Raw genomic sequence first — 71,708 nt, 5'->3', positions numbered from 1 at the left:
GTGATGCTGGATACCCCAACGCTGAAGGATTCTTGGCGCCGTACATAGGGGAGCGATACCATCTCTCCGATTGGTATGGAGCAGGAAACGCACCGACAACTGCGAGAGAATTTTTCAACATGAAACATTTTTCAGCAAGGAACGTTATCGAGCGAGCATTTGGGTTGCTAAAGGGGCGGTGGGCTATTCTTAGGGAAAAATCATTCTACCCAATACAAGTCCAATGTCGAACAATAACTACATGTTGTCTTATTCACAACTTAATCACAAAGGAGATGGGAATCAGTGTAATGCTTGACGTGCCTGATGAGGAGAATTTTGCATCAATTGGTCTTGATGGGGATCATATTGAATTTGTTGAATCATCAGAGGAATGGACCAAGTTCAAGGATGACTTAGCAGTCGAAATGTTTACTCAATGGCAAAGAGCCTGATTATTCAATATTCATTACTTACTTTTCTTTTACTACTGAATGGAATTTAATTATGAAACATTCCAAGTACGCCGTGAAAATGTTTTGTACCAAGACTCTGTGTGAACAAGTTAAATTGGAACATATAATTTCAGCAGTTTATCCTTTGTTTGTGCATGTGTTTAATTTATAGCATCTTTTCATTCAACAAACGTATGCATGCAGCATAATGGCAGGTAATGGTAAGAGGTTTAAACACGTATGGTCAAAGATGGAGGACGCTAAAGTTGGTGGAAGCTCTAATGTATTTGGTGGAGAACCGGTTGGAGGTCCGATAATGGGATGTTTCAACCAGGAATACCTCAAACACTTAGAGCGAATTTTGCATGAGAAAGTGCCCGGGTGCGCACTGAATCAGAATACCATTGAGTGCCAAGGTGAGGAGTCTGAAAGAAATAACTACAACGTAGTATCAGAGATGTTAAGTCAGTTGGGTTCGGCTAGAGCGAGGAGTTCGAATGTGTTCAAGTCGAGAGGAGATTTTTTATCTTTGGGTTCGGGTAAGATTCTAAGAAAAAAATGTACGGATACGTGTTATAATATTAATATTAATAATGTATATGTGTATCAATTCAGAGTCATCCCAATGCGACGGGGATGTGGAACAAGTCATTCCCACAATTACGATGACCTCTCCACCGTATTTGGGAAAGACAGAGCAGTAGGGCAATCAAGTGAGGACCCATACATGATGGCGACGAATGCATTCAGAGAGTTTAAAGATGAGATTCGACTTGGATCACAGGACTTCACACCCCTGAGGTTCAGCCAGACAGAATCACCATTAAATCAAGATGAAATAGATGAAGAGCCAGCAGAGCAATCTACAGGTAGAGCAAGTGTACCTACCGAGTCATCTCGAGGCAATAAGAGGAAGAGGTCATCATTCCAAGCTGAAATGATCAACATCATGAGATCGACTATTGAAATGCAGAACACACACATGGGTAGACTTGCATCGTGGCAAAAGGAAAAGTATGAGTTGGAGTTCGGGCGTCGGAAGGAATTAGTAAATGCCATATACAACATTGATGGCCTAGATGAGGATGATTAGGTCACCCTTATTGACCTCGTTGTCACAGACATTCAGAAGACAGGTTGCTTCCTTGCAGTACCAGAACACGCACGGAAGAAGTACTGCCTCCGTCTACTAGGAAGAAACATGTAGACTGATCACACCCCTATATTTTGTTTATAGTTCTTTTGGATAACAACAAATGGACAATGGACTGTCATGTTGAAAAGAATGATAACTTTTGTATACTTGAAAATATGTAATTTTTGTGTTTGTAAATATAACTAATATTATGAGGATCGAAAAGAACATATATTTTGTGAATTTTTTTTTTGATATATATACATACAAATATGAAATATGAAATATATATACCTTCAATATATATACAAACAATATACAATATACCAATTAATTGAGCAGCAATATGAAATATATTTTGTTGGTATGTTTTACCGATTAAAGAGAATTAGAATTATTACAGTTTTTGAAAAGAATATATGAAAAATAATCTATTATGTTCTACAAATTGAGGGAAAAAAATTGAGATCGTCCAGTTTATGTCATAAATGATTTGAGAAAATACGTGTATATTTGAAAATTAATCAACAATAACAAAGCATAAAACTAAAAAAAAGAAAAGAATGAAATAAAAAACAAACAAACAAAAAATAGAACTAATCTCATTCACAAAAAAAAACTGCATCAGATCCTCCAACTCAACTCAACTCTGCACAACAAACACAAATAATTTAACTCCCCAGATAATTTAACTCTTCAGATAATAATTACCAACTCAACTCAACTCAACTTTCTACTTTTATCATATACCAAACAAACCCTTAAAAACGTAACATAAGAGAATGGAGATCAATTGCGTTGTTTTTTGGGCGGGCCAATAAATATTAGTTCTCGGTTCTTTTTTTTTATTTTTTTTTCAATAGTGATTTTTATAGAAAGCAATAATTAAATGTTATTAAAAGGGGTATTTATTGTAGGGTAGTATACTACCACTACTTTGTGCATCTAGATTTTATGAGTTGGCCAGATTGAGATTCATTCAGTTAGATTGAAATCTTATTACTACATTGGTTGAGAGATATAGACCAAAGACGCATACATTTCATGTGCCTATTAGAGAGTGGGTTATCACGTTACAGAACATAGAAGTATTGTTTGGGTTACATGTTAACGACAAGCCTGTTACCGAAGTAATGCATGATGAATATTTGCCAAATGCTACTTGGTGTGACCCCATCTGCTAATAGAATCATGGGATCAAGATTAATTTTAATGTGACTAGGGACGCAATTTCAAGGCTTGATGATGATGCAAACGAGGAAGCTGACATGAGATATGCACGAGCATACATACTACAGATGATGAGTGGAATTCTGGTTTCTGACAAGTCAATTCACTTTGTGCACCTAGTGGTCCTGCCATTGTTAGCCAATCTCCATGAAGTAGGACAGTGTTCTTGAGATGGAGCATATTTGACATGGTTGTATAGACAAATATGCAAAGCAATAAAACCTGATGTTCATGAAATCACTATGCCTTTGATACTTTTGCAAATATGGGCTAGGGAACAATTTCCAATAATGACCTACAGCTCCGACATGTCAACGATCATTAGTTAGTGGAGGAGCCGATGGTTGTATGTTATTTTATTTTAATTTAACTTAACCAATATTTTTTATATGACTATAGTTAATTTAAAATCTAAAATATTAATTCAATAATATAGGTTGATAGACTAATTTTGTGTAATTAGGTCAGCTACACATGTAGTGAGTCAACATAGATACATGTTTGATCTGCTTCAACCTGATCAGGTACGTGAATACTGAACCAATTGAATTTTTTATATACTTGTCTTTAATATTTTTAATATAATGTGTTATGTTTTAGATTATTTAGGAGCCTTACAAAGTTGTCATGGACATTTTGCCCAATTTCTTTACGAACAGTCAAAACATGTGGCAAAACCATAAGTCCTTTCATATGTTTTCACACTGGTGAATGGTATCTTCGTGATAGGGTGATTAAACAGTTTGGTTTCCAATAGAATGTCCCATTAGAGTGCAATATTGAACCTCTATTGCATGACAGCAACCTAAGAATTGCATATTAGTCTAAAAAAGCTGCACATTTGATAGTGCGATGACACTATCGTAAAATGTCTATTACAATTGAGGTTTCAATTAGGCAATTCGATAGGGATGTAACTTAAGATTACATCCATTGATATAATAATATTATGAGGTGTTATATTACTCGTCTAGGAGCAATTGTGGGTCATCTGATACATAATTAAATTTCATCTAATTATTTTTAATTTAAATTTGTATTAAATATTCTCTAATTATTCTATAATTCACATAGATCTAGTAACAATAGCCTTCATGATGTTATAGATGATCCAAACCAGGTCTTTAATGTATGCAGTAATAATGAGAGCTACATGAAGGAGATACATTATATGTACGATATATGTACTGCACCTCCGCCAGCACGAACATGGGTTCGATGAGGTTGACCATAATGTGGAAGAATTGCTCCTATGACACAGATGTAGAGTCATACTGATTATACTAGTCCGATGATGATAATGCTAGCCTTCGATTCAGGATATTATGATTCAAAGACCAGTCCATCTTTTTCATACATGCACGAACATGGGTGTGATCGTGGAGAGCATAACAAATATTTATACTATGGGTCTAGAGCTGTCAGAGGATCAAGAGAAACCAAAGCAACCTAAAGTTCAAAGTCGACGAAAACAATAAGCTCAAAATTGATGACGTCTGCCTTGTGAGACCCTTTGATTTTTTTATCATTATTTTTAAATTAATGAAAAATTTAAATTATTGCATTGATATGGACATTTTAATTTCCATTTTATTATTTTTTAATTATGAATAATAGTTGTAATACGGAAGAAAAAAGATTGAAAATTTATTATTTTCTATGATGTCTCTTAAAGTTAGAACAGTTAAAGATGAAACAACGGTAAATTTTTCTTACTATTAAGAAATACAAGAGTAAGTTCTTATTATTAAAAAATAAAACGGTAATTTTGTATAAAGTACGTTGTTTAAGGAATTGTAAAAGTGAAGAGTATTAAAAAAAAATAGTTAAGTCGAGTATTGAACACTAGACCATTGTTGGAAAGAAAAAAAGATTAAAGTATCTTGATTGCTTGTTGAACACTTGATCAATTAAAATATATCATTCCACACAAGTCAAATCTTCAAAACTACGACATTTCTCTAATTATTTTCAAAACCACGATTATTTTATTAATTATTTTGAAAAAATACAATATTTCTCCAATTTTTCCAACAAATTTGGACATGTTGTATCAAAATAATAATAAAAAAAATTCCTGCTGTCGTAGAGGAAACCCCTAAACTGACTCTAGGATAAAAGATATCGGTTCACAAAATAGATAGATAATAATTAAAAGAAAGAAAAAGAAGAAGAAAAAGAAAAAAAGAAATTGGTGGGATAGGGTTATTAAAGAAGACTGCGTTTGCAGAAATAAAAGAGCGTTACCGGTCTTCACCTTGGGATTGGTTCCTCTCTGACACTCTTCCACTTTCTCACTTTTTTGTTCTTACTTCAAACCCCCCCTCTTTCTTTTTTTCTTCCAATCCAATTCCCTTTTCTTACACTATTTTAATTTTCAACCCACCAACTCTTTTCCCCTCTCTTAAATTTCAATTTCAATTTTAAATTTTTATTAATCTATTAATTTAGATTTCGAAATTTCAGAAGTGCACATTTTTAAACATTTTTTTATATTTTATTTTCATATACTTATGAAACTCCATGTTTAAATTTTAATTTTAATTGATACTACTTAAAGCTCAAGATTTAAATTAATATACCAAATTCATAAATATAAATTGATATTTTTCCCTCAATAGTTTATATTTTATAAATTGTATTCATGCTTAACAAATCCAATAAATTTGATCATTTCAGGCTGGATTGAAGATCACCTGTCCACCATAGATGCTCAGAAATTGAGTGGTTTCTTATATGTTTATGACTAGGATGCCGAATTAGTTAATCACATTAAAAAATCCAAGGTTTTGAATGGAAAATTGGTTTTTCACTTTGTCTTCCAGATTTTAGTCGTTCATTGAGGTACTTTTCTCTGTTTCTCTCTATCCCTTCTTCCTCCTATTTTTAGTTATGTGATTGAATGAGGTAATATTTATTTGAAATTTCTGAGAGTTTTATTTTCTATATGGGTTGCGTTTATTTACATTTGCTTAGTTTATTTTACCTTATCATGAGACATTTTATTCTTGTATTTAAAAGTTTAGTTCTGTTATATTTTGATCCTACTCTATTTTATTATGATTTGCTTGGAGATTCTAACTAAAAACAAACAGTAGCATTTATAGCATGTGTTTTTTTTGTTTTTTTTGTTTTTTTTTTGTTAACATAAAAATTAGTAGGACTTAAATACTCATAGTTAAACAATAGGAAATTATTTAAAATGAAAAAAGTATTGAAAATATTTATAATAATAGCAAAGTATCACAATGTACGCAAAATGAAATTTTGCTATATTTGTAAATATTTTGGTTCATTTTCCTACTTTTGAAAACAGTCCTAAAAATATATATGAAAAGTGCACCTTTTTTTTTACATAATAGATTTATAGCTAGAAAATAAATAAGTTAACAAAAAATATAAATCACCTCAACCTTCCATTAAAAAGTTAGCGAAATCCTAACCGCAAGAACCAAAATAAACAATTTTTAAAAGTCCAGGGACTAAAATAGACGTTTTTGAAAGTTTATAGAACCAAAATAGAACAAGAGTCAAAGTTCGTGGACCAAAATAGGACTTAATTTTTTTTTTTTATTAGACACAAATTTATAGGGATTATTGTTTTAAATGATAAAATTGCTAAAAATATTTACAACTATAGCAAAGTGTCAATATCTATCCATGATAAACATCTATCGCTGACATTGACAAATATAAATAAACCACGATAAATGTCTATCACGATCTATCATTGATAATGACATTTTACTAAATTTATAAATAAGTTGACTCATTTTTCTTTATTTAAAAATAGCTCAAATTTAAATCTGATATATTAATTAATTATAAAAATTAAAAAATTTATGGAGAGATTTTTAAAATTTTAAGATAAAGTTGATATTTTTTATCCTTTCAAGTTTAGCCATACAATTTAATTGCCAATATAAAGTCGAACTCACAAAAAAAAAAAAAATAAATAAATAAAATAAAATAAAATAAAAAACGTTTTTGTGGATTTAGAATTTAAATACTGTATCATGGGTTTAGGACATCTATTCTCTTCATCTGATCATCACGTCACGGTTATTATAACTATGACTTTTCTAATTTGATTCCTAGTACTATAATTAATAATAATATATTTAAATTACATTGTTAACTTCATTCTCATTTAACTTAACTTTTAAACTTCAACACTATTTTTCACACACACACATATATATATATATATATATATATATATAAACAGAGAGAGAAACGAACCTTTTTTTTTATATATTAAGAATATTCATATAATCTAGTGTTTTGTTTTCTTTGGGATGTTTGAGACAAAGATTATCATAAGATTATGATAACCACTTTTTGTTACATTAAATACTATTTCAAAACCCTCAATTAGCTATAATAAACACTATTTCAAAATTCCAATTCGTTACCGTATATATTATTTATTTTTACTATTTTACTATAGTATTTACTATTTCTTTCTCAAACTAAAATAATTTACACTTCAAACACATACTATTATAATCTAAACTAAAATCATATTTACCCCAAACACAAACGGTTAAAACCCAACTATAACAATTTAGAAATATAATAACTAACTCCTCGTCCCAAACACACATTTTTAGTTCAACTAACACGTGAGGATTTGAACCTAACTCTAATTCTACCCAATTCTCTTGGAATATAAAGTAAAGATATAAAATTGATAGCACAGATCTTATGATCGTTGAGATAGTGGAGATAATTAGCAAATGAAAGCTAATACTTACACAACCAAATCGAGTGGTTGAAATCGAAACAACTAACTAAACTCTATTACAAATAACCATTTTAACTTCTTTTTCTTCTTTTCTGTTTGAAAAAAAGAAGTAACATTTTGTTAGGACGTCAGCTTGAAATTCACACCAAACACTTTTAAGAAAACAAACCTCTGTTTCTATTTCATAGCAACATATTCATATTCATTAACAACGCCATCGTTAATGTCTTCCCCACAAATTTCCACCAGAATCCTTCAATTCCAATCCCAGAACAACCCTTTGAAACAGCCAAATTCCGATTCCCCATATCCAAATTCGTCTTGGAAATGGGTTTCTTTACTAATTTCGCCACTTCTTCTTCCCCCTCACATGGCCTCACACCATATGGAGCATTGTTTGCTCCAAACATTCCTATGGGGTAACACAAATTCGGATTATCCCATGCCCCAAATCTCCTTCCCATTTTCCCGTAAAACTTTTCGGAGAATTTAAGGTCTCCAGACAAATTGTTTCCAAACAAGTAAATTGCGCTAACAAAGGGCAGAGTTGCAAGTTTTGGCGAGGGGTTTCCGGTTAGATTGTTGTGGCTAAGTCCCAGAAACCTTAGACTTTTCAATTCAGACAATGAATCTGGAATTTCCCCTATCAAACTCATGTCGGAAAGATCCAAAATGGCTAAATTTTGTAGATTTTTCCAGTTTATGCTCTTGAGTTCTCCCCCAATTGGATTGTTGGATAAGATAATTTCTTCTAAGGAATTCATCTTCTCAAACGACTGTCTCAATCCACCGTTGAAACTGTTGTTGCTCAGATCCAAAAGCGTCAAATTTCTCATATCGCCGAGTTCACTCGGCAAAATTCCACTCAATTTGTTGTCACTCAGATCAAGCTTCAAAAGGGAAGTCAAATTTCCCAAACTCGGCGGCAAAGAACCCGACAGCAAATTTCTACTCAAATCCAAAATCAGTAGCTCGCTCAGCCTGCCTAGATTTTGAGCAATTGGACCAGTGAGCGAGTTCTCAGCAAGAACCAATCGCTTCAATTTGATCAAATCGCCAAAACTTTCTGGTATTTCACCCACGAATCCGTTCTGTAATAGAACCAAAGATTGCAGCTTTGATAGACTCCCAAAATTGGCCGGAATTTGTCCGGCGAGGGCAGCGTTTGATCTGAACTCAAGAGATTCTAAACTTCCGGCGAGTTTAACCCATTCTCCAGTTGGGAGTGAAACAGAATTGTTCCCTTTTGTTGAGACAAAGCAGCTGAAGAAGGACAGAGTTTTAAGGTGTTTGAGTTCAAACAATTGCTGTCTGAAATGGGCATTTGGGGAACAAGCTAGAGAGTTGTCATGAGTTGGTCCAATGTTTAGTGCAGTGACATACCAAAGCCCATCAAATATATCACAAGAAACCCCCTGAAAAATATCTCAAAAGATCACCACACTTTCCACTTTCCATTAAATATACAAAATTTTCTTCAAATAACAGAGTGCCCTGTTTTCTCAGGCGTTTCCTCAATTGGGAAATTTTGAAACAATGATAAAAACTCAAAAAAAAAAAAAAATGGAGTAGATTGACGAACAGTACTTACCTGTATTGGAGTCCACCCACAAGGATCTGGGTAGAGATCTGAGCCATTCCACCAATTACCGACAAATCCCTGTATTGCAGAGAACAGAGAATCCAGCTCTGTTTTCTCCATTGGAGCTTCTCCACCTTCTTGTGCATAGCTTCTCCAACTTCCCAAACAGACAAAGAACATAACAATAAACAGCCTCTTCAATGCCATAACAGAAACGTATTGCTGTTGAAATTCAAAAGTTTATGGTAACATATGGAGAAAATCAATGGAACGGAGAGAGAATGAAATGGGTACGCAGTGCATGGGGGGTTCACAAGAAGAAGAAGTACAGAGAAAAATCACAAAAACAAGGTAGAAAAAAGCAAACCCAGATGAAGAAAAGAAACAAAATTAAAGAGAGTTGTGTTTGTGGGTTGAGATTATGGGAATGGGGAGAACAGAGTGGGGAAGAGAAGAGGAAAGAGAGGGGGGGATATAGGCAAAGCACAATTCTCAAAAAAGGCCAAAAAAGCAATAATAGTAATAACAATAATAAAGATCAGAGCGCCATAAAATGACTGAAGGGGCTAAAGCCTCAACCCCAAATGAAAGCGAAATGTGGGGCAATGTCCTTTCCTTGTATGCATTGGAATGCCAAAGGAAAAAGAACTCTCTTTTATCAGAGAAATGATTTAGTTAAGCAAAGATTTATTGCCATGAAGGATAGGATGGCTAAAAGAGTAAAGTGGTTGGAAGAATTATGGTTTTAGAGTTTAGAGAAGATTAAAGAAGAGGTGTGGAATTAGGGTTTAGGTAGGGTTAGGGATAGGACTGTGGGGGGGTGGGGATTGGGGAAGAGAACTAAATGGTGCTTTTAAAAAGGGGACCATTATTTCTTTTCTTTTTGGCATGCAGAAGAGAGAGAGTGTGTATTTTGTATGTAGGGAGGGAAAGAAAATAAAAAAAGTTGAGATTTTGGGTAATGGGTTTTCTTTTAATTTGTATGTATTTTGGGTATTTGGGATGGATTTTCAAGTGTTGTATTGAGAATAGGGAAAAGGACAAAGGAAGGGATTTGAGTGTTTCACAATGTGGGGAGGATGATTGCTTGGCCTTTAATGGTGGCACGGTTAAGAGCTGAAAATTGCAGTTGTTGATGTGAGTTGTGATTCTCATTGTATTGTACACAAAGCCATTCTTAATTTCTTGTAAAATCAAATACTGCTTCATTTTTTTTTATTTTATTGATTTCTTAGATTTTTTTGTTGAATATCTGACCGTTGACCACTTATTTTTCTTCCATCTCTTTTCACTTCGTCCAACGGGATTGGAATTCTTTTGTGCATGTTCTTACAAGGCGCGATCTCTTTGCAATTTCGTTTTCTTGGTATTTTAGTATTTTTGCAATGGTTGGTTTCTAGTAGCCATTTTGATGCTTTGAGTTTTATCCAACAGCCTGAAGTTGTCTAGTCTTGATTTTACTGTCTTTTTTTTAAAGATGAAAAAAATACTACTACCTTGAAGGTTCATTTGTCTTGACATCTATTAATTTAATACAAAGCCTTTAATAAGTAGTGTTCTCTCTCTCTTTTTTCTCGTTTTAAGTAGTACTAGAACAAAAATAAAGAGAAACATTAAACATGATCTTAATTCTAGTGACTATGAAATCTGTCTATGCTGGTGTTCTTCAATCCAAATGGGTTAATTTTAGAAACGGTTGGAATATCTTGAATCTATTATCTAACGATTCGAATGAACAAATATAGGGGTCAAGAGGGGTGGCATTGTCCCCGAAACTTAATTAGAATTGGTATTTGATATATATTTTATTATTTGATTTTTTTTCTTTTCTCTATAGAAGTGCACTATATAAACTCTCTAACTTTAGAGGCGTTATTCGTTTTGTTTTGTATAATATTCTTTCTAATAAAATTGTTCTCCCTTTATCCCATTAACGTAGTTAACACACTGCTAGCGAACCACTTCAAACTATGTGTCGATCTTCTCTATTCTCTTTACATTTTATGTATTTTTTAATTGCTGATTTCGTACCACATACTACTACTATATATTCCTCTTTTGGAAGGTTGCTAAATTTGAATTTTAACTATAATAATAATGACATAGTTGAGATTACAGTTAGTCCAATGAGTAATAAATAAATAAAAGAAAAAAAAGTCAACATATTTCATACAAGTTAGATTATAATCGTAGTTCATACACGTATTAGTTCCATACACGTATTCAAACATATTAATTTATGTACCAATTTAAATTATGAACTCTTTGTAACTTGTTTGTGGTTATATATTTATCTGGTGATTAGCATTAATTACCAACGAGTATTAAATAATAGGAAAAAAAATAGTAATGTGTATTTATTCATTACACCTAAAGTTAACGTGTGGTATATTTATTTATAAATGTATAGACATCTCATATATAAGAAAATGAAGTAGAAAGATAAGATAGAAAAATAATGAACCTGAAAATTGCCTTGTTTTAAAAAATATTCACGATTCCCAATCCGTAATTATAGTTATGATTTCTGATTTCAGTGTATAATAATTGGAACTCGTCATAATTCTATGCCCCCCCCCCCCCCCCCCCCCCCCCCCCCCCCCAAAAAAAAAAAGGAGAAAAAGGAAAATATTTGGGAAACTTGCGAAGGACATTTTTTGAAATTATTGTTGGTAATGATTAACTTGGATGAAAACAACGTTTTAATCCATAAAATTCACTAATAATTTATAGTCTAGATGTTAATAAATATCATACTATATAATTTGTAATAATTTACTTCCTCCATTAAAAGATACCAATAAATTTAGAGAAATTCACTACACACATAGGTGGATAAATTGATCAAGTGTCAATTTTGTCTATAAATCGAAAGTAAAACAACTACACAATGTCAATTTCATTGTTATTTTTTTTTCAAGTAAATAAATTAAATGTTTAGATGATCAAGTAGAATGATTAAGGCCCAATTATTTGACTTTTTGTTTTTTTTTTTTTTTTTGAAAATTAAGTTTCTTTTATATATCTATTTTTACAACGATTTGCATCTTTTATAAATATAATGGTTAAATTTTTAATCAAATTCCTAAAAAAAACAACTTTTTGAAACTATTTATTTAGTTCTCAAAATTTGGCTTGGTTTTTTTAAACCATTAGTGAAAAGTAGATAATAATGAAAGAAATTTGGAGGTAGAAGCAATGTACATAGGCTTAATTTTAAAAAATAAACTAATTATCAAACGGGACCTAAATTATTACAAGTTTTAAAGTATATAAACTAAATTGTTGCTATAGAAACAAAGATCTTTTTTTTAAAAAAAAAATTATGCATATAAACACTCACCCCGTTCCTAAAATATTGTTTTTGTTTTAGAAATTTTACTGGGAATTTTATCCTTGTATTTAAGAAATATACAAATTATTTAAGAAAGATATAGGAAATAGAATTAATCCAAAAAATCAAAAACAAAAAATAAAATGGTTACCAAATATCTAAATTACTGGGTAATTATTTTAAATGATAAAAATACTGAAAATATTTTAACTTTCATCATTGAGTAATAGAAGTCTATGATACTATTACTAATAGATAATAACATTTGACTATATTCATAAATAAGTTAGATTCGTTTTTTTTTTTTAATGGGAGAATGACTATAAATTGTTAGGCAAAATGGTTTTTAACTAAATTGAAGACGCATAAAAAGAAAAGATAAAAGCGTAGGGATAGGAAGGCATTGGCGATGGGGTTTGGTGGCTCGAAAAAGAGGACACAATTTGGTATTGGTATTGGCTTTTTCTTTCTCACAAACAAAAGATCAGAGAAACGAAAACGACATTCCATCCTTTAAAATCTCTACTCTCTGAATTACTGATTACCTTTCATAATTTTCTACAAACATCCAAATAAATGCAATTTTGTTGTAATTTTATTGTATTCAGATTTGAGAGATCAGCTTAGAATCGAAAACGAAATGAAGAAGGAATAATGTTACAGATATATACATATATATATATATAGAGAGAGAGAGAGAGAGAGAGATTCAGACAAGTGTAATTAGGGTTTCTGAATATATTCTGAGCTGAGATTTATAATAATAATAATCATCATTCACAAAAAGCCTTCTTCAAAGCTCACACACTGCTGGAATTCAATTCACAGGCTTTCTCTGCTCCACCCCAACATGCAGCAGTTGAACCAGAACGCTTCCGCTGCCGCCTGCCGCCTACATTATCCGATGCCCACGGCGGATTAACCTGGAGATATGCGATTTTGGATTTAATTAAAAATCGAAGCGAAATTTTGGGATTTGAGGGATGTGGAGCCCTTTTTGTGAAGGGTTAATTAGGGTTTCAAAAAGTAAGCACGTGGTAGGCACGTGGAGTGTGTGAGACGCTGAGATGTCATTTTCTATCCTCTGCTTTACTCTACTCTACTATTCTTTCCCCATTAGCCTCCAACCATAACCTCCTCACTAATTATTACTCTTTTTACTTTGCTCTTTCTTCCGCTCTTTATCATTATTTGTTTTTTTCACCCAACTGGTGATGTATTTTAAAATTAAATCGTAATGTTTCATATTTATGGTATAAATCATATTCATATATAAAAATATACATCACTTCGACTCGAATAATTATAACAAAGTAAATGATGTGATTTTCCGTTTTAATAATTATAACAAAGTAAATGATGTGATTTTCCGTTTTAACATCTTTCTAGATTATGATATTTTTATATCCAAATCATGCACCCCTTATATGAAAGAATATAATACTTCAACCTGAATAGTTGTTGCGAGACAAATGATGTAACCATCATTTCAAAAATATTTCCACCATTAGATCATAATATTTTATATATTTATAGTTTAGATCACACCCGTATACAAAAAATACATCACCACCAGTTGTAATAAATGATAAAATAAGTATTTGTTAAAAAATGTAAGAACAAAAAATATATATATACATTTCTGTGGAGTTACCGTAGTTTACAAATAATGTATGTGCGTGAAATTTTCAGTCACGAAATAGCATGCATGTGACTACCTTTATGATTTTTGGTCGTTGAACTCCTCTTCATTATTTATTATTATTATTATTTACATCCTTTAAGTTTAGGCCTTCACATTTCGCTATCAGTTGTATTGTATGTAATTTTTTATTAAAAAATATTTAATTTACGTGCCTTCAGAATCGAGTAAATATATGTAGTTTCTGATTATTAGGAAAAAAAAAATTATGACTTTAGTCATCTTCGGCACCTTTGAAACCGTTTGTTCGCACGAAGCTTTTAGAATAACATATTCCGTGGTGTTGAATTTTAGTTTAGGTTGATTTATGCGGACCTATTTCAATTTATAATACTCGAACATCGGATTCCCTCTATTGAATGTACATACTTAATTTGAGAAGCGAAACGTAAGACTAATATCTTTAACAAGTGTTCATCTTCTTATTGTTAGAAAAATTCTGTCTAAATTATTTGGAGCCTTAAGTTTCTAAACCTTTCAAATATTTGTAGAATTCTCGTATGAACATGACCTTTGGGCCCAACTAATTGAATTTTGGGTTTGGTTGCATATAAGCTAGATGAAGTCTATTTGGGCTCAATTGAACTTATACCTAAATATTTGACAAAATTAGTTTATTCAATCTAATTGTCATGAAGAAAACATGCAGGGACTTTATCAACTCGTGGCTTCAATTTCAAATTGGGACTTACATCCACTTTTAATTAATCTCAATTTTGATAATTTATAATTTGGTTATCAATGACAATTTGTAGTTAGTCTAAAATTTTTCGAATAGAATCATAAACATTAAAAGTTGTCTAACAAATTTTTAAATTTTTAAATGTGTTTTTAATAGATTCCAAATTTAAAAGTAGACCTAAAACTTACAAATGTTTATTGTTTAATAAGTTTTTACATTTTTAAATTCATGACTCATAAGTCTTGAACCTATTTTGAGATTTTTTTTTTAAAAAAAATGTTCACTATTGATTTCTTGTTCGAGATCATGTTTTAAATTATTCATTAAGGAAGTATTTAACCCCCAACTACAAGTAAGTTAGTTATAATAGTTGGTATTTCTAGTTGTTATTACCTACGGTAACCTACAATATCACTATTTCAATTTGTTTTTGTTACAATATTTACTATTTTCTACTCATTCCCGTTAGAAATTAATAAGCTAGATACATTATGGATAACACATTCTTAGATACATTTCTAATTTCAAGATACATGCATTTCTAGATACATGTAATTGTTCAAGTACATGAATGGTTTGTATACACGTACTTCATTTATTTTGTGTCTTTTAGGAAGTGTCTCTTGAGTACTATATAAAGAGTTCATTTCCCACATTTGTATGCAAGAGAAAAGAATCAAAATCAATAGAAGCAAATTGAAGTTTATAAAGAAACTGAGTTTTAAGAGAACAATATTCTTCTCTTGTGCATTCTTGAATTTTGTAAGAGAACAAGTTTCTTCTCTTAAAAGTTTGTGAAATTTAGAGTGAATTTAGAGTGGGCTCGTCAATGCTTTCAACAAAGTGGTGTCAGAGCAAAAGGATTGAAAGATGTCATATAACATGTTGCAGCCTCAACTTCCTCACTTTGAGGTAGAGACGATGGAGCCAACAAATGAAGGTTCTTTATGGATCTCAAGATCTTTGGGATATTGTTGACAGAGGATATTCAGAGTCAGAAAGTGAGGATGGTCTTTCACCACAACAACTCGATGAGTTGAGAGATACTAGAAAAAAGATAAGAAGACATTATTTTTCATCTACCAAGTCGTGGATGAAAATATTTTTGAAAGAATATCAGGAGTCTCTACTGCTAAAGCAGCATAGGATGCATTGCAAAATTTGTACGAAGGAGAAGAAAAGGTAAAATTGGTTTGATTGCAAACACTTCGAGCTGAATTTGATACCATTCGAATGAAAGATGCTGAAACTATTGAAGATTTTTTCAACCGTGTTCTACTAATTGTTAATCAATTGAGATCAAATGGAGAAACAATCAAAAATCAAAGGGTGGTTGAAAAGATCCTTAGAAGCATGACTAGAAGATATGAGCATATTGTTGTAGCAATTGAAGAATCCAAAGATTTGTCAACTCTATCTATCAATAGCTTAGTGGGATCTCTTCAATCTCATGAGCTCAGATTGAAGTTGTTTGATTCTACTCCTTCAGAATAAGCTTTTCATATGCAATCCTCCTCTAGAGGGCGATCTGGTGGAAGAAAAGGTGGATGTGGCGATAAAGGCAATGGATGAGCCAACGTCGTAACAAATTTAGAGTCAGAGAGTAGAGACAATCAATCTTTTTCAAATAGAGGAAGAAGAAGAAGTTCAAATAGAGGAAGAAGCAAAAGTGGTGGTCATGGATATTTTCTCACATACAATGTTTCAATTGTAGACGTTATAGACATTTTCAAGCAGACTGATGATCTAAGAAGGCTAATTCTAATCAAACAAAAACCACTCTAATGCATGAGCAATAGGATAATGATCAAGGTCTTCTCTTCCTCGCATTCAACGTCCAAGAAACAAGCACTGAAGAAATATGGTATCTTGATAATAGTTGCTGTAACCACATGACAGGGAAAAAGGATATTTTTATATCTTTAGATGAATCTCATCAAAATGTAGTGAAGACTGGTGACAATAGGAAGCTTGAGGTCAAAGTCAAAGGAGATATTCTTGTCAAGATAAAAAGGGAGCAAAAAGAATTACCGATGTGTATTATGTTTCAGGTCTCAAACACAATCTTTTAAGTGTTGGGAAACTTCTCCTAAGAGGACATGATGTTATCTTTAAAGATAACATATGTGAGATTATAACCAAGAATGGAGGTCTCTTTAAAGATAACATATACGCATGACTTACAACAAAATGTTTCCAATTAAAATATGTTATGAGAAACCTGTTTGTTTTGAGAGTTTAGTAAATGACTCTTCATGGTTGTGGCATTGTCGATTCGGACACCTAAATTTTGACACTTTGTCTCACATGTGTCAACAACATATGGTGAGAGGAATGCTAAATATTAAAAAGGAAGATGAACTTTGTGAAGCATGTGTTTTCGGAAAGCATCATCGAACTTCATTGCCGACAGGAGATTCTTGGAGAGCACCAAAACCTCTTGAACTTGTCCAACAGACTTGTGTGGACCCATGAGAACCACTACACATGGAGGTAACCGTTATTTTCTCACATTTATTGATGACTACAGTCGAAAAACGTGGATTTATCTGCTAAAAGAAAAGAGCTTTACTTTCGAATGTTTCAAGATATTCAAAGCAATGGTGGAAAATGAAAGTAACTTGAAATTGAAAGTATTGTGTTCGGATCATGGAGAAGAATATATAGTCTTTGCAGACTTCTTGAAGGAAAATGGAATCAAGCATCAGAAGACTGTTTGAAGAACTCCTCAACAAAATGGAGTTGCATAGAGGAAAAACAAAATAATAATGGAAATTGCAAGAAGTATGTTGAAGGCCAAGAAGCTTCCAGATCAATTTTGGGGAGATGTTGTAACTTGTGCTGTTTATCTCCTAAATCGAGCTTCAACTAAAAGTGTGCAAGGTGTTACTCCTCAAGAAGCACGGAGCGGATTGAAACCGTATGTTAGTCACCTAAGAATGTTTGGGTGTATTGCTTACTCTCATATTTCATATGAGAAAAGAGGTAAACTAGATGTAAATTAGAAAAATGCATTTTTGTTGGGTACAGTGAGAACTCCAAGTCTTACAGATTATACAACCCTGTAAGTAAGAAAGTTATTATTAGTCGAGATGTTAAGTTCGATGAAACAAAATTCTGGCAATGGGATGCATCAAATAAAGACCAGAATCCATTACTTGTTGACATGAATGACAAAGAAGATGCTCGAGACTTGGAGCTTGAAGAGATTCAACCATTGACTTCACCTTCTTTATCACATTCTACAAGTGATAAAGAAACTACTCCAAGGAAGACAAGAAATATTCAAGAGATCTATAATACTTAAAGAAGAATACAAGATGATGAACATGCTGATTTTGCTTTATTTACATATGTTGATCCTATATACTTTGAAGAGGCAATTCAAGATGAGAAATGGAAAGATTCAATGGATCAAGAGATTGATGCAATCAGAAGAAACGAGACATGGGAGTTAGTCAAATTACCAGAGAATAGAAAAGCTCTTGGAGTCAAAAGAATCTATAGAACAAAACTGAAGCAAAATGGAGAAGTGCAAAAATACAAGGCCAAACTTGTAGTAAAAGGTTACAAACAAAAGTTTGGTGTGGATTATGAAGAAGGTTTTGCACCAGTAACTCGCTCAGAGACCGTTCGTTTGATGCCAGCCCTTGCAGCACGAGATAACTGGAAAGTTTATCAAATGGATGTCAAGTCAGCATTTCTAAATGGGTATTTAGAGGACAAAATTTATGTTGAGCAGCCCCTTGGTTATGCCAAAATTGGAGAAGAAAATAAGGTGTGTCGATTGAAGAAAGCATTGTATGGGCTAAAGCAAGTACCAAGAGCCTGGTACAAACGTATCGATGATTTTCTCTTGAAGGATGGTTTCAGAAGATGTCCATATGAACATGCTCTCTACACCAAAAAAGATGAAAATGGTAATTTCTTGATGATTTGTCTATATGTTGATGATTTAAATCTTTACGGAAAATTCAAACATGATGATTGACGAGTTCAAAGAGAAGTTCAAAATAGAGAATGTTTATCCTGTTAGTACTCCTATGGACGTAGGTTTAAAGTTAAGCAAGCATGATGATAGTGAAGCTTTTGATGCCACCATCTATAGAAGTCTTGTTGGAAGTTTAATGTATTTAACTACAACTAGACCTGATCTTATGTTCTCAATAAGTTTGTTGAGTAGATTTATGGCATCACCAAAGAGAAGTCATTGGGACGTTGGAAAGATAGTTCTTAGATATATTCTTGGAACTGTTGATCATGGAATCCACTATAAAAGGAATGTGGATAATGTTCTTGTTAGCTACAGTGATAGTGATTAGGGAGGAAATATTGATGATTTCAAAAGTACTTCTGGGTATGTATTTAATATTGGTTTTGGAGCAGTTTCGTGGGTTCAAAGAAACAGGATATTGTAGCATTGTCAACAATGGAAGCTGAATGCATTTCTTTGTTTGCAGCTAGTTGTCAAGCACTTTGGCTTAGAAAGGTACTACATGAATTGAAGTGTCCTCAAGAGAAAGGGACTGTCATGTTCTGTGATAATAAATCATCTATTTCACTTTCGAAGAATCCAGTTTTTTATGAAAGAAGCAAACACATACAGATCAAGTATCATTTCATCAGATAATTGATCAAAGATGGTGAAGTATATATCAAGTATTGCAAGACACAAGATCAAGTTGTAGACATGGTCATAAATGCGTTAAAGACAGACTTATTCTTGAAAATGAAAGAGAAGCTCGGAGTCAGGGAAGTCTAGCTTAAGGGGGCATGTTAGAAATTAATAAGCTAGATACATTATGGATAACACATTCCTAGATACACTTCCAATTTCAAGATACATGCATTTATAGATACATGTAATTGTTCAAGTACATAAATGGTATGTATACATGTACTTCATTTATTTTGTGTCTTTTAGGAAGTGTCTCTTGAGTACTATATAAAGAGTTCATTTCCCTCATTTGTATGCAAGAGAAGAGAATCAGAATCAATAGAAGCAAACTGAAGTTTATAAAGAAACTGAGTTTTAAGAGAACAATATTCTTCTCTTGTGCATTCTTGAGTTTTGTAAGAGAACAAGTTTCTTCTCTTAAAAGTTTGTGAAATTTAGGTTAATGCTTTCAACAATTCTCTCATTCTCTTTTTGTTGCAATGTTTACTATTTTCCACCAAGACTAAAATAGTTTGCATCTTAAAGACAGACTATTATAACCTAAACTAAAGTAGTTTGCATCCTAAACACATACTATCATAACCTAAACTAAAGTAGTTTGCATCCTAAACACATACTATTATAACATAGAAACTACTATTTTTTCTTTTTTGAAAAATATACGAATGTGTATCAGTAGTTACACCGAGATATCTCAACTAGGTTAACACATTATTAGCAATCTCATCATATCCCACTGTCATTCCTATTAATAATTAATAAGTACAAAAGGCAAAACTAGGCCAATGCAAAGCAAGAAAGGGAGCTAGAGAGAAGCCCAACAACAAAAGGCAAAATCGAATATTGCATAAAAGCCGATAAATTAAGGGAGATGGTGGCAGGTTGTAGTCTTTGAAGAGCTTCAATCGATTAGACCAACAGCCCCTCAAGTAGCAAATATTTTCCAAATTTTGGCAGTACTTTTTGATGTGTTGTTAAAAGTGCAATTTTTCCTCTCTAACCAAATAGACCAACTAATGACAATAGAGGAGTTGAATATGGTCATGTTTTTGCAAGTTGGAGAGCTCATTCTGCAAAAGCTTTTGCAATGTGTGGCAATGTCCGAATCGTTACTAAGGATGGTCTCCAACATACAATATAATGTCCTTCAAAGCAATATAGCCAAATTGCATCGCAAAAAGAGATGATCCATGGTTTCCTCGGGATAATGACAATTAGGGCACCCGTTTGGATTTAGGGTAATCTTTGGCAATCTTTTCCGTAGAATGTCGACACTATTGAAGCTTTTGTGGAGATGAAAGCCCTCTATGATGGTGGAGATGTGGAAAGAGGCATTGGTGCTTAGTTTCCATCTAGGTTGATCTTTTCCCCTATCAGCTCATAAGGAACCTCCCCATACTATAATAACCTAAGACTATTATAAGTCACATACTATGATAACAATTGATTATAATAACAAACTTAGCGTCCCAAACACCCTTTAAATTTTATATCACACTAAAGATGTTCATGGAGTTGGGTGGGATTGGGATGGCTTCCTCGACCCAATCTTCGTGAAATTCTCCATAGGGTCAGGTTGGGAATTCCCATGGGAATTTTTTCCTTGTTTTTTAAATAATTAACTCAAATTACTATGACTTTTTTATTATTATTAAATAGTTAAATTTCTCATGACAAAAATATAATTGAAATGTTTAATTTTCAAAATATCTAAAAATTAAAATGGAAAATTTTTACTGTTAGAAAAAAATGTAAAACTATTTACAGAAATTATATAAAAAAAAAAACATTGATAGTAAATTTCTCTTCTATCCGCCTCTGTAAAAAAGAATTAAATTATACTATTTTGTATAAATAATTTTTCTTTTTCTATTTTTAAAAATCTTCCCATTAAAACTTAAATATTACAACATTTTATAGTCTTGACTGAATATATTTATAAACTAATAGTGAGTTATATAACTCACATAAACTCTTACCGCGAGTATGAGTTTGATATATAAACTCCATGTGTTATATATAAAAACTCACAGTGGATGCATATATATAGGACGTGGATCGAGGCAGGAAATATAATCTTCATTATCATCTCCGTTTAGTCAATGAGAAAAGAATATTCCTTCTTCTTCCCCTATTTCTCATCTAATCGGAGATAGGAGTGTTCAAAAAAATCAATTACCCAAAAAACTCAATCAACCCAACCCAATTTATACAATTCGGATCGGGTTGGATTCAAATAAATGAAATATTACGGGTTGGTTTGGTTCATAGGTTCATTTAAGATAACCTGAACCAACTCGAGTTTAGTATTAATTTCAAAAAAATATGTTTTTTTTTTTTTTACTTCTGATACGATTAATTTTATTTCATGATTTTTTTAAATCCATTCTCCAACAACTTCTAAAATTAATTTTTTAACACTATAAAAAGAAAACTTTCATAATGTAAATGAAATTGAGTTGTTAGTCTTAATTCAATAGATTAAAATAATTAAATAAATTTTTTATGAATTAATATTTTACTTCTTTTTAGAACACAAATTTAATTAAATGACTCGAATAACCTAAACCAATCCAACCTAATTGTTTTGTAGTTGAGTTGGGTTGGGTCCATTATTTAACAAATGTTATTTGGATTAAAGAAACTTACAACCCAAACAATTGTGTTGGGCTTAAAAGATGCTTCAACCCAAATCAACCCAACTTACAAATGCTCCTAATCGGAGATTGAGATTCATTCTGATCGTGGAAGGCCACTAAATAGACATTTTTAGATCACACCATTATGAACCTAACTATCTACTAACATAATATGCATCCATTAAAAGATTGACACAAAGGACTGACTTCAAACTAGTGGGACTGAATCAAAATAATAACTATAAGCCTCTTGGTTGTTGATAGGGATTTGGCTTTTTTAAAAAATCAAGATTACAAAATATGATTTCTCTCCTTTTCTTTTTTTTTTTTTTTTATTCACTTTTCGTTAATATTTTCAAAAATCAAGTCAAATATTAAAAAAGCTACCATTTGTTTTTAAAATTTCACTAAAATTTTAGATGTTTATATAAGAAGTGTGAGAATTGTAATAAAGAAATTGAGAGAGAATAAACTTAAATTAAAACAAAAATAAAAACGAAAACTAAGTATTATTTAATTTTTAATGGATATATAGGTTTCTAGTGTTGGTCAAAAGATACATTGATGTAAAAGCTAGAATTAGGATTCACATTAACGGAGACATACTCAATTTAAACTATTTGTTGGTAATTTGTAACTATTTTAATTTGATTTTTTAAAATCAACTTAGATCGTAATAATAAAATTATTTATCCTAAAATCTTAAAAAACTAGCAAAGTAAAAACTAATTACATGATCCTTTATAAACGAGTCAGGAAAATAGGAGAAGATAAGAAGATGATTGACCATTCATATTAGTGAAAAACTGGTTCTATTCTTTCGATTCGAGCCATTTTTTTATAATATAATATTATATTAATCTATACATTTAAATAGGTCTTATACACGTGTAAAAATCATGTGTATTAACGAGGTTAAAACATATCTTCTAAAAGATAATTCAAAACGGAATTTAGAAGCTAATTGATTGATCCATTTGTAATATATTAGAATTTTAATACAAATATTTTGGGTGATACACCCGAAATTTAAATTGACATTCATCTAAAATTGTAAAATGATAGTGATTAGGTCAGACAAATTTATACTCTAAATATTAGAGTATAATATCCTAATAAAGTTAACACTTTCGGCTAATCATATGCAATAATACAAATACTTGTTTAAAACTTATTGATGCATATCTTGTTTAGGCACAATTAGAAATGACAATAATTCCAAACAAAAACATAACTCAACCGATTAAACTGGCACATAAATGGGTCTTTATTATCGATGGAAGAATATATATAGATACGTAAATTCAAAATGACATCGACTTTTAACCAAAACATAACTCAACTAATTAAATTAATATTATTATTTATTATTAACTATCAAATGTTATTTGAATTCCCATTTGTTAAACGAGAAATTTTGGATCAATCGCAAATTGTCACGTCATTTATTAATTAATGACGAAATTCCAAATAATTGAATTTGAGACTAATTAGAAGTTTACATGTATCCCAAATTGAGGTTGAAGACATAAATTGGTGAATTCCGATAATGCCACGTGTTTTTCTTTGGAATGAATAAAATTAATTTGGTCCAAATTTGATATTATTATTTGGGTTAAAGTCCAATTGAGTCCAAAAATAGGTTTAATATTACCAAATATCGAATAAGGTCCAAATCCATTTAGTTGGGCCTAAAGGCTAGGTTCATGAACTAATCAAGCCAAGCCCAAGCCCATGAAACTCACCTGAGAATTCAGGAGTTCTCTCCATTTGCGGGGGTCAACAATTCTACCCTGCAGATAACTCAAAAGGAATTCTCTACCATCACAAAACTCCCTGAAGCTGACCATGCTTGAAGACTAAAATCCTTTGGAGATACAAGCATTCTGAAGACCGAAGTCCCTTGAAGATACAAGTATTCTAACCACGCTTGAAGACTGAAGTCCTTTGAAGATATAGACATTTTGAAGACGGAAGTCCTTTGAAGATAGAAGCATTCTGGCCACAATTGAAGACTGAAGTATTTTGAAGATACAAGCATTCTTCCAAGACCCCAAGCTCAAGAATATCCACATGCTCTGCTTCTATACATCAAGTGTACACATTTAACCGAGAGATCGAACCACATCTTATCAAATCAACATCAACATCAACACCAACTGAGATCAACAAACCCAAAGGCCGATCGTCCAAGAAAATCAACAAGCCTAAAGGCCGATTGTCCAAGAAGATCAACAAGCCCAGAGTTCGATCGTCCAAGAAGATCATCAAGCCCAGAGGTCGATAAGATCATTGAGCCCAGAGGCCGATCATCCAAGAAGATCATCGAGTCTAGAGACGATCGTCCAAGAAGATCAACAAGCCCAAAGGTTGATCATCTAAGAAGATCAACCAACTTAAAGACTATAATTTATATTGAAAGCATAAAAAATATTATGTATTAGATATTATACTCACTTTCCATAAAATTAATACAAATACAAAGTTCAAGTTTCTCAGGAAACCTCGTGCAAACTTCATTCTCCATATCGTGTCGAACTAAAGAAAAGAAGGAAAAAATACACTGAATGTATAAAGTTAAGAATGATCACATGTTTGAAATTTCATTCTGGATTTGTTTATATACTTTTTATAATTTACGAAGTTAAAAAATAAGCAAAAATAAACATAGTTGAATTGGTAGTGATAACTTTATCCATGCCCAAATGTGTTTTTTGTCTCTTCAATTTATTAAAAATTTACTTCTCTATTTACTGGACTTTGAAGCTTACGTCCAATTAGTGCATAAACCTTTAATTTAATATCTAAGATATCACAATAAATTAAAAACTTTTAAAACATTAATTGATTAATTATATATAAGTTTAAATTCGATGTAAGATAATTTGAAACTTTCAATTTTGCATTTAGTAAATAAATTAGTTTTAAAGAAAATAAGATGTTTAGATCCCATTTAGTTACCTTTTTTGTTTTTGAAAATTAAGCTTATTTTCTCTTCATTTTATTACCATGATTTACATATTTCTTAAATATAATAGTTGGATTATTAGTTACATTAAAAAAACAAAAAAAATTTTTAAAAGCTATTTTTTAAAATTTTCAAAGTTTCTCGAAATTTTTTAAATTATCAGTAAAAACTAAATAACAAAGGAAGAAATTTGAATGTGAAAATCTATATATTTAATTGAAAGGAAAAAAAATCGAAATAATTAACCAATCAAATCTTAAAAGATTAAAATTATAATTTAAAAAATTTAAGGACTATGTAGTTGAAAAAGTTAATCGACTAAAATTATAATTTAACGGAAAAGAATTGGATAAGTGTGGCGATAGCGATGGCGAGGCCATTTGGGTTATCCACAGATACATTCCACGGCGATTGGAGCAGTTTCTTAGACAGTTTTCTGTAGTCGCGAATGATTTTTGTATAATAAAACTCACACGCATCACAAGAAGAAGCGCTTTTCTTCAATTTCCTGCTACTTTCGCTTGACAAGTCGCTCCACATAACCCCACCTTCTCAATCACAGCTTCCCCAACCAAAACCCTACTCTCTTTTTCCCTCAGATTTGTTTCTGGGTCGGAGGTTATGGCTTCCGAGAGTAGTTCCAGATCCAGTTCAGCGGCCGATTCATATATTGGAAGCTTGATAAGCTTAACTTCCAAGAGTGAGATTAGATATGAAGGTGTTCTTTACAACATCAACACCGAAGAGTCCAGTATCGGACTGAGAAATGGTAACTTTCTCTTCTGGGCTCTCTAATTTTCCTTTTTTTCTCTTTCTGGGCAGACGAGGGTTTCATTTGTTTCCCATCGAATCCAATCCCTCTTTGTTAGCTGGGCCTGATGTTTTTTATTAGATCGGTGAAGTTTTTTGACGAATCCTAGGTTTAGACTTTTGGTTTCTGATTATGAATTTCGACTCTTTTCACTTGTTAGTTGGCGATTCCGACTCCTGAGACCACATCCTGGCTGGTAAACGCCCTCCTGTTATTGCGAACTCGAATTGCCCGTAGAGTTTGCCGATGGCAGTGCCACATTTGTTTGCCCTTTCTCCATTCTGCGTCTTCTGTTTAATGTCTTGTGTCATTTTTAACTCTTTGGTTGCTGAAACTTGGTTTGTAACCTGGGGTTACATATGGAGCACTGCTCACTATTTGGCTGGCAACCCCTTTGCTCAACGCTTTTGAAGTTGGAAGAATTTTTACGCGTTTGTTTCCACCAAATATTCTCGTCTGCCTCTCAGTGTCAACTATATAAGTACTTCGCGTTCTTTATTATGTAGGGTTCATTAGGATTTTTATTAGGTCGTTTTAGGAAGATTACGATGAATGGAGTTTTAGCCTCTGTGCTTGTTTCAAAGTTAGCCGGAGAGCTTTTTGTATTTGCAATTCATTAGAGTTGCATGCCAAGAACGTTCAAGTGGGATTGATCATCCTTCTATTCGAATCTTGGACTAGGGAACTTGTTCTTTGTTTTAAGATATTTGATCTTAAGGCAATTCGTGTCTAATCCAATCCTTAGGGTTGAAGTCATATTGATTTGATGGTTTTAATGATTGAAAATTAGGGGTTCTCGTCCAAAAGAGTTTCTAATTCCAATTCGCTAGGGATTTCGTATCATATCCGTATCTGATATCGATTCGTTGCACAATTAGAATTATCTGTGCTTCCTAGATCTTGAATATGGTGGGGTGTTATTCATGTTGTTAAATAGTTTTTACATTGGGTTACGCATCTCTTCTTTGGTGGTGGGGGATCAAAAGGGAAATAATGGCTTCATTTAGCTGCTAAATTGAACGGATTAAACTTTTTAGGTCCATTAACTATTAGCATGGGTGGAAATTTTATGACATGTTCAGGGGAATAGGAATGTTGCCTTTGTGCTGTGGATCATAATGAATTACTCGGTGGGTTAAGGTCGGCATTGTATTAACTTACCTTGGCCCATAATTGTGAAGTTATAGGTTGGGCTTGAGGTAGGTTTTGTCCTGAAATCTTTTCAAATGCTGACTCCGTATCCTCATGTTTGTAGAAGTCATCATCTGCATCCATGGGGTGACAAACAGTTGTTGAAATTCTCATTGTATTGCATTAAGCCATTTTCAAGGTGCCAGGGAATTCATGCTAATGTGATATTCTTATATTTCTCTTCAGTACGTTCATTTGGAACAGAAGGGAGAAAGAAGGATGGACCGCAAGTCCCACCAAGTGACAAAGTTTTTGAATACATCTTGTTCCGTGGAAGTGATATCAAGGTAACTTTGCTAGAGATTTTGACTTTATAATGTGGTAGTGGCAGTATGCTGAATTACATGATTATTGATTACTATGTGACAGCAAGATACCCTACGTGTGGATACCAATGAACCTTGTGGCGTACTTGGCATTTTGTAAATTATAACATAGCTTCTATATTTGGTTGTATTAGTTAATGCATGCAATTTTTTTTTTTTATTAATATAAAAATTCCATTTGAAGTAGTATCGCTCTTTTCTTATTTTATTTTTGATGTAATACAGCTTTTATAATGCTTGAAAAACATAAATTTTAATAACAACATGAATATGACTACTAATAACAATATCCGTAACTTAGTTTTGAGTAAAAACAACTTAATTTATTAATCTAAATAAATTTTAAAAATTTCGTAACTTACAGAAATATTCATTGATATCGATATATCCTTAAAATTGGAATATAGATATCGATCTCGAGATCGGTATTTTACTCCTTGGTCATGATATTGCAGTCTGAGGGAGGACTGCTGCAATTGCCGATCTTCAGTTTCATGATGTTATGGTGTTTAAATTAAACCACCACTATATATATATATATATGTATGTATGTATATTTATAACTGATCTATTGAGTAGATCAGTAGATGGCGTGCATTGAGGATATATATAATTAGTTTTGTTTTGTTGGTGCTTTCTGCAGGATCTACAGGTAAAATCTTCTCCACCTGTTCAGACTACATCCTTGATAAACAATGATCCAGCTATTATTCAGGTAAAATGAAATCCTACCCTTGCCCCTCTTCCCGTCCTTCCCAATTTATTATTGCATAAAATGAAGGTGAACTTACAATGTATTTGGTGAAATTTCTCTTGCAGTCTCACTATCCTCGTCCAGCATCGACTTCTTCCAGCTTACCTCCTCCTGTTAGTGGGCCTCTGCCTGATATTAATTCTCAGGCCATGCCAATGGGAATTCCTGGATCTAATTTCCAGGGTGGGTTGCCTTTGTATCAACCTGGAGGAAATGTTGGATCTTGGGGAGCTTCTCCTACGCCACCTCCCCCAAATCCAAGTGGTGGTGGGCTTGCTTTGCCAGTGTACTGGCAAGGGTACTATGGCCCTCCTAATGGACTTACTCACATGCATCAACAATCATTACTTCGTCCACCACCTGGTCTGTCATTGCCTTCATCCTTGCAGCAGCCACTGCAATATCCTAATCTTAATGCTTCTTTACCCACTGGCGCACCAAATTTATTAGAAGTTCCATCTTCTTTATTTTCTGCTAATCCTACCACTCCTAGTTTATCATCCACAGCAATGCCACCTGTAACTGTATCTTCAACACTTCCATCTGTGCTTTCGGCTCCACAGACCTCTGAGATAGCATCAAGCTCAATGGCCAACAAGACAGTAAATTCTGCTCTTCCTCAAGCTCCTCTAAGTACCAACTTGCCATCGCTCTCTCCTTTGACGGCAAGTTCAGATGTCAGTCCTGTTGTGCCTCCAACTACTAACAAAACTACTACAGTTTCTGGTCCAGCATTGTCTTATCAAACTGTCTCTCAATCTACATCCTCTGTTGTTGGAACATCGAACTCTGTTCTCACAGGTGCACCTACACCTACTCTTGTGACACCAGGCCAGCTGTTGCAAACTTCTGTAGCCTCTTCATCTTTGCAAACAGTTCAAAAGGACGTTGAAGTGGTTCAAACATCTTCCTCATTAGCAGCTGAACAAACTGTTCCAGCAGCAGATACTCAGCCACCATTATTACCATTACCGGCGTCTTCACAAGCTATCCATAAGGTGCTCTCTCACGGCCACATGTACTATATATACTTATGCAATCTTTGTTTGGTTTGGGGAAGTTCATATTGGTGACAATACGGTTATATGTCCTTATAGGAATAAATATTCTGGCCTTTTTTCTGGGGCAACATTTAGGTTGTCCTGAGGAAGTTATGATCTTGTTAGAAGCTGATTGCTATTACTTGTGGGTAGAAATTAGAGTCATTTGCATATTTTTCATATCTCATGTGCAAGGAATAGACTATTTGTTTGCCTTATGTACTTTTTGTGCTGTCAAGGGTTCTGACATTTTAACATCTTGTATTTTCTACAGCCAAATGGTTCAACTTCACAAACTCGGTACATCTACAGGGGACGTGGTAGAGGAAAACGATTTGGGGTAATGTGTACAGAACTTAGGTTGTTTAATAAATAGGAATGCCTCCGGTACCTATTGTATGGTAATAGGAGGTTCGGGATCAAACTACACTGGGTTTTGATAACCTATGTAGTAAATTCCACATTTACTGTTCCGATCCTTCATTTTGCCTCAATATGAGCTTGATGGGATTCTAAAATAAACATGTGTGCTAGTTTTTTGTGAATTAAATATTTTTAGTGCCTTAGATGACTCTATACATGGTTCCGTATTCCAAAAGAATAACAATATCCTCAGTGATCATTTATGATTTTCTGTTTGCAGAACTCGCATCAAACAGAAAGATTTACAGAAGATTTTGACTTCATGGCAATGAATGAGAAATTTAACAAGGATGAAGTCTGGGGTCATCTTGGCAAGAATACCAAATCTCATCCAAAGTACAGTGACGGGGATGAAAAGTTCAGTGATGAAGATGATGTCTATGATGAAGATGATGGTGAATCGTCGAAGTTAGAGATCAAGGTCTCAGATACTTTCAATGCCATACACTAGAAGATTTGTATTTTAAAGAAATTCTTGTTTACCTGCCCACATATAAAACTGATTCACTTTATATCTACAGCCTGTGTACAATAAGGACGACTTTTTTGATACTCTCTCGTGCAACAATCATCCTGACAATGAAGCTCAAAATGGGAGGAGGACCAGATACTACGAACAAATCAAGTTGGACACTGAGGTACGTTATGCGAGTTGGTTATTTTGTTTGTCTTTTTATAACTGTTTGTCATTGTATTGGATGTTTGCCAATGCAGACATTTGGCGAATTTGCAAGATTCCGAGGTGGTCGTGGTGGTTATGCTTCTGGACGTGGTGGCCGTCGTGGTGGTTATTATGGGAGAGGATATAGCCACGTTGGAAGGGGTCGAGGCCGGGGAATGCATAACTATAATCCGTAGGTACCTGTGAGTAAGTTCGAATGTTATAGACAAATGAGAGCAACTAAATCTCCCGATGATCTGCTATAACTTTTCTTTTTTGAGTTTTATACTGTTGTGCAGAAAATAAATAGTAGAATATGTGGGTTCTCATTTTACGTCAGAGGCTTTGTTTTGGGCTTTTCTTTGTTATAAAAGTGCAGACGTAGTTTTAAGAAGAATTGGTGCTGTAGGCTCTCTGTCGACCCATAAGATGTACTAAAGGAGTTCTAGTCCTTTAAGTCATCCTTGGTACTTTTCTCTTTTGTAATTAACTGTCAACCTGCGTCATATTCCATACTTGGCTTTTGAGGCCTGACTGGTAATATCATTATTTATCACTTTATGTTTTGTTAACTTTGGTGTTTTCTTGTCATATCGTTACTTTTCATTTTAGGGTATAAGTTTTCCAATTAATTTAAACAAACAATAAAACCGATGCACTTTTTTGCCCATTTATTGTCCTTTTTATGATGGGAGGGAGGGAGAACTCGAAGGAAAGTGAGAAACATTTGAGGAAAGAATCTCATATTTATAAGAAGTAAAAGGTAATATCTTTATTCAGACTTTGGAATATTCCATCAATATCAAGACTTGAAAATGACTTGTAGAACTCTGTAATTCTTGATTAAGATGGTTTTCCATGACTTGTTCCACTTCGCATAACTTATAATCTGAGGAACTACCACTACCCTTTTCTAAACTTCTTTTGCTCGATATACAGGGTTGACAACGGGGCGGGGTCGGGGATACACCTCCCGTCCTTGTCTTCGTGGGGATTTGTAGTCCCTTTCCCCGCCTCATTTCCCGTTTTGGGGAGTTGGGGTCGTCGTTCGGGGATCGGGTTCTTGCGGAAAAAAATTCTTCGTTTATATTTTATATATTTAATTATTTATTTATCTAAAATTAATTAAATTTTGATCTTTATATTGAAATTGTAAATATTTTAGATAATAAAGTATTATTATTATTATTTTATTTATTTAAATAACTAATTAAAAATAGTTTTTTTAATTGTAAATTTAATATAAAGTTAAAAGTTAATTATATTATAAAGTAAAAAAATAAAATAAAATAAAACAGTTGCTAGCTACCGCTTTCTTTTATATATATATACATATAAGTTAATTACGTTATATATATTAAAAAAAAATAAAAAGTAATATATATGTGTATTTTTAAAATTATTAATAAAATATATTTGGGGTAAGGTCAGGGAGGGTATCCTCGCTCCATTTCCGATTGGGGATCCGATTTGTATCCCCAATGACTTTGGTCAACCCTATTGATATAGCACAATGGATTGGAGAAAATTTCATATTCTTCCTTTGTTGAGCCTTGTATCAGGAGGAGGCAAGGGGAATGTGCGTCTCAAAAGGGAAAAGTTAGCATTTCGAGACTTGGCCGACCAGTTGAGCTGATAAATATGTATCAATCGAGAAATAGTTGAGTTGTGTTCGGTTTGACACGTTGTAACATCGATATGGAAAAAAAACCTAGCATCACACGCTTGAACTATACAAGCATCACACGCTTGAACTATACAAGCATCACACGCTTGAGCTATACACTTCTTATTAAGAGTGTACATAAGTTGGGTTAAGGGTATTTTTTGGACCTACCAAAAAATTCTGGTTTGTTGAGTTGGCAGCCCAAAAAACCCGAATAAAATCTCCAACCCAATCCAACCTAACTCTTAAAATTTGGGTTGAATTGGGTTGTGAATTATAACTTGTTTTTTCTTTTTAATTAAAAATATGTAAATTTATATATAACACAAGATTAATAACAAGAATCCATAAAATTCAAATGCTAATTGTCAAATATCTATGATATTTATTGCAAACTTCAAACAAAGACAAATATCATAACAATTTTAAAAGAAAAATATTAAAAATTCACAAATTAATCAATATATATATATATATATATATTACAAACATATATAAAATTCGGGTTGAGTCTGGTCAACCCAATTTTTTTTTTTGCTAATCCACGACTCAATCTAACCCAAGAACACAACTAGCCCGACCCCAATCCTTACATTTTTGGTTGAGTAGTCAAAGTTTTTCGCATTGTCGGGTTATTTGAACACCCCTACTTCTTGTATTTAGGGGTCTCGTAGTGTGTTAAAGTTTGACACCACTTCAGTGCGAGAATTTCTTACACCAGTCAGTTCGAAAAGGGAGAATAGATCGAAAGAAGTGGGCCGAAGGTCAAGTACATGAGAGGGCTGTAACAATAGTGGACATAGATGAAACTGAGTGCCAACACCGTTTCAAATTTTCCTTTGAAATTTAGGTCATGTTTACCCCACTGAAAAACATAATAGACAATGAGAATAAAAAAAAAGTGGGCCCCATTTGATTAGTTTTGGTGTTGTTTAATTGTGCTCTATATTTGTAGAGACACATGGATCCACGTCTAAATCTGTAATGAAATAATGCAATTTGATTGATGAATAAAGAATACTCAATCCGATTGCATACGAGAATTATGTCATATTGTTACCGTTATCGCTATAGTTACCGTTGCAGCTACCATTATTGTTACCGTTATAGCTAAAAATTTATCAATTTTAACATATTTACGGTTACCGTTTTTGTTACGCTTGACCCTCAAAGATAGAGGTGGAGGTAGAGACAGCTATAATAGTAAATTTAATAAAATTCACAATTTTAAGTAAATGCGATCAAAATCAATCAAATTACAGTTATATCCATTCTCATTACAGGTTTGTTAAAGGTGATCTTAGTATAGGGATATTTTATTCTTTCGTTGACTTCATCTAAAGCCCATTAACTCCTCCAACCTCATGTACATCCGTGCAACTTCCATACGTATTTCCTCAAAATCAATGGTTGAAACTTTAAAAATTAAAACGATATGATTTTGTGAAGTCCCAGATGAAAAAGATTGATTCTTTTTTCTCTAAAATTGGCTCCAACAACAGTTCCCCAGATAAGTTTCCAGTTTTGGTTTTCATTTTCTAATGCAATTCCGTGTACTCAACAGCAGAGGCACAGCCACAAATTAAAGTAGACCCACAGTTTCATTGTCGGCGGTTTTCACAGCCTCCCTACCACTGTACTCTTGCCCGAGCCAAGATCGTTTAGCTGCAGGCCGCCTTTCTCTGTCCCATGGCCGCAGCATTGCCCTCATTGACCCCATTACTCATCTTTGCCAGAATCTTCGGTCTGCTTGTTGCCGTTCTGGTCTTCGTTTGGGCTTTTGTATTCAGTTCCAGCTTCGGTCATCGCTCCCCTGCCCGTGATGACCATCTCTTCGACGTACTGCACTTTCCCTTTTGCATTTTTTATTTCGTTCGGACCCATTTACTTATCGATGCAAGATCTATTTTCTGCGTGTTAAAGGATTTTGGGTTTTGCTTTGCAGGTTCTGCATCCTTTATTCATGGTAATCGGTCTCATTCTCCTCAGCGGAGAAGGTGAGTTGGAACCAAAATGCTGATGCAGTATGTTGATTTGTGTGATGGGCATCATGTATTTGTTCTTTTGTTGTGATTTTCAGCAATTTTGGTCCACAGCTGGTTGCCTGGTTCGAGAAATTTGAGGAAATCTGTTCATCTGAGTCTTCAAGGGCTGGCTTTGGCTTCTGGGATTTCCGGAATTTGGACCAAGTTTCATTGGGATCGTGGCTTTTTGGCTAATTTCCACAGTTTACATTCTTGGATGGGTTTGATTGTTGTCACTTTGTTCGGAGCTCAGGTTTTCTTTTCACTTCACCCCTTTTACTCTTCTCTTTCATACCTTATCAAAACGTTAATCACCTTCAAAACTAAATTTGATGAATGGAACTGAGAGTTAGAAAGATCCTTGTAGAATGTTATGTTGCAGAACCAGAATCCTTATTCATTTTCACTTTTCAGATGCCTCATTCTAGAGAAATGCTTGGAATTAATGCCATGTGAATTCTTCTTGAGATCTGACATTGACAAATTTCTCGAATATATTGAATCTATGGTGGTCATCTACCTATGATTTAACATCCAACGAATTTCTTTGATACTCAAATGTTGTAGGGTCAAACGGGTTGTCCTATGAGATTAGTCGACAGCGAGTAAGCTAGCTTGAATACTCATATATATATATATATATATATAAACATATTGAATAGTCCACACAATCACTGTCAGACCAAATAGTGGTATTGAAGTATCACAACCAACCCTTTTACTCTTTCAGTATTTAGGAATCCCTTTGCCCATCTTAATGGGCACTGTCAAGGAGTCATCTATTGCTGGTTTCTTATATTCCAACTTGGCTGTGATCCTCTACCCTTCATTTATTATTGTAGTCTTGTAAGATATTCAATGCCCAAGTTCAAATTGATCATATTGTAAAAATTTTGAAACCAAAACCAGTTTCACTTCTTATGACATAAAAACATTCTAATTGAACGAACGAAAGATTAAACATGTGGTGTTTGAATGCAGTGGATGATGGGGTTTCTGAGCTTCTGGCATTGGAGGGAGGTAAGGGCAACAAGAGAAAGAGTGCTGCCATGGCATGTATTCCTTGGGTTATACAGTTATGCATTAGCAATGGTAACAGCAGAAACAGGGCTTCTTGAGAAGTTGACATTATTGCAAACCAAGAGAAATGTCCCTAGGAAGGGTCATGAAGCCATGGTTGTAAACAGTCTAGGCTTGGCACTGGCTTTGCTTACTGGAGTTGTGATGCTCACTGCTATATCTCCTAAATATCCTCCTTCCCTCCCTACCACGAAACAACAACCATTTTTCTCTAATCCAAAGCCCTTATCTTCTTAACATTGTTGCCCCTTCTGCCATTTTTCTCCTTGTGCATTAGCTAAACCTTGTTTGTTTGTAGGCTCTCTCTTTGAATGGTGTGTAGTAAAGTAAATAAGATTTCTCTCCTTTTCTCCCTTCATGGTGAGTGGTGTATAAGAAATGATTTCTCTTAGTATTGAAGGCCTGTTTATGAGAAATTTTTCCAGAGGACTAGAACATTATGGCTAGCAGTTAATCAGTTATATAATAGTGAGATCTAGGTTAAATTATGTAATGAAGGGTTTATAAGGAAACAATTTTATCAAAATGCCAACGAAATTATTGATGTCAATGATATTTCTTGAAAAATGATAAATATAAATAATTCCAAAAAAAAAAAAAAAACAATTTAAATCAACAAGCAAACATTTTACTCTTTTTAAATAGATTTAAATGTTTATTGTTTATATTTTATTCACATTAGTGATATATTTTTGTTTATGTTTTATGTTTCATGAATTTTTTCATGATATGATAGAAATGTTGATTCATTATTCATATTGATGTTGAACCTTTTATGTAATGTGAAAATATAGATGAAAATATCAATATGTCAAAAATAAATAAATTAATATCTTAATTATAAGTACAAACCAAAATGTTCATAAATTATATATTTTTAGATGTGTAACAATTTAATACTTGAGCTAGTATTCAACAATCTAATCCATATATCCTAAAACTTGTAAAAAATCAGTTCTATCATGATAAATCTCATCAAAATTAAGTGTCAATTTTTAGTTTCATCAATTTTATGGTATACATACGTAAAAGTTTTTAGGCACAATAGAGAATAAATTGTAATTTAAAGAAAAAGATTTTTTCGTTGCAACTGAAAGTTTAGAGAACTAACTTATTACTTTTATGAAAATTTATGTTTTTTTTAACAAATTTATAAGTAATCAACTAGAGTGTATCTTTATTTTAGTACAATGGAGTAGGAGAATTTAAACTATAGATTTTTTTTAATCGTTACTATATTTATATCCTAATTAAACTATCCGATTCAAATTACAAACTTTCTTGATTACTAACATGGGTGGGACATTTAAGTCAAAAGAGTCAAAGTACTAAAGTAAGTTAATTTTCTCCAATAAATAAATAAATTAAAATCCTAAAATATGGAATAAGGATTTAAAAAAATATATAAAGCAAAGGGAAAATTCCTGGTAAAAAAAGTTCTCACCTTTCACGCTGCCAGTTCCACAGCGGTCCACTGGTGAGGTAGACCTCATCTTTGCATCAACGCTGCGCGCTCTGCCTCTGCCTCTGCCTCTGGGATTCTACAGTCGTCAATCATACTCTCTGGAAAAACCCTAACTTTCTTAGTAATGTGCTCTTCTTCTTCTTTTGCATCTACCTTCTCTTTATTCCTTACCAAGTCGCCGTCGATTTCACGACGACGGAATGTCATTTCCCCCAATTCGCATCTATTCCTCGGCCATCTCAGGCCCACTAACTCTACATTTCGTATTACTGCCTCAATTACTGAAAGAGACCTTGAGCTCTCGTCTTGGTTTAATCCCGACCAACCCAACGGCGATGACACCTATGGTGGCTGGATATTTCTCAACTCTCCCACCAGCGTCGCAAAAACTGAGAAACAAGGTCAATTTTACTCCATTGTCATAATTTTCCCTTGATTATCTATAATTGGGTTTGTATTTACGGTATTGTCTTTTGCAGGGCTGCCTCGTTTTTTAATAGGGGTGGTTGGGACCTCGCTTGTTGTTTTGTTCGCCGTTATTGCTCAGATTTCACTATCTAGAAGAGGTCGGTTTGATATCTTAATTCCGTTTTCACAGAATTGGGAATCTTATATTAACTAGTGATTATATTTTTGTAATTGTTGGTTGAACTTTTCTTTCATTTCTCTTGAGTATGAGTTACAAGTCGGGGTTTTGTTAATGCATTATAATTGCATGTAGAAAATTGAAAAAATTGTTTATTTTGGTAGAGTATGTTTCATTTTACAGGGTTTAAGTTTCAGTGGCGTCGTACTCCCTTGAGATCATTAGAAGGGGTATTTAGTCGTATGGAAAATGTAAGTGATGAAGGAAAAACAGTGGAGGATACTTTAACCAATGACGACCTACCGATTGAATCTGGTGCTGAGTCTATACCTGATTCTAAGATTGATGACTCTGTTACTTCAGGTATGCAATTCGAATATTGATTTTTAAAATTTAAAATTTTAATTTTTATAATTATTATTTTAATGAAATCCTTGATCAGGACGTATAATTACATTAATCTGCTTCTTACTACTGGAATTTGAGTTGGGTTCTTCTCTTTTAAGCTTGAAGATGGGAAGATGTTAATCATGTAGAGTAGAATTTTACCTCTCAGTACTATTATATTTAATCTTGTAAAAGCTGATCATGAACAATAGTTTCTCTCTTTTTGAACTTTGTTATACTCCTTCACCTTATGCAAGAAAGTGTGTCTTGGTACATAGTAATGTTTGGTTGCATGGTGTAATTTAAAATGAAAAAAGTTTTGAAGTTGTGCATTTGGGGTTCCGCGAGTGCATAGTGAGATGCAAAATCCCATTCCCGTGCCTGATAAGGAGGTTTTTTGGATGGAAGAATGAAACTGAACATACATAATATGCACAGCTTCCATAGACTCGTCCGCTGCTCTGAAAGAATTACCTTCACATCACAAGATACAGTCTGTGATTATGTTAATAAGTAATAAGTAATAAGTAAGTCCCTGATATGAAAAGCGAGATTGGTGCACTCAATACCTTCAACTTCTCATTTTACCCTTTTCTAACTAGCATTAAGATCATGGGAAGTCAAAGGGGTTGGAATGGCTAAGAGTTCATGTTGTCTTCCCCGCACTAAGATGGAATATTGCAAGTAACTCCCCAGCATAATACTTCTCATTCTCTTGATTTTTTCATCGATAAAGCTTATGATTTGTTTGGTATTTATTGAATAATTATTCTTGATAGCTGTTGATATTTGGAGTGTATTGTCAATATATATCTATTTGTGGTGACTGTCAATGATTCATATCTCGTCCTTGCGCGGTTTAGATATCTCAATTTCATACAACCAAGATGATCATACATTTCCCTCTTATTTTTATGTATTTCAGATTCTGGGAATAAGCTTGAACGAGTTATACTCACCGTTCCTGTCGATTCTGCTCAAGACGAAGCTTTATCAATTTTGAAGAAACTTAAGGTCTGCTCAGGAAAAAAGTTTTTGTAGATTTGTAAGAAACACAAGTTTGATCAAATATGAGACAACTCTTAAGTTGGACCATGACATGAATCTTTTGGAACTTAAGTTTTACTTCCAACTATGTGTTGTAGATGCCTACATGTTGCTAAAGATTTCTACCACTTTTTGGAATTTAATTCTAAAATGATAACTTTTGAGAATTTCTTAAAATTTTGTTTATTTATAATGCCCATGATGAACAATTACGGAATGGACTGATGACATTGATTCTCATCAAGCATACATGTTTCAAAACCCATCCTTTTCTTATTCAAGCGAACTGTTGAGTACAGATTCCCCAATATTCTTATTTTCATATTCATATTCTGGTGTCTGGTTTTGTATTGTTTCCAGATTATTTATCCTCAAGTTCATTGAGAAATTAGATTTTAGGTACAAATGCGAGCATGAACATCTCAAAGACTTAGGATATGTATGCAGGTTATGGAAGATGATATTAATGCTGGAGAGTTGTGTAGTAGAAGGGAATATGCAAGGTGGCTAGTTCGTATGTATTCGTCATTGGAAAGGTAGAAATTAGCAAAGTTCCTTTATGAGTTAACACTTAACACATTCACTTTTTTTTAAACCTTTTCCCCCATTCTCCAATATAGGAATCCAAAACACCATATTATTCCATCTGTTTCGCTTTCTGGGTCAACAGTTGCTGCTTTTGATGATATAAGTTTTGAAGATCCTGATTTTGAGTCCATTCAAGGTTGAGGTTTTCTCATATTATTTCTTGTTTTAGAGAAGGTGTTTAATCGGTTGTAGCATTATATGTATTAGTCCTGGATTTTTTTTTCAGCTCTAGCAGAAGCGGGTATCGTACCCAGCAAGTTATCACCAAACTATGGATATGATGGCTTGGGTGATCGAGAGAAAACTTATTTTTTTCCTGAGAGGTATGGCATGTGCATAAAATTTTGGATCTATTTGAATTCCATTGATTGTATCTGTAATGCTGCAGATTTGTATCTCGCCAGACTTTAATAGACTGGAAAGCTCAGTTAGATTACGAGTTTGCTTCTGGAATGCTAGAACAGGTACAGAATTTCTTATTTAATCCATTATTGTTCAATTGATTTGGAATTGTTTCCTCTTTAAACTACATATAACCAATGATTATCAGTGTGTCATTGCTTTTGACTTTTTCTACAGTCCAGATATCAAGTACAAAGGTGGATTTTATGGACTTGAAGGAGATCAGTTCAGAAGCATCGCCACAACTGTTCATGGATATTTTAGCTGGGGAGAGAAGCATTCTCAGAAAAGTTTTTGGTATTCCTTTTATCCTAGTTATTTTGTGTCTACTCAAGAAGTTATTAGTAGATAAACTAAAAGTCCTTTAGGTTTTATTTATTTTATTTTATAATAATGTCTCATATGGAAAATGTACAAAGGTGGGGGGAAAAACTGACAGTTATGTACATTTAATATTGGCTCTAAAAATTTATATCTGCTGTTCACAGGTCGAATCAAACGGTTTCAACCAAACAAGCCTTCAACAAAAGCACAAGTAGCAGTCACACTGGCAAGTGGCAGAATGACAGAAGCAATCTCTGCTGAATTATCAAGACTGGAATCCGAGAGTTCTGCTAGAAAAGCTGAGATAGAAGATATCAAGTTGGAATTGGTAGAAAGAGGAGACATACAAAGGTATTGGGATAAGAAGCTAACTGAGGAGAAAAAACGCCTTATGAAGGTGGAGGAACTTTATCTTGCTGCTGTCAATGATTTGGGAGAGGAGAAGATAGTTCAAGAGAAGTTCTTTTCCGAGTATTTAAAGGAGAAGACATCTATAGACTGTCAGAGGCAATTGCTTCTCAGCCTCAAGGAAGAGGTTGATGGGATGACAGAAAAGCTTCTTTCTGAGAGATCTGTATGTGAGACAGAGCAGAGTGACCTACACAATATGCACGCCGATTTACAGAACCAGCTTGAAGGGATGCTTGATACGAAAGCTGTGCTTGAAGCTGAGAAAGAAGCTCTCCGTATTCTTAGGTAATTAACTTAAAGCTCATCATGTCCCAGCTTCTTTCTTTTCGATTTATGAAATACTTCTGTTTGCTGTTGTTTAATTTTTTTTTTCCTGTATTAGTTATTCCACGTGTAGAATAATGTTGCAAGAGATCCTCTATGTATGGCTCTATAATTGTCACCAAAAAAAGAAAAACCTCTGGCTCTATTATTGAATTTATATACTACTGGTAGTCATGATTATTGAACTATTTTTTAATCTTTTACTCAAACTATATACCTTTTGGATAAGTCTTAACTGACGGTAAAAAATATCTTTCGATGTATAAATTGATCCAGCTAAAACCAATCACTTGTGTCCTCAAATTCTAACGTGGTCTTGAAATGAAAATTTCATGCCGTTGAGTTTGAATAGTTTCCTTCGGTGTAGTATGTCGTGAGCAATGGTGTATTTTTAATGCATCGAACCTAGTAATAAGGAAAAAAGATGTTAGAATGGATAAAACGAGAAGTTGTGCAAGTGGCAAGTCTGCTGGCTCTTTAGGAACCTGAACCTGCAAATACCTTGACCAATATCCTTCATTAAATGGTCAATAGTATAAATTATATTTGCTTGTATATTCTATAAGTCGTTGTAGCCTTCTGGTTTTCAATATGAAATTGTTTATTTAGTGCGACATTGAAAAATAACCTATATCTGTATGCTAAAGGCCAGGTTGGAAACTCAGCAATCTTTTATTTCTGTAAACGTTGAATGCAGATCTTGGGTAGAAGATGAAGCAAGGAAAAGCCAAGCTCGTGCTAAGGTTCTTGAGGAGGTTGGACGAAGGTGGAAATGGGATGATCAAGCTTGAATTTTTCCCAAACACTGCGATGTAAAGTTGCCCCCAAGTTCATTCATAAATTATCAACTTGAGGTATCGGCAGTAAGAAGAGTTCATGATGTATTTTTGCAAATATAATTGCAAGTCGAATCAAAGGATTTCATTACAATATCTTGCTGTCGTAACAGACTTGATCAGAAATTAATCCAGATTGAGAATTCAAGCTTTAACTTTATTTTCACCGAGAATGTAAAAATTTTGCTTATACTGTTGAATCTATTGCTCCTCGATTTGATCCCAGGTCTTGTATATATCAAGCCATTCTTTTTCCTATCTTTGATCGTAACTTCTAGGCACGATCTTGACCAATTTCAGCCTGCAATCTTATGCAACGTTTTTAATGATTAAAGCTGAAATTTACTGGGAAACATGCGTTGTTCTCTCTACTACTGCCAATGCCGGCCAAACTTCCACGGGGACCAACAAGGTCCATGTCCACAAATACAGCGCTCTTGGATGACATATATTGGCTGCTACTGTCTTGTCCGGGTTCTCGTATTTATGGTTCCGAAAGCAACCTCTCCCAGCATTCTCAAAGTTTGGCTCACTAATATTCTCAAGTTACCGAAACCTCAGTTCTCAAATTTCTCATCCAAGTGCGACCTTTCCGAAGTTGAAGAACACTTTTTTTTTGCGTATTTAGAAGTCTTTCCAAATCGACTTTAGTTTACATTTAAGTCAAAACCGTTTAATATGGGCTTAAAATTTTACACACTAAAGTTTTTGAACGATGAAAGCGGCTGACAGAAGAAAACAAGAAGTCCGAGAGACATGCCAAAAAGAGTAAAGGTCATTTGTTGGGCGCTTGACAGCATGGTTCCACATGCACCGGTCCATTGCAGCAAACCGGCTAAGAATTAAATTTTCAGCCTTTCTTTTGCTTCACAAACCTACCCTTTTACGCATCGTGTCCATCTTCTTTCACACTCGTTCTGTGGTAAGCTTTAACTCACCATTTCTTAATCTAATTTAAGCTTAGGCCCAACCACCCTTGTGAATAGTTTCCTCTAGATGGTGCGTATCGATGTCAAAAAAACAATTTGAACCTTTCCTCTACCCCCATATTGTCTGCCCTTTTCCTCTTCTGCTTCTGTTTCTGTTTTGTCTTAATCTTTTGGGTTTTCTCTGTGCAGGGTGGTAGCTTTTGAGCTTAGTGATTTTCTCTTGTTAACAACTCTAAGCAGGGGATTATTAGAGACCCATTAACTCATCTAAATACTGGATGACTTTGGTTCATTGATTAGGCTGGAAGCTGTCGAAACTAAAGAGTGACAAATACCCACCAATTAGGTAGCCAAAAGCCAGCAGGAACATTTGTATTTATTGGGACAAGTGAAAGTTTGTTATCTTCTTTGCTCGCAATTTTTCTTTTAATTTATAGATATATACATTACTCGGATAAGAAAGGGAGTTCACCGGTCGGAAGTTTTCCTTCAAATTTAACAGTCACCACGGTCTCTTTCAGCTTTGTTTTTTGGTGTTATTACTGTTTGCTCAATCCTTTGAACGAGTGGTGTAACTTGTTAAATGCCCACAAATTCATGGGACGTAATCCTTTAGGAGAAAGGTTGGCCACTAGTTATTGGTGGTTACCATGGCTCTTAGCAAGTTAGCATCAGAATTTGTCTTAAACTTCTAGTCGTTGAAAATTCTCTGCATACAAAGCTAAGTCTGCTATTTGTAGGATCCAAAAACGTGAGAAGATGATAAGGGTGATGGCTCTAAGAATGTTGATGGAAGTATGGCCACTGAAATTGCGCATTAATTGAAAAAACCAGCCTGGTTTCTGGTTAGAATCTTCATTAGGATTGTATTTTTTCAATTCGTTCAGCTTGTTCTGCATTTTAGAAGCTCCCCAATGGTTTGAAATGATAGTCATGGAGGTGGGGAGGAATGGACAATACAGTTTTGAAGAACGGGGTTATCTCAAATGGGAAGTTGAAATCTCTATGGAAGTTTTTGCTTGATGGTACTCAGGCTAGGGCTTGTGGTTGCTGCTTCAATTGCAGCCTATGCAGTAAGGCAGCTCAATGTTAAAAACTCAAACTCCGTCGCCTCCGTCGACAAGCTCACCGGTATTCATATATTTGAACAACAGTTGTTTAGCGTTCAACTCTTCTTTGATAATTTTGTCATATACCTTGTTTCTACCTTCTATTTTTTTATCAGTTTGATGTAGAAAAAATTCTCGTTGATTTTTTCTTCAGCTTTTATCTCATTTATATTGCTGGATAAGTTTTATTATATTGTCTGATATCTTGAAATTATTCCTTTTTGTTACTTAGAAAATGGTGAAGAGAAGGAGGAGGTTAAACATTCTAACCATGACTTCAAAGATAATTATGTAAGTAGATGTTCAGAACATTCCAGAATTTGTAAGTTTTCTAATATTGAAATCATATTTTTTAATTTAAAGAGCTTTCTTTTATTTTAGGGGGAGGAAGAGGAGGAAGAAGAAGTCAAATTAATTAGTAGCGTATTCGATCAAGTTCCTGTTTATATAACTGAAGATGAAGACATTTTACCTGAATTTGAAGACCTTCTATCTGGGGAGATCGAATTCCCATTACCTGAAATTGATGACAGTAAAGCTGAGAAGGATAGAGTATATGAAACTGAGATGGCAAACAATGCAAGTGAACTGGAGAGATTGCGCAACTTAGTAAAGGAATTGGAGGAGAGGGAAGTAAAGCTTGAAGGTGAATTGCTTGAATACTATGGATTGAAAGAACAGGAATCTGACATTGTAGAGTTACAGAGGCAGCTCAAGATCAAGGCAGTAGAGATTGATATGCTTAATATTACCATCAGCTCTTTGCAGGCGGAAAGGAAGAAGCTTCAAGAAGAGATTGCACAAGATGCTGCAGTGAAGAAGGAGTTGGAATTTGCAAGGAATAAGATCAAAGAGCTGCAGAGGCAGATTCAGCTTGATGCTAACCAAACAAAAGGCCAGCTATTATTACTCAAGCAACAGGTTTCTGGTCTACAGGCAAAGGAGCAGGAAACTATAAAGAAAGATGCTGAACTAGAAAAGAAGTTGAAAGCTGTAAGGGAACTGGAGGTTGAAGTTATGGAACTCAAGCGGAAGAACAAAGAGCTTCAAATTGAAAAGCGGGAGTTGACTATTAAACTGGATGCTGCTGAAAATAAAATCTCGACTCTGTCCAACATGACAGAAGTAAGAATTAGAAATAGCTCTTGCAAATCCTTCTTCTTTATCCAGTTCTACTTTTTTTTTCTTAAATTTAATTTTTATTTAACCAAAAGTATAGGATAAAGATAATAAGTTAAGGGCTGTTGGGTGTTATTCTACATATTTTTTTTTTCCGATATTGTTTTCAAAACTAAATTCTACTTGCAGGCCCTTGATTTTGGAGTTAGAATAATGCTGAAAAACATTATTTTATCTTATTTCTCTTAGGAGGAAAGAGTTTCTTAAATAGAAGAAATATCCAATTACAAATAAGAAAAGAATAAAAAACAGCAAATATAATACAATAAATACAATAGAGAATTTTACAATAAAGGAAATAATTGACACTCCCCCTCAAGCTGGTTTGAAGATATCATTCATGGTCAGCTTGTCAATCAACTTGTTGAATTGCCATTTTGGAAGACCTTTAATTAACACATTTGCAATTTGCTCTATTGTCGGAAGAAAGGGAATGCATATTATTCCTGCATCAATCTTCTCCTTTATGAAGTGTTTATCAACTTCAATATGTTCAGTCCTATCATAAAGGACTGAGTTATGAGCAATGGAAATTACTGACTTGTTATCACAATAAATGCATATGGGCATTGTCTGAGAGAGATTCCATTCTTCCAATAGTCTTCTTATCCATATGCCCTCACAAATACCATGGGCTAATACCCTAAATTCTGCTTCAGAACTATTTCTTCCAACCATACTTTGTTTCTTACTTCGCCAAGTAACCAAATTTTTCCAACAGAAGAGCAATAACCCGAAGTGGATCTTCTATTAGTCGTGCTACCTACCCAATCAGCATCAGTGTAAATCTCAACATTTGGGTGGTCAAGCTTTTTGAATAATATACCTTTTCCTGGAGTAGCTTTCAAATATCTCAAGATTCTATAAACGGCTTCAAAGTGAACTGACCCAGGAGCATGCATGAACTGACTTACCACACTAACCGTGAAAGCAGTATCAGGAATGTTGATGGGAATTTCGCTCACCTTGCTTAGAACTTTTCCAATTTGCAAGTTTTCCATGAGGTTTCCAACAAGTTTCACGTGTATGTCGAGGTTTATTACAATGGTTGCACCAGACACGAGACTTTTCATCTGGCTTGTTGGATTGATCAGAAGCCTTCATTGCAGTTTTTTTCAGTCACCAATGCAAAACATTCAATTGAATCAATAGGTTTCTTGCAAATCATAACACATTCCTGCGACTTTCTTCCTTGCGAACTTCAGAAAAAACATCATTAATAGTTGGAAGAGTAGTTTTTCCAAGTATTCTACCTCTAACTTCATCAAACTCAACATTGAGGCCGACAAGGAATTTATAAATACGGCCATCTTCAACAGTTTTCCTATAGTGCTTTTGGTCCTCTGTAGATTTCTACTCATACATATCAAAAAGGTCGAGGGTCTTGCCAAATCCTTTTTAAGGAGTGAAAGTATTGTGTAACTGAGTTAGTTCCTTGTCGTATATCACTCAATTTCAAGTTCAACTCAAACACTTGTGACGGGTTACCAAATCAGAATAGAGTTACACTATCCCATAATTCCTTGGCAGTAGAGTAACACATGTAGTTACAATCGATGTATTCAACCATGGAATTGACAAGCCCAGTCATAGCCATGGAGTTTTCAGCGTCCCACCTAGCGAATGAAGGGTCATTTGGACTAGGGACGGTTTTTTCTCCCGTGATGTAACTAATCTTCCCTTGTCCACGAATATACATTCGAACACTTTGAGACCAATGAAGAAAATTATCCCCATTAAGTCGAATGGTAGTTATTTGGACAGTGGGACCGGTTGAATGGACACGATTGTTACAAACTCGAGTGATGGGTGCCTTAGTGTTCAACATATCGTTGAGAAACAAAGACCCAAAAAATAAAACCAATAGATATGGAAAAAAAAAAAAAAAAACCAAACAGAGGCTTGAACAAACTTGCAACTTGATGAGACAACCGGCAGACTGGCGACAAGCAGCAATGAGCAGTAAAACGGCGGTCGGCTACGTAGACAAGGTCGTACGGCGAAGACAACCAACAGATGAGCGTTAAAACTGAAAAAACGGGACAAAGAATGCAACCAAAAAACGCGACCAAAGCACGTTCGGTGAAGATGCGATGTTCAGTGGCAATGCTTCAGGTGACCAACGGCGGCGGCGGCGACAGAAAGTAGGGGTTTTTTTAGGTTTTTAAATAAAATTAGCGTTTTTTGGGTTTTTAGGGTTTCAAAACCTTTGAAGCTCTGATACCATGCTGAAAAATATTATTTCTCTTAGGAGGAAAGGGTTTCTTAAATAAAAGAAATACCCAATTACAAATAAGGAAGGAATAAAAAACAGAAAATATAATACAATAAATACAATAGAGAATTTCACAATAAAGGAAATAATCAACAAATAACTTAAGTTGTTCGAATAAATAAATCCCCATGTTGAAGATATCTTTTTAGAAAAGAGTGACTCAAATATGTTGTCACCGAATTTTCTTCCCTAAAATTCAAATAATTCTTTCCATCTGTTTAAATAAGCCAGTCGTGTGGGATAGCAGTTAGTGTAAACTGGGAACGTCAAGCAATATAATCTGATGGTCTTGTCTGATGGGACAAAGTATGATGCAAGTGAAATACTAATACAAAGATATAATGTATGTTTTTGCATTCATGTTCTTTAGATATTAGCTCAAGGAAGTGTGGTGTATATTAAAAAACCAGAGGATAGAAATGCTATTAGTTTCATCTCATGAAGTTTTGATTTTGTATTGGCAAAAGTTCTTCCACAAGCATGCATAAATAGTTTTTGATTTTGTATGGGAAAATAGGAAAATTTTCATATGTAATTCATCTACAAAGATAAGACATTAATGATGAACCAAATCAAGTGTCCAGTTACAAATAGTTTTTGGTATGATCAAAACAGGCAAGTAATTAATGTTTGAAAAATGTCCGTGTACCTGAATGCTTATTTTTCTTACTGCACCTTACTCTGTGGCAGAGTGAATTGGTATCCCAGACTAGAGAGCAAGTCAATAATTTAAGGCATGCAAATGAGGACTTAATAAAGCAAGTTGAAGGACTTCAGATGAACAGGTTCAGTGAAGTTGAAGAATTAGTATACCTTCGATGGGTCAATGCATGCTTAAGATACGAACTTCGCAATTACCAGGCTCCTACAGGAAAAGTATCAGCTCGTGATCTCAACAAGAATTTGAGCCCAAAATCCCAAGAGAAAGCTAAGCAACTCATGTTGGAGTATGCAGGATCGGAACGTGGACAAGGGGACACAGATCTTGAAAGCAACTACTCCCAGCCATCTTCTCCTGGAAGTGAGGATTTTGACAATGCTTCAATTGATAGTTCCTTTAGTAGATATAGTAGTCTCAGTAAGAAACCTAGCTTGATCCAGAAGTTGAAGAAATGGGGTGGTAGAAGCAAAGATGATTCTAGTGCTTTTTCATCACCAGCCAGATCCTTTTCCGGGGGTTCTCCAAGCAGGATGAGCATGAGCCAAAAGCCGAGGGGTCCATTAGAATCGTTGATGCTTAGAAATGCAAGTGATAGTGTTGCAATCACCACCTTTGGTACGATGGAACAGGAAATTCCCGACTCTCCAGGCACTCCAAATCTCCCAAGTATCAGAACTCAAACTCCTAACGACTCCTTGAATTCTGTAGCATCATCATTCCAACTAATGTCTAAATCCATTGAAGGAGTGTTAGATGAGAAATATCCAGCATACAAAGACCGACATAAGTTGGCATTAGCGAGAGAGAAGCAAATTAAGGAAAGGGCGGATCAGGCAAGAGCAGAGAGGTTTGGCAATATTTCAAATTCAAACTTGAACTCTGAATTTAAAGGTAAGACTGAGAGAGATAGACCTATAACTTTGCCGCCAAAACTTACTCAAATAAAGGAAAAACCAGTTGTATCTAGTGTTGCTACTGATGCATCTGATGAAAATAAAACGACGGAGTCTCCAGCTATCAGCAGGATGAAGCTAGCAGAGATTGAGAAGCGGCCTCCACGGACACCTAAGCCACCACCGAGACCATCAGCAGGTGCTTCGGTAACCACAAATCCCAATCCTCAGGGTGGTGTACCAGCTGCTCCACCTCTACCACCTCCACCTCCTGGTGCCCCACCACCTCCCCCAACTGGTGGACCACCTCGTCCACCTCCTCCTCCAGGAAGCTTGTCTAAAGGTGTAGGTGGTGATAAGGTTCATAGAGCTCCTGAGTTAGTTGAGTTTTATCAAACATTGATGAAACGAGAAGCAAAGAAGGATACTCCTTTACTTTCTTCTGCGTCATCTAATGTGTCTGATGCTAGAAGTAACATGATTGGGGAGATTGAAAATAGGTCATCATTCCTCATAGCTGTGAGTAGATCATCCTTTTGCTTTTGTATTCTCTTCTCACATTCACCATTAATATTGTATTGGTATTATAATGGTAGTAATTTGACAGTAGGCAACTTTGTTTACTAAATCCAGGTAAAAGCAGATGTGGAAACTCAAGGTGATTTTGTCATGTCATTGGCAGCTGAAGTTCGAGCAGCTACATTCTCTAATATAGAGGATGTTGTGGCCTTCGTAAATTGGTTAGATGAAGAGCTATCATTCTTGGTACGGCATTCATTATATTTACTTGAACAGGATCTATTCTATATGTTGTACATCTGTGTTCTTGAGTTCTAAGGAGATCAAGTAGATAAGGACTGGCTATATTATGAAGAGGATGCAAATAAATTGAAAGAACTGGCATTTTGTTGTGTAATTTTATTATCCAGCTAGTCATCAAGTCTGGACTCTTCATGTTATTATCACTCTACTTTATCTATCTCCTTGTTTACTGATGTACTTTCTTTCGTCCTTGATCAAGGTTGATGAAAGGGCAGTCCTGAAGCATTTCGATTGGCCAGAAGGAAAAGCAGATGCATTGAGAGAGGCATCCTTTGAATACCAGGACCTTATGAAGTTGGAGAAGCGGGTCACCACGTTTGTTGATGACCCTAAACTCTCATGTGAAGCAGCTTTAAAGAAAATGTACTCCTTGCTGGAGAAGTAAGTATTCCTTACAACGACATGGTTCTTACTAGAGAACTTGTGACTAAACAAGTCAACTGATGAACATGCCATTTGGAAATCTACATCTTTGCCACTCGAAGTATTTAATATGATAACTGTTTAAAAATCACTGTTTTTTTTTGTTTTTTTTTTCGTTCTCGTCTTTTGGAAGGGTTGAGCAGAGTGTCTATGCACTCCTACGCACAAGAGACATGGCTATCTCGCGATATAGAGAGTTTGGAATCCCAGTTGATTGGTTGTCTGATACAGGAGTTGTTGGAAAGGTATAACTTTGAGAAGTTTAATCTTTTCTTCGTTGAGAAATTTGGATCTTCAGTTTAGTTAGCATTTTAGCTAAAGTATTGCAACTTGACAAAAATATTGAAATGCTAATTAGTATTGAACCGTCTCTTTTGTTACTCCTAACTACAGTTACAAACCATACACTCGAAATAACAAAGAGATTCAATTTCTAAATTTTACCTTGCCTTATCGTTGGGAACTATCACAATTGAAGCCGCAAGTGTCATTAAAACATCAGCATCAGCATCAGCATCTTAGACTATGTTTACATTTACTTCAGTTGTGTGAAGGAATATGTTTCACTGTCTGTTAGAAGAAGAATATGTTTATATGAGGCCATTAACGTCTCAAAATGTTTAATGTAATTCATAATTTTACAAGCGCAGATTAAGCTCTCATCTGTACAATTAGCAAGGAAATACATGAAGCGTGTAGCATCAGAACTTGATGCAATGAGTGAACCAGAGAAGGAGCCAAACAGAGAATTCTTGGTCTTGCAAGGCGTGCGTTTTGCTTTCCGCGTTCATCAGGTATATTTTACAACCATTCTTCAAAAAGAAAAAGTTGGAAAAAATTACGTGCCATCACCATTCATGGCCAGTTGATCAATGTTGCACCATTCATGGCCAGTTGATCATTGTTGCATTTCAAATTTGAATATAATGTTGTTTCCTATCAAGTTCTAACAGATGAACAAAGCCTTCAACCTGAAGAACCTCTCTAGTATTTGAAAACGTTACAAGTGTATCTGACATTGGATTCGATATGTTTGTAGTTTGCGGGAGGCTTTGACGCAGAGAGCATGAAGGCTTTCGAAGAGTTGAGGAGCCGAGTTCATACAACACAGATAGGAAATGACAATAAGCAAGAAGCCTGAATTTTTCATTCAAGTTAATCATTAGCCGAATTCAATTTCAGCAATCATATAATACTTGTAACTCAACGCTACAACAGATGTCATTTACATTTGGACAGTGTATATTTACCAATCCACTGGAAAGATGCGAGAGATTATGGTCTCAGTTAGCTTTTGTGCGCTGTACAGTATGGGATCAAAAAGTAAGAAAATACTGAATTCAATTTGAGAATGGATGAGCAAATAGATAATAATTGGAAATACGAAGTTATCTCTTGATGCTTCAGTTAAAACCAAATCTGGTCAAATTGCAAATTCCAACCCCCCACCTCCATTGATGAGATAGTGTTGAAAAGAAATGCTTCTTGCAGAAACTGAGCGATAAATCAGAAGCAAATTTTATATCTGGTGCCTTTTGGCAGATTATAAACATTGTTGTACATTTGCCCTGGTGACCCTTGAACAGATACTTGGTTAATTGACAATTACTATGATTTGAATAACATCAAAATGACATCTGAAATGGAAGCCAGGTGAATTTTTGTGATTGATTACATCAACGCATTGTGATAACAAGACATCTGTCCGTCAACTTGGCACCACCAACCTTCCCTTGAATTTCTTTAGGCAATGAAATTACACGCCTCTGATCCCCAGCTTCCACTAACAGCTCAGATCCTCCCCTATACTGCATCTTAAAATGATAGAACAAATGATTGCATGATCGCAAAAGTGATTCTGCTACAAATCTAGTGTCTCAGAAACATGCCTCGTTCATAGGCAAAATTGCAATGAGTTGAGAATCAAAATGCGTACTTAAGCATCAACTAAGTCATGCATACTCAATGGAACACTATTTGATACTAAATAGATAAGCCATTCCAAATTTCCTACCGCATGATATTTTCTCTTCTAATTTTAGGAATATGAAAAGCATATGTATCAATTTTTTATGCAAGTTTTCCATGGAAATCCTCAGACGGATGGAAGAACATTCAAGAGCATTCATGAAGTAGGGAATGAACCCATTAATAGAGAGCATGAACGTGCCTGGTAAAGCTTGATTTCTGACTTCCCGAAGCCTGGCATGAGAAGTGTAACCGATTTGTTTCCAGGATCGAATTTTACAGGTGATAGCAGACTGCTGGTGACGCTTTTTGACAAAGAAAGAAGGTCCCTTGGGCCTTTACTTGATGCATCACGCAGAACTGTGTTCCAATCTACTGAGGAACCAGTTGAGAACTGTGGCATAAAGGCCAAAGACAAGGGTGAAAATTTCTCCTTCAAACTAGCAGTAGATTCTGCACTCAAGTGTGAAGAAATGAAAGCAAGTGCACCAGATATTTGTCCACCAGCTTGAATAGTACAACCCCAGTACCGTAATGCAGACTGAACAGAAGCAGGACTAGTAGGATCCATCACTATAAAGCAGCTAAATTTTCTTGGCTCTGCAAATGCAGAAGACCCTTTCTGCACCATGAATGACCATTAAACAATTTTCCCAAAATTTCATTCATATTGTTCGACAAGAGTGCAAACCAAATTACCTCTAACACGTGTTCCAGTGCCTCCCATATATCAGTACTGGTTCTAACACTAAGATGGGAGCCTGGCCTGCTTATACTCATGGCTTCATCAACAAGCCTCAGAATTGAAGGAGTAGCCAACCTCCCCAGATCAGTTTTTTCAGCAATGCTCCTCAGATATTTTAAGTACAACCTATTCAAAGTTCTTTTAGTAATACAGATTTTCTTTTTCCAATTTGTGCAGGGGTGGGGGGACTATAAAGAGAGACCATCTCAAACCTTGCTTTACTGGTTGCTCCAATCATCCTTATTGTTTCTTCAGTGCAGATACCGTCATATATTACCATATCATATTTGTCTTTTTGGTCCCGTTGGCCCATAATACCTGAGAACCCAAGGAATCTCTCAAGCTGAAGCATCGAAAAGATAGAATCCGTTCCTGGAAGTACCCCAAGCTCTTCTCCAACAACCTATTAAAACATTAAGATACATAAAAAAAACCCTCCAAAAATAGAAATACTGAAACACAATCTAGCATTTTATGATGCATCATATTCTAAAGTTCACATACCTACCCCTTCAAGAATTCCTTGTGTCATATTAAGACGAGAATCAGCTTGCTTTAGCCGTTTGAGAGGTTCAAGAAGCATCTGTTATCATTGACAAGATAAGTCTGAAATCCAAAGCAAAACCTTGATAACAGAAAGAGAGGTGAACGGATAAACACACTTGAGTGGTTTCCAACCTAACAGCTGAGAGGTTGCGACTGCATTCAACGGGAGAGTTTCCAATTTTGCAATCAAGAAGATACTCAGGAGTAGGATCTTGATTATGTATCACCAGGCATGTGCGCAGTCCAGACAATGCAAAATGCTGAAAACGCATCAAATAATTTAGAAAAAAAAAAATACATAAATGGGAAGTAATCGATCCCAGATACATAATACATCCATCAAGTAGCTTAAGAATGGAATCCCATCGACATGAATCATTATGGGTTCATAAAATCCTTTCCCATACTCAGTGGTTCATGTTCAAATCAGGGATGCGAGCAATCGAACATAGAGATCTCTAATTTACAAGCACAAAAGCTGGTGCTAGAACAAAAAGTAGTAAAATGCCCAGAACAAATAACACAGAGATGCACGTACCTGAGCGGCGAATACCGCGGAAGTGGTCTTTCCGGAGCCGCCTTTGCCAAGAAAAGTGAGCATCCGGGTTGGGTTTTGAGAAGAAACGTCCGTAATCTCTTTTGAAGCCTGAAGGGCAATAAATCTTGTCCTACATGGAGCTGTTCTTGTTCGGATTGAAATGGGAATCGGGTTCCCGAAGAAAGAAGCAGAGAAGTGCAGAGACGAAGCCATAGAGCAATAATGTTGGCGTAGGTGGGTGGAATTTGTGGATGAGTTTATATCGGCATTACCAAACATAAGCATGTGAAGTAGCTAACGCTCTAGAATTAGGCTCTGCCAAAAATCTGGCAACTCCATTTCCCCATTTCCGGCTCTGCCGCTGCCGTCTAACCAAAAGTAGTGTTTTTTCCTCTCCTCTTCTTTTTCTTTTACCACTCTTTCCACCGTCGTTAGCATCTTATCCAATTTTTAGCCGAGTAATATTTGGTGCATCGAGTACTATGTGTATATATATATATATATTTCCACAAGAGAAATTTAGAGAATTTATCGCAATCAAATTATGATCAGACAATTTAATGGAATATACGAAGATATGTATTACAAAAAAAATGCATCTAAGTGTTTTACTTTTTAGTTTCTTTAGTACAACCATAATAGAATGGGAGTATGATTCATCCTCAAATTCGTCAATTATTGCTAAGCTAAATTTTCTTCAACTAATTCATTTTTAGTTGGAAAACTAGAAATCAAGAAGGTGCATTTTGCTTTAATTCAGTTATTTTTTTTCCATCCAAAAGTACTATATTTCACTTCACTCTAGCATATTTCTCCGATGTGGTCTCACTTTTCAAGTTGACTTACATAAGAGATACTTGTACTGATGTGATACCAAGTATGCCTTACTCCAATATCTAAGTTAATTCGAGGAATATATATTTCAACTAAGTACATAAGGATTAAAGTCATGACTTTCATTTGAAGATTACTTAGTCTCTCCCTGTGAGAGCCAATGAATGGGATATTTATAGGCTCTTTCACGATCACTCATCTCTAGTTACGTGTAATGTTGACGATGTCAAAGTTATTTCTAGCACTTGAAGTTGTAGAGTGCTAGACCAAGTGAAGCTCGATTATTTCCTGATTGGTATATATTTATTGACTCGATTGATTGGTCCAAACCTTAGCACTAAATTTCCCTTTGAGAAGAGCCAATGAATGGGATATTTATAGGCTCTTTCCGAATTATGTTGGGTTGGTTAAACTTCTATTTTTTATGTAAGTAAAAATACAAAAACCATTCAAATTTATATGAACATATTTCTATGTACTCACATACAAAAATCAAACAAAAATTATACAAGTGTTCATTATGGAAAAAAAAATGCATTATGTGTTCACTGTAGCCAAAGAAAGTCTCCAAATAGTGATGACTATAGCTAAATAGGATTCCCAAATGATGAAGTATATCAGCAAGCAGCGGAAGCAATGATGATCAATAAGTACTCTAATTCATTAATTTTGGCAGTAACTAAAGCATGCTCATACTAAAACAAGAGGGTTTTAAGCCATACCTTTGTAAAACTTCTTCAAATCTTGATTCTCAGTTGCAAACTTCTCCAATCTTGCTATAGACCACCTCAAGATCTTCTCCACTATTCTTTTGAAGCTTTAGATTGAGTCGTAGAACTCAAAATAAGCTTGAATGAAGGGAATTTGGAGAAGATCTCGCTGTTATAACCCACTTGAAGAACCACTTCTTCAACACGAATTTTTCAGCAAAAATTCTATAAATGCATGCCTCAATTCTACTCCAATCTTCTCAATATATTGCAGTGCTATCATGCAAAGAAGATGGTTGCATGAGATGCAGTTTAGGGTTGGCAAAATTCCCCGTGGGACCCCGCCCCGATCGGGGCAGGGAATCCCCGGTTTGATCGGGGATGGGGTCAAACTGGAAAATTTTTTCGGGGCCCCGTCCGGGAACGGGGCGAGCATCCCCGACCCCGATTTTATATAGTTATATTTTAAATATTTTATAAATATATATTTATAATATATAAAATAACTTATTTATATGCATGTTTATAATGTATACTATAGATTTATAGTGTTGTAAGCCCAATATCTGTCTCTTATACACATCTAGATGTGTATAAGAGACAGAGATGCAGTTCATGCTTGGATTTATTGAAGCCAAAATAAATGGGTTTGGTGTGAGCTAGTTGAAGGCTTAATGGAAAAAATCAAATTTCCATTTAGTGTTGTTTTTCCAGTTTTCCATTTTTTTTCAATTGATTTCATAAATCAATTTTATTTCAAAAATTGAAAATTTTATTAATTTTGCAAAATTAATCTCATAAATTACTTTTCTAATAAAATTAATAAATAGTTATTTAAACAATTTAATTAATTATAATTAATTTAATATCAAATATTAAATTAATTTTATACAAATTCACCTTCATATATTTAAATCATATGTAAATATTTATTCTCCTATTCCGTTTAATTCTTAAAATTAAACGTGTAATTATATCTCATATAATTACTAATTCCCTTAATTCTAATTTGAACGTTTCAAATTAACTTATCAAACTAGCTAATCCATTTACGACCTAGTAGGGGGATCTCATGGACCTACAGATCATAGGCTCCAACTTGGCTAAACTCATTACACCGAATTAACCCGTTAACTAATGGGTCACTTCACTAAAGCCCATAGTTGAACTCCTTCACTGTAGATTTATTATGTCCGCATGATTTAACCATAATTAGTAAGTCGATCTTTCACAGGTTGTTCGTAATAACGGCTGGATCAAATGTCTGTTTTACCCTCGAGATTACGTCTTGTTTCTTAAGTTTCTACTGATCCTCTAATAAACAAATGATTTGTGATCCAGTCACTAAACCAAATCTCTCTCAGTCCAATGAGAGGGTGGGGCCCCTTGTTCAAGACCTGGATTCAGTACTTGAGAACAACCTTTCTCCTATCCCTAAATCGGGTAGGCGTGAATACCGTCATACACCCTATGTCCCCAGCTATCTATTCGGTCTTACCCTCAAAATTGGAGGCTTATTGAGCCAGCACTGTTGAGCTAACCCTCACCTATGAAAATCTAAGGATAACCCCGAATAAACAGGAGTTCATAGTTAGCTCAGGATTAAAATCGAGTTACCTAGGTCATCGCTTTGAAATAGTCAGTCTTATACAGTAAACAACGTTATAAAGTTGACTTATTTCTTGATCCGATCTTATGAAAATTCATTGCATAGGACACCCCCACTCCTCATGTCATAACATGTACAAATTAGGATCACTTCGTTTGTAGCACTTTACAACTCTTTGTAACAGCTACAGAGTAGGTCGCATCCAATAGTATTACTAGAATAAGGTACCCAACCTTAATCATATACTATAGATCATTTTTGCTATTTACTCGAACTTGATCCATCTTTATGTCTCTACATAAAGTTCAAGTATTCATATAATAGTCATGGATCTTAGTTTATTGGATTTAGACTTTTATGTATGCAATTTATAAAATCAATAACAAGTTTATTGACTATAGAATATTATTATCTTATTACAAAATGTGAGTTTTATGACATAAAACCCAACACCAAATAGTCTTCAATGTAGCTAATTGTAGGTCAAACCAATTATAAACTTCAACTGTAATAATAGAAAGGGTAATTGTCTTAAATAACATGTTTAAGTTTTCACCTTACAAAACTATCATGCTTTTTGAAAACTCGTTAGAATAGATTTTTTTTTCTATCTCGCTTGAGATCAACCACCTAGATTTTGTTTAAAAAAAAAAAAAATCTAACATATCAATTGTTTTAGGTACATCTCGTCATAATTACACACCAAAATTTGCTAATTTTTCCAAATGTTATGTAATCTTCCCAAATCTTTCCAAATTTTAAAAATCACACTACCAAATACTATACAATTTAGAGAAATTTGAAAAGATAATCAGTAAATTAATTTATAAATTCGTGTAATTATGTGGATCTCGGTATTAATACTGGACAAATAACACCAAGATTCTATATATTTGAGCTCTCTATGTGAAACTCGAGCATAATTAACACGAAATTCAATATATTTAAGTTTTCTTAGTGGAATCTCGGACATGATTAACAATGAGATTCAATATATGTCCCAAATCTTAATTTTTTTTTTTTTTTTTTTTTTTTTTTTTTGCAAAAATTGATCTTTCCCAAAATATAAAATGGTGCAATCATCTTGAATCAATTGAAAAATCTATTTTGATAATAGGAAAGCCCATTTGGAACTATTTGAGAAATTATGAAATAATTGTTGGAATACAGAAATATGTAGCGGAAGAAAACAAGATCATTAAGCATTTTAATTCCTTAATTTTGACATAAAATAAGCATGTTCATAGGGTATTAAGAGGGTTTCAACACATACCTTTGAAGATTCTCTTCAAACACAAATTTGAGTTGCAATCTTCTCAAATTGAAGTCAAGAACCACGAAGAGATCTTCTCTACTATTCTCAACCTTGAATTTGAGTAGTGGAACTCACAATTGGGCTGAATTTGAGAAGGTTTTGTGTGGGTTTGAAGAAAGGGAAAAACAGTTTCTGCAAAAACTAGTTTTTAGCAGCTTCCTTCCTTCCATCTCCAAATTGAAGAGTTTTATCATTCCCTTTCATGTCTGCACTCAAGAGACCAGCTGAAGCCACTTCAAAATGCATGGAATCAATGGGCAAGGTGTGTTAATTTAGGAGAAACACCTTCTTACTTCACCTAAATGTGGAAAAATTCACTATCAAGTTCAAAATTCCAATTTCTATTTTCAATCTTTAATTTTAATTAATTTAAAATTAATTAAAATCAGAACTAATATTTCAATTTCTGAAATTGAAATAAAAAAGAAAATTGATTTTGATTTTTAATTAATTAAAAAGTAATTTAATATCAAATATTAAATTAATCACATACCTAATTTTAAACATGAATCTTATTCATGTAATTAATATTTAAATTAATATTTAAATATTATAAACTCTCCAATTTCATTTAATTACGATAAATTAAACGTTAATTAATGATATCAAATATAATTATACAAACCCTAATTTGAATTTGAACTATTCAAATTCAAACCCTAAATTCAATTTGAATATTTCAAATTGAAATCCAATTTGAACACTTCAAATTGATATCATTCCAAATTCATTCAATTTACTAATTCAAGGTGTTCATGTTTTACAAACTAGTAGAGGGACTTTATGGACCTACAGATTATGAGCTCCAACGATTTGAGATTAATTGGCTAAAACTCTTTAGACCGAATTAATCAATATTCGTTAACTATTGAGTCACACCACTATATCTCGATAGTTGCACTTTCCTCACTATAGATATATTTGTGTCCACTTGATTTAACTATAATCAGTGAGTTGACCTTTCACAGGCTATTCGTAATAACGGCTGGGTCAAATGTTGTTTTAACCTCAAAATTATGTTTTGCTCCTTAAGTTCCATTGATCCTTTAATGAACAACCGATTTGTGATCCAATCAGTAAATCAGATCCCTCTCGGGCCAATGAGAGGATGGGGCACCTTATTCAAGACCTGGATTCAGCACTTAAAAGAACAACCTTCCTCCCATCCCTAAATCGGTTAGGCGTGAATTCCATCTTGCACCCTATGTTCCCAACTATCTATTTGGTCTTACCCTTGAAATGGGAGACTTATTGAGTCGCTGCTGTTGAACCAACCCTCACCCATGAAAATCTAAGGATAATCCCGAATAAACAGGAGTTCATAGTTAGCTCAGGATTAATGTCAAGTTACCTAGGCCATCTAAGTGAAATAATCAGTCTTAAACAGTAAATAGCATTATAAAGTAAGAGTGACTTATTTCTTGGTCCAATCTTATGCAAACTCATTGCACAGGATGGCTCCACTCCTCATGTCACCACATGAACGAATCAGGATCACTTCGTTTGTAGTACTTTACAATAGATTGTAACAACTACAGAGTAGACCACATCCGATAGTGTTACCAGAATAAGGTACCCAACCTTATTCATATACTATAGAACATTTTGACTATTTACTCGAACTTGATCCATCTTTATGTCTCCACATAAAGTTCAAGTATTCATATAATAGCCATGAATCTTAGTTTATTGGATTTAGTCTTTACAAGTGCAATTTACAAATTCAATAATAACTTTATTGAAGAAATGTTGAATAATATTTTTATTGATAATAAAAATGTTTTTAACTCTACAAACTGTGAGTTTTAGGACATACAACCCAACAAACTTCCACTTGGACTAAAACTCCAGTGGATAAATATATACAATGTTGAGTTCCATTTGAGAAAACAAAAGGAATTAATATAATAAACTAGGGTATCAGATACCCATTATTTCTCCAACTTGCCCTAGTTCTAAGTATTTCATAGTCCTAGTCCCACTAGGTGACCCTCGAACACTTTAGCCAATAGGGCCTTTGTAAATGGATCAGCTAAGTTGTCTTGTGAGGCTATCTGCGTGACAATCTCGTCTTCTCTATGTACAATCTCCCTGATGAGATGGTACTTCGTTCGATGTTCTTTCCACGTTTATGGCTTCTAGGTTCCTTTGAGTTTGCAACTGCTCCACTGTTATCACAATATAGGGTGACCGGTAAATGCATATTTGGAACCACTTCAAAATCAGTCAGGAACTTTCTGAGTCGTACTGCTTTTTTGCTGCTTCATTTGCAGCTACATACTCAGCTTCCATTGTGGAGTTAGCAATACAACTTTGCTTAATACTTCTCCATACTACTACTCCCCCATTAAGAGTGAATACTAACCCCAAAATTGATTTTCTTGAATCAATATCATTATGGAAGTTAGAATCAGTATATCCAGTAAGGATCAGATCCTTAGTACCATACACGAGCATATAATTCCTCGTTCTCCGAAGACACTTGAGGATGTACTTAACGACAGTCCAATGACCAGATCTAGGATTGGACTGAAATCTTTTGACCACTCCAACTACATAGCATATGTCGGGATGAGTACACAACATTGCATACATTAAGCTCCCTACTGCTAATGCATATGGAACCTCAACCTCTTTAGGTGTCTTAGGACTTTGTTCCTTAGACAGATGAATTCCATGTCTGAAAAGCAACATTCCTTCCTTGGAATTTTACATTTTATATCTAGACAACATCTTGTCTATATAAGATGTCTGAGATAATGCTAAAGTTCTGTTCTTTCGATTTCGAACTGTTTGGATCCCAAGAACATATTCTGCTTCATCCAAATATTTCATTTGGAATTGCGTAGTAAGCCATCTCTTGACGTCAGCCATAAATTGTACTTCATTTCCTATGAGTAGAATATCATCAACATACAGAACCAGAAAAGTGACAGTTTTGTTAACAATTTTCTCGTAAACACAAGGTTCGTTAACATTTTGGTCAAAGCCATAAAATTTGATCACAATGTAAAATATTATATTCCAGGATCGAGACACTTGTTTCAATCTATAAATGGATTAATTAAGCTTGTAAACCTTTTCCTCTTGACCCCATTCAATAAATCCTTATGATTGAGACATATAGATACTCTCCTCAAGATAGCCATTTAGGAAGGTTGTCTTGACATCCATTTTTCATATTTTATAATCATAAAATGCAGTTATGAATTCAGTATTCTAATAGACTTTATCATGGCAACCGGAAAGAAAGTTTCTTCATAGTCCATCCCCTCTCTTTGGGTAAACCATTTTGCCATAAGCCTAGCTTTTTAGGTTTGTACCTTTCCAACTTGGTCTCGTTTTTTCTTGTAGATCCACTTACAACCGATGGATTTTACCCCTTCTAGTTGATCTACAATAACTCAAACTGAATTGAAGTACATTGACTCTATTTCAAGGTCCATGGCTTTAACCCACTGTTCTTTATCCACATCTTCCATTATTTCTTTGAAAGTTAATGGGTCCTCTAAGCCATCGTCTGGTATGTTGACTTGAGTTTCAGCTAAACCCATGTACCGATCAGGCTGTTGCACAACCCTCCCACTGTTGGAAGATATCAACATGCAGTGGAAGCAACAAGGGTCAATAAGCATTCTAATTCATTAATTTTGGCTATAATAAAGCATGCTCATAAACTAATAAGAGGGTTTCTAAGACATACCTTTGCAGAACTACTTGAAACTCGAATTCAGCTGCAAATCTTCTCCAAATCTTCTCGTAAACCACCTCAAGGCCTTCCCCACTATTTTCTTGGAGCCTAAGATTGAATTGTGGGACTCAAAATAAGCTTGAATAAAGGGAAAAGAAGCTCATTGATGCACCTTGAAGAACACCTTTTTCAACATCTCAAGTTTTCAGCAAAAAACCAACAAGTACATCAGTTTGCATGCTCGATTCTCAGCCTAATCTCCTCTATTTATTGTAGGACTATCATGCAATGAAGATTGCTACATGAGAAGCAACTCATGCTTGGAGATTGACTCAATTAAAAGAGTGGAAAATGAGTAAGCTCCTTGGTAGGTAAGTGGAAATTTCCCACTTTTTCATATTTTGTGTTTTCAATCCTTTTTTCAATTTTGTTTTATAAATTGATTTCCAAAATCAATTTTGTTTTTTCAAAATTGAAAACTTTATTAATTTTACAAAATTAATTCATTAATTAATTTTCTAAGTGAATTAATTTTGTAAAATTAATAAAAAAAAATTAATTAATTCTAATTAATTCAATATCAAATATTAACTTAATTTTAACACAAAACCCACCATCATGAATCCATATTCATGAATTTAATATTTAAATTATATTTAAATATTAATTGATTCTCCAATTTCGTTTAATTCTAAAATTAAATGTGTAATTATATCACATATAATTACTAATTCCCTTAATTCTAATTTGAACATTTCAAATTAACTTATCACGCTACTTTAAGGCTAATCCATTTACGAGCTAGTAGGGCACCTCGTCGACCTATAAATCATGGGCTCCAACGATCCGAGATTAATTGGCTAAACTTTTTAAACCGAATTAACTCCCATTCGTTAACTAATGGGTCACTCCACTAAAGCTCATAGTTGCACTCCCCTCACTGTAGATATATTATGTCCACTCGATATAATTTTGATTAGTAAGTTAACCCTTCATAGGTTGTTTGTAATAACGACTGGGTCAAATGTCTGTTTTACTCCCGAGATTACCTCTTGTTCCTTAAGTCCCATTGATCTTCTAATGAACAATTGGTTTGTGATTCGATCAATAAACCAAGTCCCTCTCGAGCCAATGAGAGGGTGGGGCCCTTTGTTCAAGACCCAGAGTCAGCACTTAAGGGAACAACCTCTCTACTATCCCTGGTAGCGGGTAGGAGTGAATTCCATCTTGCATCCTATGTCCCCAGCTATCTACCCGTTCTTACCCATGACATTGAGTTTATTGAGTCGGCGCTGTTGAGCCAACCTTCACCTAAGTAAATCTAAGGATAATCCCGAATAAACGGGAGTTCATAGTTAGCTCAAGATTAAGGTCAAGTTACCTAAGTCATCGCTTTGAAATAGTCAGTCTTAAATAGTAAACAAGATTATAAAGTAAGAATGAATAATTTTGTGGTCTGATCGTGTACAAACTCATTGCATAGGATGCCCTCACTCCTCATGTCATAACATGTACGAATTAGGATCACATCGTCTGTAGCACTTTACAACTTCTTTGTAAAAACTACAGAGTGGAATAGTGTTACTAGAATAAAACACTCAACCTCATTCATATACTATAGATCATTTTGACTATTTACTTGAACCTGATCCACTTTTATGTCTCCACATTGAAGAAACTCTTATTCAAGAGAACTGGTGAGTGGAAGCAACATCTTTTCAAGCCCATTGTGAAAGAATAAACGCATTCACAGACGTACAAGAATAGTTATGCATCTTAAAGACAATTACAACATGCTTTCTTAATCAAATACAAAAGGATTTGAGAGATATGCCTTTGAAGAACTCTTCTTCTGGAAATCTCTCGCTCTCGTGAAAAATCGTCTAGCAATCACGAATTGTCTGATCTACGAACAGCAACCCCTCGACACTACCACTCGGCAACTTTGATATTCTCGGAGTGAGAATCCAAGAGGTGTGGGCTCTGTGTAAATTTGGTAGAGGGAAGGAGGAAGAAAACGATCGAACTACATGATCAAGTAAGTGGGAGAAAGATTTTGTCTATCGCATAGACTGAGAGTACTTGATCGTTTAGTAATCTCTTGCTCTCATGAGAATCGTCTAGCCAATCATTTAGTAGTATCTCGCTTTCGTAAGCAATCGTCTAGTCAATCATCTAGCAAATATCGCTCGATTATTTAGTTTCTCACTCACTCATTTAGAGTCGATCGTCTAGTAAATCTCGCATGATTGTTTAGTCTCTCACTCGATCGTTTAGTCTCTTGTGAGCGCTATCGTATAGTCTATCGTGAGCGATCGATTAGCAATTCACTAAATGAAGCGATCTTTCATAAAATGAAAACTCTTTTTCATTTTATTTTTCAGTTATTAAAACTGAAATATACCTCTCACTTGCACGGTTAAAAGAGAAAATAAATAACCAACTAAACAATTATCTTATAATTATTTATATTATAAATAAATATAATAACCAACTTATCATATTATATTTATAACCTATAGTTTTAATATCACATCATATGTAATATTTAAACCATAGTTCTTTTCTCCTTTATTTAATATAAATCATATTTATATCAATTCCTCCAATTAATATATCTAATACATCAAATCAATTATGTCACATATAATTGAACCAATTTAATTATATCATATACAATAAAATTTCCTCTTGTTAATTTGAACACTTCAAACTAACCTAAAAACTGGTTCTCAACTTGAATCCATTGAGCTACCAAGGGGACCTTATGGACCTGTAGCTTGAAGCTCGAATAACTGACTAAACTCTTTAATCATGAAATCCACCATCCGTTAACTATCGGGCACTCCACTAAAGACTCACAGTTGCACTCTTCTCACTACAGATATATTTCTGTGTTCATTGAATATAACCAATCAACAGTACGATAATCCTTCACAGATCGCTCGTAAGTATAACTGAGTCAATTTACCATTTTGTTCCTGTAGTTACATCTAATTTCTTAAGTACCACTGATTCCTCTAATGAACAATACATCATAGTCTTACTATGTGTGAACACCTCTCGGGCCATGAGAAAGTGTGTGGCGCCACATCGTTCAAGCTCGGAATCAGCCCTTAAGGGAGCAATCTATCTATTTACCCCTACTTCGGGGAAGGAGTGAATTCCATCTTGTGTAGTTGAGTTCCCAGCTCCTCGATCAGACGAATCCCCAAAGTGGTAGGTTTGAGTCGATAATCTAGCCACTCGCACCCATGCAAATCAAAAGACCGCCCTCATAAGCAGGAGTTCCTATTCACTCAGGATTAAGGTCATGTTACCTATGGTCATCCTAGTGAAATGAAAGTCTCTGTCATGAACGACGTTATATAACGAGACTAAACATTTCGTGGTCCGGTCTTATATAAACTCCTTTGTATAGGACATCCCCGCTCACATGTCTCCACATGAATGATCAGGATCATACCATCTATAGCACTTTACAACAATTGTAACATCTATAAAGCGGGTCATATCCGTAGTGTCACCAGAATAAGGTTTCCCTCCTTTATCCATATACTACAGACCATTTAGGTTATCACTTAAGGCATGATCTACTTATATGTCTCCACATACATGCTTAAGTTACAACGATAACCAGATATCTTAGTTTATTGGTTTGTGGTTAATGCAACTAAAATATCCTATATTTCATAGACAATAGTGAAGAAAATATCTCATATTATTATATAACAAGTGTTTGTTCATATAGGTGTTTACAAACTACAGGACTCTACGACAGTTTATGGCATCAACCCCAACACACATAAAGTTCAAGTCTCATGTAATAGTCATGGATCTTTTAGTTTATTGGATTTATTTCTGAAACAAAATAAGCAATTTATATATTCAATAACAACTTATTGAATTTTCAGAATAAGTTTTATTGTTTACAAACCACGATTTTTAGGACATAAAACCCAACACCTACTACGTCGAGGCACACTCAACTCTTGAGAAGGATGTGAAGTACCAGTTTCATCAACAACTTTTGCTGATGGACCTGCGCAATCAACAACTCTTGTCGATGCATCTGTGGTTTCTATGGTCATTTCTGAAGGATCCCAAATTGAAGGGAACCTTGAGTGGAAGAAAGATTGTCCCAATTCCCATTTTTCGTTGAATGTACAGTAAATTAAGAAAGAGATATGCATTTACATAAATTACAACATACTTTAACAAAAGAAAAACTTAGGGTTTTAGAAACCCTTACCTTTGAAGACTTTATTTAAGTATCCCTTGATCAAGATCTGAACACTACCACGAAGGCTTCCTCGGTATTCTCAGGCAAAGAACCCAGGAGTGGTTGGCTCAACTATTTTGGAATGAGGGAAAATAGGCGAGTGGAGAAGAGGAAGTTTGAAGATCGTTCATCAACAATCTAAAACTTCCAGATCTCTTTCTCACACTGTATTTTTCGATCAAACCATATGATGAATGAGGAGCAGACTCTCTCCTATCTTTCAAAAGCCAAATACAACAACCATCCACTTACGTCAGTGGAGAGAAAAGAGCAACTCCCTCCCTCATTTTTATTTAAAATAAAAAATGACATTTAATACATATAAATATAAATATGATAACTAATTTATCATATTATATATATTAAATTATATGTTATATCAAATATAACATATAGTTTATAGTTTTTAATATTGTATCATATACAATACAACCTATAGTTTCTTTTCTCTCTTATATGGTATTCAACATAAATCACATTTATATTAAATTTAACAATTATGAATCCAATTCATATTAATAATATTTGAATCTTATTCAAATATTTTTTTTCCTCTCAATTAAGCTATAATGTATTAAATACATTATAATAATTATATCAAATATAATTAAAATAACTTAATTATATCATATATAATTAAATCCCACAATTAATTTGAACAATTCAAATTAATCCAAAAACTGATTCTCATTCAATCCTATTGAGCTACCAAGGGGACCTCATGAACCTGTAGCTTGAAGCTCCAACAATACATGAATAATTAATCAAACTCATTAATTAAATTATTCACCACCCGTTAACCGTCGAACACTCCACTAAAGATCGACAGCTGCACTCTTCGCACTATAGATTTATTTCTGTGTCCATAGGATATAACCAATCAACAGTGATGATCCTTCACAAATTGCTCATAAGTATAGCTGGGCCAAAATTATCGTTTTGCCCCTATAGTTACATCTAACTCTTTAAGTACCACTGATCCCTCTAATGAACAATAGATCATAGTCCAACTATGACTAAACCCCTCTCAGGCCAGAAGAGGGTGTGGCGCCACATTGTTTAAGCCCCAAAATCAGTCTTTAAGGAAGCAATTTATCTACTTACCCTTATCTCGGGGAATGAATTCCTTCTTGTGTAGGTATGTTCCCAGCTCCTCAATTTAAAGAATCCTCAAATTGGTAGGCACGTTGAGTCGACGATCTGACCACTCTCACCCTACAAATCAAATGACCGCCCTCATAGGTAGGAGCTCACAACTCACTCAGGATTTAGGTCATGCTACCTATGCTAATCCTGGTGAAATGTAAGTTTTTATTATGAACGGTGTTATATAATGAGACTAAACATTTCGTGTCCAGTCTTATACAAACCCTTTTATATAGAATATCCCCTCTCACATGTCTATATATGAATGATCGGGATCATATCATTTGTAGCACTTTACAACAATTGTAATGTTGGGTTGTATGTCCTAAAACTCGCAGTTTGTAAAGTTAAACATATTCTAATATCAATAAAGATGTTATTCAACATTTTTTCAATAAAGTTGTTATTGAATCTTTAAATTACATTCGTAAAGTCTAAATACAATAAACTAAGATCCATGGCTATTACATGAATACTTGAACTTTATGTAGAGACATAAAAATGGATCAAGTTCGAGTAGATAGCCAAAAAAGGTCTATAGTATATGAATAAAGTTAGGTGCCTTATTCTGGTAACACTATTGGATGCGGCCTACTTTGTAGTTGTTACAAGTTGATGTAAAGGTACAACAAACGAAGTGATCCTGATTTGTTCATGTATTGCCATGAGGAGTGGGGGCGTCATATGCAATGAGTTTGCATAAGATTGGACCTAGAAATAAGTCACTTTTACTTTATAACGTTGTTTACTGTTTAAGATTGACTATTTCGCTTAGATGACTTAGCTAACTCGATCTTAATCCTGAGCTAACTATGAGCTCCTATTTATTCGGGATTGTCCTTATATTTTCATAGATGAGGGTCGGCTCAATGGCATTAGCTCAATAAGCCTCCCATTTTAGGAGTAAGACCGGGTAGATAGCTGGAGACATAGGGTGTAAGATAGAATTCATGCCTACCTGATTTAGGGATAGGAGAAATGTTGTTCTCTTAAGTACTGAATCCAGGTCTTGAACAAGAGCCCCACCCTCTCTTTGGCCTAAGAGGGATCTAATTTAGTGATTGGATAATAAACTAATTGTTCATTAAAGAATCAGTAGAAACTTAAGAAGCAAGACGTAATATTGGGGTAAAACAACATATTTGATCCAACCGTTATTACGAACAACCTGTGAAGGGTCGACTTACTGGTTATGGTTAAATCATATAGACACAAATATATCTACAGTCGGGAGAGTGCAACTATCGAGCTATAGTGGTGTGACTTGATAGTTATCGAATACTGATTAATTTGTCTAAAGAGTTTTAGCCAATTAATCTTAAATCGTTGGAGCTCATGATCTGTAGGTCCATAAGGTCCCTCTACTAGCTCGTAAAACACGAACACCTTGAATTATCAAACTGAGTAAATTTGGATTGATATCAATTTGAATTGTTCAAATTGAAATTAGGGTTTGGATTTGAATAAGTTCAAAATCAAATTAGGATTTTTATAATTATATTCAATATAATTAATGTTTAATTTGTTGAAATTAAATGGAATTTGAGAGTTTATAATATTTAATATTGATTTAAATATCAATTACATGAATAATATTCATGTTTTAAATTTAGTGTGTGATTAATTTGATATTTGATATTAAATTATTTAATTAATGAAAAATCAAATTAAATTCCAATTTTAAATTCAATTTGAGAAATTGAATATTGAATTTGATTAATTATGAAACTAAATCAAATTGGATTTGATTAATTTATAATTAATTGAAAAAATTAGAAATTTTGAAAAGTAGAGCTTTAGTGGGGTTTTCCCACTTTCACCAAGTGTGAGGTGTTGCTCTTCTAATTACACACAAACCCCATTAAATTTTTGAATCAGCTGTTGGCCTTGAATGGGGTTGGAGTGCCTGCATGTTGAAAAATAATAAAACCTCAAAAATTGAAAGAAGAAACGAGGTTGAATAAGCTGGAAAATTATTTTCTGCATCTTCTTCTTCTTCCACACAAAACCCATATTTTTACTTCACAAATTCACTCAAATTCGAGTTCCACCACTTAAATTCAAGGCTAAGAATAGTAGAGAAGATCTCTTGGTGGTTCATTGATGATTTGGAGCTAAATTAACGTGAAGAGCAACTTGGATTTAGAAGGATTCATCAAAGGTATGTTGAAATTGAAACCCTCTTCATTTTTCTGGTAAAGCATGCTTTTAGAACTCAAATTAAATGTGATTAGAGTGCTTATTGATTCTGTTTGCTTCCATTGCATGCTAATATATCCTTTCATGTAACACTTACAAAGCGGGCCATACTCGTAGTGTCATAGGATAAGGTATCCAAACTTATCCATCTACTACAGACCATTTAGGTTATCACTTAAACGACGATCCACCCATATATCTCTACATACATGTTTAAATTACTAGATAACCTTGGATGTTTGTTTATTGGTTTGCAGATAATGCAAATAAAATATGTAGATAATGCAAATATATCATATATTTTATTAAATAGACAATGAGTTTGAATAAAATATCATATATTTTATAAAATAAACAATGAGTTGTTCAATATATTTACAAACTATAGACCCTACAAGATTTAGGGCATCAATTCTGACAATTTCATCTATTACTAGCCTACTTCGAGGTTGGTGATTCTTTATGTAGTTTTCCTCTAGGAAAATTGCATTTGTCGATACAAATACCTTATCTTCCTGAGGATCATAAAAGAAACCACCTTTTGTCTCTTTAGGGTAACCTATAAATAGGCATACCTTTGAACGATGTTCCTACTTCTTAGGATTTTGCACCAACGCATGTGTTGGGCATCCCCAAATTCTAAAGTGATGTAAACTATCTTTACGTCCTCTCCATAGCTCGTAAGGTGTTTCAGAAACACTCTTCGAGGGAACCATGTTCAATATATACACCGTAGTCTCAATTGCGTGTCCTTAAAAAGAATTTGGCGACTGGGCATAACTCATCATAGAACGAACAATGTCTAACAAGGTTCTATTTCTCCTTTCTGCCACATCATTTTGTTGAGGTGTGCCAAGTGCTATGAGTTGTGACTGGATTCTGTGTTCTATCAAATAGTCCTAGAATTTTAAGTCCATATACTCACCACCTCGATCTGATCGAAGTGTTTTAAGCTTTTTACCTAATTGGTTCTCAACCTATGCGTTATATTCCTTGAATTTTTCAAGTGTATCGGACTTATGATGTATTAGGTAAATGTGCCTATATCTTGAATAGTCATCGACAAAGCTGATGAAATATTCATACCCTCATCTAGCTTTAACATTCATTAAACCACAAAGGTCAAAATGTACTAGCTTCAAAAGTTCTTTTGGCTCTAATATTTTTCCAAAAAAAGATCATTTAGTCATTTTACCCTCAAGACAAGATTCACACGGCAGAAATGAACTGTCTTCTAACTAATTTAGATGACCGTTCTTCACCAATCTCTTAATCCTGTTGAGATTTATGTGACCAAGTCTCAAGTGCCAAAGATAGGCATTTGGAGAAACTTTCCTTTTCTTATTTTGAGTCTCAACTGTTTTAAACATCTCTATATTCAAAACGAGTTTTACCTCAGTCGGTTTTAACATGTACAAGTTATTTTCTAATTTTGTGGAACAAATATTAATATCTTTCGAAGTAATGAATACTGCATTATTTTCAAAAGAAATTTTGTAATTTCGTTCTAGCAAACATGAGACAGATATTAAATTCCTTTTTATAGAAGGAATGCAATAAACATTTATGTACCTATCTCCTATAAATAACTTCATATCTCCCACTACTTTAGCTGAAACAACCTCCCCAGTCCCTACCTTAAAGGTTGCTTCGCCTTCTGTAAGTTGTCTCCAGGAACTTATTTCTTAAGAGAAAATACAGATATGATTAGCGGCACCTGAATCTATTATCTAGGTCTTTTTATCGTTTTCCACTAAGCATGTTTTGATGATTAGTAAATCGCATTTACTTTATTGTTTGAATTTTGCATTCTCATCTATATTGTTCAAAACTTTATTTGAGTTGGAAGATAGAGGACAATCCTCTGTTAAAACTTGTTTTGAATCATCATTTACTAGTAATTTGCATGTTGAATTGTTCTTACCGTTAATTAAAGTGGAAGCGAGTATTTTAGAAGAATTCGACATGCTGAAATTTTAAACATATTCTTATTAGTAAATTGTAACTAAATCCAAATTAAGTTTTAGAAAAAAATAATAATGTAACCAAAATCATCATTTATTTGTAACGATACTATAGTGAGTCAGAATAAGTGCTACCAAGGGCAGTCAAACACTCCTTCACTAAAGCAAAACATTCTCGACTAAATACTATCTCCAGAATAACTCATATTTCGATAGTTATTTAGCTATCGTTTTTGGTCAAGAACTACTAACACTTAGTATTTTCACAAGTGTAACCCTCCATTTTCAGACCTCAAAGGTCGGCCCCAACAATGTTACTGAATTGGAAAGTCAAGGTTGGAAAACTACCTAAGAAATCCTATCCATTTCTGGAGTTTGAGTTGTTTCGAATCC

At 34.2% G+C, this 71,708-nt stretch overlaps 6 protein-coding genes across 6 annotated transcripts; 4 read left to right on the top strand and 2 right to left on the bottom strand.

The window, feature by feature from the left end:
- Positions 1-7,573: 7,573 nt before the first annotated feature.
- On the bottom strand, positions 7,574-9,827 carry LOC120080820 (piriformospora indica-insensitive protein 2-like). The gene is made up of 2 exons (XM_039035470.1): positions 9,138-9,827; positions 7,574-8,961 (listed from the first exon to the last, which is right to left on the bottom strand). Exons 1-2 carry the CDS (start codon positions 9,333-9,335, stop codon positions 7,729-7,731), a joined length of 1,431 nt encoding a protein of 476 aa, XP_038891398.1. The 5' UTR covers positions 9,336-9,827; the 3' UTR covers positions 7,574-7,728.
- Positions 9,828-25,533: 15,706 nt separating this feature from the next.
- LOC120081633 (protein decapping 5) lies at positions 25,534-30,893 on the top strand. Its single transcript, XM_039036669.1, has 8 exons — positions 25,534-25,900; positions 27,320-27,420; positions 28,103-28,174; positions 28,279-29,211; positions 29,528-29,593; positions 29,897-30,097; positions 30,198-30,314; positions 30,391-30,893. Exons 1-8 carry the CDS (start codon positions 25,753-25,755, stop codon positions 30,532-30,534), a joined length of 1,782 nt encoding a protein of 593 aa, XP_038892597.1. The 5' UTR covers positions 25,534-25,752; the 3' UTR covers positions 30,535-30,893.
- A 2,517-nt stretch (positions 30,894-33,410) lies between these two features.
- Positions 33,411-35,498, top strand: LOC120080844 (probable transmembrane ascorbate ferrireductase 4). The gene is made up of 4 exons (XM_039035497.1): positions 33,411-33,842; positions 33,949-34,000; positions 34,084-34,280; positions 35,009-35,498. The coding sequence occupies exons 1-4, from the start codon at positions 33,693-33,695 to the stop codon at positions 35,342-35,344; spliced, it is 735 nt and encodes a 244-aa protein (XP_038891425.1). The 5' UTR covers positions 33,411-33,692; the 3' UTR covers positions 35,345-35,498.
- Positions 35,499-36,558: 1,060 nt separating this feature from the next.
- LOC120080842 lies at positions 36,559-41,713 on the top strand. The gene is made up of 11 exons (XM_039035495.1): positions 36,559-36,973; positions 37,052-37,138; positions 37,342-37,521; positions 38,471-38,559; positions 39,040-39,128; positions 39,213-39,316; positions 39,407-39,503; positions 39,569-39,644; positions 39,765-39,879; positions 40,071-40,602; positions 41,339-41,713. The coding sequence occupies exons 1-11, from the start codon at positions 36,697-36,699 to the stop codon at positions 41,430-41,432; spliced, it is 1,740 nt and encodes a 579-aa protein (XP_038891423.1). The 5' UTR covers positions 36,559-36,696; the 3' UTR covers positions 41,433-41,713.
- Positions 41,714-42,571: 858 nt separating this feature from the next.
- Positions 42,572-51,120, top strand: LOC120080841 (protein CHUP1, chloroplastic). Its single transcript, XM_039035494.1, has 9 exons — positions 42,572-43,537; positions 43,748-43,806; positions 43,897-44,640; positions 47,660-49,042; positions 49,157-49,288; positions 49,545-49,726; positions 49,902-50,013; positions 50,419-50,562; positions 50,808-51,120. The coding sequence occupies exons 1-9, from the start codon at positions 43,429-43,431 to the stop codon at positions 50,907-50,909; spliced, it is 2,967 nt and encodes a 988-aa protein (XP_038891422.1). The 5' UTR covers positions 42,572-43,428; the 3' UTR covers positions 50,910-51,120.
- A 143-nt stretch (positions 51,121-51,263) lies between these two features.
- On the bottom strand, positions 51,264-54,028 carry LOC120080843 (uncharacterized protein At1g26090, chloroplastic). The gene is made up of 7 exons (XM_039035496.1): positions 53,566-54,028; positions 53,144-53,287; positions 52,990-53,064; positions 52,694-52,884; positions 52,436-52,607; positions 51,939-52,358; positions 51,264-51,576 (listed from the first exon to the last, which is right to left on the bottom strand). Exons 1-7 carry the CDS (start codon positions 53,848-53,850, stop codon positions 51,445-51,447), a joined length of 1,419 nt encoding a protein of 472 aa, XP_038891424.1. The 5' UTR covers positions 53,851-54,028; the 3' UTR covers positions 51,264-51,444.
- Positions 54,029-71,708: the final 17,680 nt, after the last annotated feature.

The sequence above is a fragment of the Benincasa hispida genome, chromosome 7 (assembly GCF_009727055.1).
Source record: "Benincasa hispida cultivar B227 chromosome 7, ASM972705v1, whole genome shotgun sequence".
Lineage (NCBI taxonomy): Eukaryota > Viridiplantae > Streptophyta > Magnoliopsida > Cucurbitales > Cucurbitaceae > Benincasa > Benincasa hispida.
Note: the sequence above shows the minus strand (reverse complement) of the source record. Positions and strands in the feature narration are given on the sequence as shown.

What these genes read in the sequence shown, in the direction of transcription:
- LOC120080843 (XM_039035496.1), bottom strand. Translation starts at nt 53,850, where the DNA reads ATGCTTATGTTTGGTAATGCCGATATAAACTCATCCACAAATTCCACC. An exon ending in TTAGGTTGGAAACCACTCAA is followed by an intron (nt 53,065 to 53,143) that starts GTGTGTTTATCC and finishes CAATGATAACAG; the next exon opens with ATGCTTCTTGAACCTCTCAA. An exon ending in CAGAAATCAAGCTTTACCAG is followed by an intron (nt 51,577 to 51,938) that starts GCACGTTCATGC and finishes TTTAAGATGCAG; the next exon opens with TATAGGGGAGGATCTGAGCT.
- LOC120080820 (XM_039035470.1), bottom strand. Translation starts at nt 9,335, where the DNA reads ATGGCATTGAAGAGGCTGTTTATTGTTATGTTCTTTGTCTGTTTGGGA. An exon ending in GTGGGTGGACTCCAATACAG is followed by an intron (nt 8,962 to 9,137) that starts GTAAGTACTGTT and finishes GATATTTTTCAG; the next exon opens with GGGGTTTCTTGTGATATATT.
- LOC120080842 (XM_039035495.1), top strand. Translation starts at nt 36,697, where the DNA reads ATGTGCTCTTCTTCTTCTTTTGCATCTACCTTCTCTTTATTCCTTACC. An exon ending in TGATGACTCTGTTACTTCAG is followed by an intron (nt 37,522 to 38,470) that starts GTATGCAATTCG and finishes TATGTATTTCAG; the next exon opens with ATTCTGGGAATAAGCTTGAA. An exon ending in ATGTATTCGTCATTGGAAAG is followed by an intron (nt 39,129 to 39,212) that starts GTAGAAATTAGC and finishes TCTCCAATATAG; the next exon opens with GAATCCAAAACACCATATTA.
- LOC120080844 (XM_039035497.1), top strand. Translation starts at nt 33,693, where the DNA reads ATGGCCGCAGCATTGCCCTCATTGACCCCATTACTCATCTTTGCCAGA. An exon ending in CATTCTCCTCAGCGGAGAAG is followed by an intron (nt 34,001 to 34,083) that starts GTGAGTTGGAAC and finishes TGTGATTTTCAG; the next exon opens with CAATTTTGGTCCACAGCTGG. An exon ending in TCACTTTGTTCGGAGCTCAG is followed by an intron (nt 34,281 to 35,008) that starts GTTTTCTTTTCA and finishes GTTTGAATGCAG; the next exon opens with TGGATGATGGGGTTTCTGAG.
- LOC120080841 (XM_039035494.1), top strand. Translation starts at nt 43,429, where the DNA reads ATGGTACTCAGGCTAGGGCTTGTGGTTGCTGCTTCAATTGCAGCCTAT. An exon ending in ATGACTTCAAAGATAATTAT is followed by an intron (nt 43,807 to 43,896) that starts GTAAGTAGATGT and finishes CTTTTATTTTAG; the next exon opens with GGGGAGGAAGAGGAGGAAGA. An exon ending in CTCTGTCCAACATGACAGAA is followed by an intron (nt 44,641 to 47,659) that starts GTAAGAATTAGA and finishes ACTCTGTGGCAG; the next exon opens with AGTGAATTGGTATCCCAGAC.
- LOC120081633 (XM_039036669.1), top strand. Translation starts at nt 25,753, where the DNA reads ATGGCTTCCGAGAGTAGTTCCAGATCCAGTTCAGCGGCCGATTCATAT. An exon ending in TCCGTGGAAGTGATATCAAG is followed by an intron (nt 27,421 to 28,102) that starts GTAACTTTGCTA and finishes TGCTTTCTGCAG; the next exon opens with GATCTACAGGTAAAATCTTC. An exon ending in CTTCACAAGCTATCCATAAG is followed by an intron (nt 29,212 to 29,527) that starts GTGCTCTCTCAC and finishes TATTTTCTACAG; the next exon opens with CCAAATGGTTCAACTTCACA.